This window comes from Equus quagga, chromosome 1 (assembly GCF_021613505.1).
Source record: "Equus quagga isolate Etosha38 chromosome 1, UCLA_HA_Equagga_1.0, whole genome shotgun sequence".
Taxonomy (NCBI): Eukaryota; Metazoa; Chordata; class Mammalia; order Perissodactyla; family Equidae; genus Equus; species Equus quagga.
In genome coordinates this window covers 3,419,153-3,491,241 of record NC_060267.1, presented here as the reverse complement: position 1 = coordinate 3,491,241, position 72,089 = coordinate 3,419,153, and the positions used below count along the sequence as shown (strand labels likewise).

General features: G+C 39.2%; 1 protein-coding gene across 1 annotated transcript; it reads left to right on the top strand.

Annotated features, from left to right (window-relative positions):
- Window positions 1–14,147: 14,147 nt before the first annotated feature.
- Window positions 14,148–56,900, top strand: CAND1 (cullin associated and neddylation dissociated 1). The gene is made up of 15 exons (XM_046661820.1): window positions 14,148–14,535; window positions 24,203–24,346; window positions 33,077–33,231; window positions 35,049–35,172; window positions 36,990–37,246; window positions 37,331–37,436; window positions 38,510–38,655; window positions 42,125–42,417; window positions 43,960–44,101; window positions 44,454–45,947; window positions 46,689–46,784; window positions 49,790–49,959; window positions 50,042–50,206; window positions 51,655–51,762; window positions 52,483–56,900. The coding sequence occupies exons 1-15, from the start codon at window positions 14,468–14,470 to the stop codon at window positions 52,705–52,707; spliced, it is 3,693 nt and encodes a 1,230-aa protein (XP_046517776.1). The 5' UTR covers window positions 14,148–14,467; the 3' UTR covers window positions 52,708–56,900.
- The last annotated feature ends 15,189 nt before the right edge of the window (window positions 56,901–72,089 follow it).

Below are 72,089 nucleotides of genomic sequence, written 5' to 3'. Positions count from 1 at the left end.
GGTTCCCCCGGAAGACAGAAAGCCCTCCTGACGTGGGAGTAAGTTCCATCGTGGAAGATGAGTCTGGCCTGGGGAGTCCAGCCTGGATGGAAAAGGACCCTTCTGAGAAGGGCTCTGCAGGATTTCCAAAGGCCCTCCAGGGTGCCTCTTGAGAACTTGTCCTAAATTTCCCACAGAGAAGCTTCTAGCACCGAAAGAGTGAGGCTACTCTTTGCAGTACCAAATAGCTGTGCTCATCGTTTAAAGTCAATTCAAGGTTTTCTAAGACAAGCAAGGAAAACAATTTTTTAACCTGAAAAGCCACAAAGCTCAACAGGTTAGGGAAGCTCTCAAAAAAATGAAGTTCTGATGAGAAAAATAAAGAATAACTCTGATACAGAAAAATACTGTTTCAAAATAACACCTGGTGTATTTGCTTTTCTCAACAATTTATCTTTACGCTCGTGGTCCTTCCTCCAGGAGGAGTTGGCTGCGGCAAGGGGCGCGCTGTCTCTGCGAAAAGGAGACAACTGCAGCTTTGAAGGGAATGTCATTGCTTAGCCTTCAGTCCCAAGTTTGACTTTTAAAAATGCATAGAGAGACAACAGTCTTGAAAGGTGGCTTTCAAGAGAGAATCAAGGATTTTCTCATTGTTATCAGTTTGGATCTTATTCCAGAACCAAAGCTTGAAGGATTGACCATAAAGTGTATAAACAGCAGAAGTGATGAGAATATGATGTGGAAAAGTTCTTGCCAAACTGTAAAGGGAGTGGCCTGCCCAACGCTGAGGGGTAGAACCAAGAGAGTGGCTTTCTCCAGCGCCAACCTAGAGGTGAATTTCAGAGGGGGACACATCAGTAGAGATACCCAGCTGTTTTTAGGAGAATTCCAGGTCAGAGCGCTGTTGCTGACTTCCTCAGGTGGAGGCTGGAAACACTGGAAACACTTCTCATGCCCCTTGGAGACAACCACGCTTAACGTAGCATCACAGATTTTAGGCTAGAGGAGTGGTAGAGCAGCGATGGCTGAGGGAGGGGTCGAGGTCAGTGGACTTGTTGGCAGTCTCTCAGGGTTCCGCACAGCCCAGCTTGGTACCAAGAAAGTAACTAAGTGAGAGGTCCTGAGACCACAAGAGAATAGCATGGATAGAGAAGAGACTGTGGTAACAAAACAGGCCTTGGCTGAGGCAGCACAGACATAACAGGGACTTGGGAACAGGAGTCAGGGGAAAGGTCATGTTCATCAGCAATGGGTTCCAGTATATGACCCCAAACACCAGGTAGGACCAGCTGTACCTCAGTCAATACTAGCAAAGACACCCAGAAATGAGAAGACCAAGCTGCACCATAATGGAGGCAATGACATTAGATACCAGGGCCCAGAGACCAAGTGGGTTAAAGAAATCTCAATTGACATCAACCATAGGTCAGAGAAGCCCAGACACTTCTTCCCTGATGCAGCCATGACATACGTGAGTGTTTTCTGTATGGCCACATGCGTCTTGGGAAGCAGGAGAGTGTTGAAAAGAGAGAGAATCTCTGAGGAATAAACAATTATCCAGAATAGACCTTTATAAACACTGAAGAGACTGAGATAACACCATTTGCAAGGTGAATTGTTTTCCACCTCTATTCATTTCCTGGGGCTGCTGTAACAAAGCCCAACAAATGGGGTGGCTCGAAACCACAGGAATTTATTCTCCCACAGTTCTGGAGGCTAGAAGTCTGATACCAAGGTTTCGGCAGGATCGCATTCTCTCCGAAGTTTCTGGGAGAGAACCTGTTCCGTGCCATGCTCTTAGCTTCTGGTGTTGCCGAGAGTCCTTGGCATCTCTTGAGAAGGGTATGCAAATACTACTAGGTTGCAGTGAATTTCCTCTGCAGGATTCTTCTATATTTTTAACGTGCGTCATTAACCATCATCTACTGTGAATTGAGAAAAGTCAAAGAAAGACAAAAATTTCAGAGGTAGATTGCAAAATGAACCCACTCTCTCAAGTAATGAATTTATTATCTTTTTAGTATTTTTCCACTTACATTGTATTCTCTTGTTTTCCAATGTTTTTCTTTGGACTAGCACATCATTGTAGTCCACTGATTTCCTCCCCATATTCCTTTCCATACTCTTTTCCTTTAAAAAATAACAAAATACATTTAAAGAACACCATGAATTTTAAGTACCAATGAAATGACTTATTAGATTATATGAGTATATATAATTTGGATACATACATTCAAAGCAACTGTTTTGCATTTATTTATTCGAACTGCAAAACATTTGTGGTTCCCCACTTTGCTGCAACACCACACCCACGCCAGCCCTTTGGGGGCCCCAGTCTAGTCATTATATTTCATTAGGACAACAGATTACTATTCGAACATATCTTTTGGGGGAACACAATTCAACCCACAAAATTCCCAATGGAAATGTGCGTGTAAGAGCTACTTGAGGTTATTTACACGATTATTTTTATTATTATCACTTTTCCCTACCAGTTGTCATGTGTATTATGCATTTTGACCCCTCTCTGGCAGGGACTACAAACTACGGCCTACCTGTGAATTCCATCCCCTCACCTGGGGTGGAAGCTCATCAGCTGAAAATAGTTTTTTACATTTTTAAATGGTTTTAAACGTATTAAAAGAAGAGGAATATTTTATAGCATGTGACATGCATGTAAAACCCCAAATAGGTGTCCATAAATATGGTTTTACTGGAACACAGTCACACTCGCTTGTCTATATATTTTCCATGGCTGCTTTTGTGTCACAATGACAGAGCTGAGCAGGTACAGCCAGAGACTGCAGGCCAACAAAGCCTAAAATATTTACTATCTTCTCTCTACAGAAGAAGTTTGCCAACCTCTGATCTTCAGTGATGACGGAGAAAGGGGAGAAATAGAAAGTGAGGGATATGAAGGCATGGAGAATTCTCCAGCAAGTTCATACTTAAAAGATTCTTGAAAAAATGTGAAAAGAAATATGAAGGAAAGGCTCATAAATAATAATTATAATGAGAAATAATTTGGAGAAGTAGCAAAGAATATATGGAAATGATGTCAGTGAGGCTAAAGGCTCAGAAGATTCTGAGGCTTGTGAAAATTATTAATAGGAAGAAAAATGACTTTTATTTGTGAATTAAGGAAACAAGAATGGTGTAGAAAGCTCCATTTGGGGTGAAGGCTCAGTGCTACTGAATAGAAGAAACTAAGTTGAGCGTCTTAACTCTCTTTAACTCTACAACGCCTTAAGTATGTTCCCATCTTTCCAGTGAAGATTTGTCATCACTTGGAAAGAGAAAAATAAATAGCAAATAAGAAGAAATGGAGGCCAAGAGCATAAAATTGGACAGAAGCAGCCGTCTACTCTACTTCATCTCCAGGCCCAGGGGAGCGATATCTCAAGATACCGAAAAGATGCCATCATCTCAATCTCCCAAAAAGCTGTTGACTATTACGAAGCGGCTATTGATACTCTTCAGGCTTGGAGAGAACCGAAAAGGTGCTTAAAATAGAGAATTAGAAAAACAAAGCCTCAAATTCAAAAATAAAAACCAAAAAATAGAACTATGGGGTTGAGAGCTCGCTGGGACCCCCAGGAAGACTCTAGAATGGACTGTCGAGTCTTTAAGAATCGAGAAAGGAAAGTTGTCTTCAGGAAGAGGATTGGTTTACTGAAAAATCGTGCCATATAGATCTCATATCGTTTTTAGATAGGATAATAATATGCACCTTGATTTTAGAAAGTCCTTTGACAGGTTCTCTCATAATACCTTTTGTAGAAGATTTAGAAGGGGTGATATTTACAGATTAAGAAGCATCATCAGGGTAGTTATGTGGATTTGGAATTACACTGCCTGATTCATGCTATTTCCCCAAGTGCTGATTAATGAATTAATGCCAAGATATGGAGAATTCTCCAGGGGTATGTTATGGTCTTATTCTCTACTTTTTACAAATGATTTGGCTGAGGATATTGCTGATGTGAAGCCTAAATTTGCAGAAACTCAGTAGGGCAAGGGGTAGCTAGCGTGTCTCATGGTAAAATCCAGATCCAAAAGTATCTTCAGAAACTGCAGCAAAATTCTACAGTTAGATCCCCAACAAAGCAAAGCAAAACATGAACAAAACTGAATGAAGCCAACAAAACTGTGGTTCTCAGTGCCAACTGCACATGAGAATTACCTGAGGGGATTTTTCTTTAATTGGCCTGGGGTGTGGCCTGAGCATTATTATTTTTCAGAGGCATTCAGGTGATTCTAAGTTCAGCCAGAGCTGGGAATCACTTGCGATAAACTCTGAAAATAGAGGAGGGCTGCTATGTGCCAGAACCAAAGCCCTGTGTCCGTAGGTAGTGTTTATAGGATGCTGTGTGCCCTCAGGTCAATGAAGCCACAGTGGGAAGTGGCAACTGAAAAAGCTAAAACGATCTTAAGTTGTAAATGTTGCACAGAGAATTAGGAAATGGTAAAAGTAACTCCCATTTGTCAGGCAACTACTCTTGGATGGGGCACGGGAAAAAGGATTTTTAGTGCGTTATATAGTTTAATCCTCACATTAATTGATATTATCATCCCCAATCTGTAGTGGAGAAAACTAAGGCTTAGTGAGGTTAACTAACTTGCCTAAATCACCCAGCTAGTATCTAGTGTGGCTACAGTTTACTGAATTTCTATCTACCAATGAACTGAAGAGGCCCTGGAGAGACTAATTGTACCGGGAATTTATTAGAAAGGAAAAATCTAAGTGATATTTTCATGAAGAATTGGTGTTGAAGTGAATAAGGGTAATGAAGGAAACGCAAAACTCAAATATTTTCCCCAAATTTTAAGTCCAGGGGACTGGAATATTTGTGGGACCTACAAAAAGAAATGCGGTGATAGGGAAGAGAGTTAGATTTTTGGAGGAGAATAATTTTACTTTATTTTATTTATTTTATTTTTTTCTGCTTTATCTCCCCAAACCCCCACTGTACACAGTTGTATATCTTAGTTGCAGGTCCTTCTAGTTGTGGGATGTGGGACGCCGCCTCAACGTCACCTGGCAAGCAGTGCCATGTCCGCATCCAGGATCCAAACACTAGCCTGCCGCAGTGGAGTGCGCGAACTTAACCATTCAGCCAGGGAGCCAGCCCCTGGAGGAGAATAATTTTAGTATTCAATAATAATAGGTAATATTTATCAAGTACTTACTTTGTGCCAAGCATTTTGTATTCATCTCATTTAAGCCTCATATAACCTTAGCTACTCTTAATATTATTATCATTTTAGAGAAGTTGCCAAGATTACAAAATAATAAGCTGTATAGCCAGGACTTGAACCCAGCCTAAGTGACTTGGGGTGTGTATTCTGAATCACCTGGCTATACATATGGCAAATTGGTTTCTGGTGACTATCAATATCTAAGCAGAAACACACCAGAACACTTGGGAATATAAGACTAGAGCACAGGAAAATGATTGGAGTATATGTTCGAGTAATGAAATTCTATAAATATATCTACTAAGTAATTTTACTTTACTTTATTGTTTATTTATTTATTTTGGTGAGGAAGATTGGCTGTGAGCTAACATCTGTGCCAATCTTCCTCTCTTTTTGATGTGGGACATTGCCACAGCATGGCTTGATGGCTTGATGGCTTGATGAGCTGTGTGTAGGTCCATGCCCTGGATTTGAACCCGCAGATCCAGGCTGCCAAAGCAGAGCGCACCAACTTAACCAATCCACCACTGGGCTAGCCCTCTACTAAGTAATTTTAAATAGAGCATTAGCTCATAAACATTTTCATGTGTCATAAATATGGTATCACTACTTTCTAAAAGTCGTTATCAAGACTGTAGATAATACATGGGAAATATATACTCTCGTTTATGCAATTCCTGGTTCCTCCTTTGTAGTATATATCTTTTGCTCTCCAGTGGTGACAATACTGAGTTATTCTTCTTGTGTCTTAGATCACATACTCTCTTTTGGGAAAAGTCCATGAAAGAAAACTAAAGTTACTTTGACTCTTGTATTCTAAGTAAGTTTGCTTGGTTTTAGCTAACTTGGCTTCTATTTTTATCATTATTTTGGCATCTTTATTGGGTATAATTGACATCCAAAAAACAGCACACATTTGGAGTGTACACATCAATGAGTTTTGACATATGTATACACCTGTGAAATCATTACCACAATTAGAATAACAAACATTTCCATCAGTTCCAAAACTGTCCTGGGGCCCTTACTAATCTGTCCCTCTCTCCATTCCCTCATCCCTAGGCAGCCACTGATCTGCCTTGTGTCCCTACAGATTAGTTCGCAATTTCTAAAATTATATATTCACAGACTCATAGATTTTGTACTCTTTTTTTTCTCTGACTTCTTTTACTCAGAATGATGATTTTGAGATTCACCCGTGCCCGTGTGTGTTTCAATGGTTTTCTCCTCTTTATTGCTAGTAAGTATTCCATTGTATGGATATGTCACAATTGTTTATTTGTTCACCTCTTGGTGGACATTTGGGTTATCTCCAGTTTGGCACTACCACGAATAAATCTGATATGAACATTCATGTTCTTTCTCTTTGTATGGGCATATGCTTTCATTTCTTTTGAGTAGATACCTAGGAATGGAATGGCTGGGTTAGACTGTAGATGTATGTTTAGCCTTTTAAGAAGCTGCCAAACTGTTTTCTACCAGCAGGGTATGAGAGTTCCCGTTGTTCTCCAGCCTCACCAACACCTAGCGTGATCAGGCTTTGTGCAGTGGTGTTTCATTGAAGCTTTAATTTGTCTTTTCCCGATACTAATGATACTGAGCACTTTTTCATGTGTTTGTCGTCCTGTAGCTTCTTTGGTGAAGTATCTGGTCGAATCTTTTCCCCTATTTAAGTAGGAATTTCTGTTTTCTTATTATTGAGTTGTATGAGTTCTGAATACAAGTCCTTTGTCAAATATATGTTCTGCAAATATTTTCTTCTGTCTTGAGCCTTGGTTGTACTGTTAAAAGTAATAGGTTGGCCCACTTGATAAACATTTTCTTCTAAACCAATTCTAGATTGTGAAGTATCTCAAGTGTTAATAACTCCATCCACTATAACGAAGCTCTCACACTGTTAGGAATTGATCCAAAATTTTCATTTGCATTCTCCATGAAATACAAAGAGAGTTTACTTGAGTTTTTTTACTTAGATTATACAGAAAAGTTCGTATTTTACAAAATGATATAAATACAATAAAAACATATTTTATATAATCAGCAATTTTTTTTCTAGAATATGATATTTTCACCACTTCTCCTATTAGTTTTAGTGATGATGGTGGACTGATTTCATTGGATAAATATCCATCATTGAAAGAATCTCAGTATCATTTCATTAAATTTATTTTTGCTAAAAATACTATTTTTCCACCTCATTTTACTGTAGTTTTTTTCTATCCCTGATCCTGTTGGCTCATGATTTCTCTTTAATTACCCTTTCACACCTTTTTTTCAAAAATGAGAACTTGTACCTAGTAGTAAGCAGAGTACCTTTTTAAGCAATGAGATAAGACAGCATCTATATTTAAAGCACAGTACCTATATTTAAAGCAAAATGCAGCATTTGCTGAATTCTAGCACTTTCTTCTGCATCCTTCTGTCAAAACTGATAACCAGCTTTACATTTATAAAGTTATATTTTTAATTGTCTGAAAATCCTGACAGTGCTCTTATAAATTCATATCAGAAAATGTTGTGATCTTAAAGCTCCAGATGATGGTTAATATTATTATAAAAGTTGAAAGTAAGAATGAGATGGTAGGTATTCCAAAGGAAGCACCTTTGTGATGTAAATAATCTTTGTAATTTTCTCTAATATGCTGCAAATGTATTTCTAACTCTAAACGAACAATCCCTTCATAGAATAACAATTAAATTTGATTTAGAGTGCCACTAAAAATTAACTGAGAGCTCCCAGCAGTTGTTTAGAAGGGAGTAGATCATAGGAAAAACTCTAGCTGTTGGGTTGTTTCCAATCAATTGGAAATAAATCTTTTCAAGGTTAGTCTTATATAGGACTGACTCCCTTTCGCATCAAGGTTGAATTCATTATTGACAAATGATCTGTAACAGGAAGCATCTTGTTCCTGTTTATTTGCGTGCACAGCTGTCTACACTAGAACACAAATCAGAACCGCCCTTTTCCTCCTCTCTTAACATATCAGCTTTGACATTCAGCAAAGAATTATATTTCAGAAATTAATCACTGTTGAATAAATATGGCTCTATTTTCTGTATTTCCTTAAACTCAATTTACAGCAAATGTATGAATTAAGCCCAGTCCACATTTACTTGGCAGAAGGCTGTTTTAAAACAAATGTCAAACGTATTTTCTACTAAGAATCTCCTCCTCCCCAGCACCCGGCCAGCATTCAATTCAGAAAAATCTTGCCCATGGAACAAGGATTTCCAAGTTCTGTTTCATGGTATTCTCATCTCTTGAGATGGTAATAAGTAGGACTTTAAAAAACACTGTGCTCAAATGTGTCAAGTAGCTGCATACCCGTATTAGTCAGCTTGGGCTGCATAACAAAATACCATAGGCTAGGATGGCTTAAACAATGCAACTTCTTTCTCGCAGTTCTGAAGGCTGCAAGTCTCAGGTTAGGGTGCCAGCATGCTCAGGTTCTGGTGAGAGCCCCTGGCTTGCAGACGGCTGCCGTCTTTCAGTGTCCTCACCTGGCCCAGAGAGAGAGACAGCAAGCTCTCTACTGTTTCTTCTTATGGGGGCACTAATCCCACCGTGAGGGCCTCACCGTCATGACCTCATCTAAACCTAATTACCTCCCAAAGCCCCTATCTCCAAATACCATCACATTGCGGGTTAGGCCTTCAACATACAAATTTGTTGCCCTTGTCGGGGGGAGGGGAAGGAAACGCAATTCAGTCTATAGGAATTGTATATATTCTTCTTGGGGCTTCACAACATATTTGTATATGAAATGTTCTGAGATGTTCTGCTTTTAAGAGAACTGTTCCCTAAACTTTTTTTTTAACCACAACTCTACCCTCCATCATACACACCCCAAGAGTATCTGCTTCTGTTGACACCGTATGGAACTAGTGTATGACACCAGTATGCAGTTTGGGAAATGCTACAGCAGAAACTCCTTGTGATATTAGGGCAGAAGGATGGAAAGTGATATAACGCCCTTGAGTATTTTTGGGGAAAATAACCTGAACTCAGTAACATTCCTTTCCAATCAGTGGGAAATTGTATGTTACCTATTTAAGCTTCAACAGCCATAAAACAGACAAGGAAAACTTCTTTCTTTGTCATATCGCTCCAAACCTTTCATTTCCCTGTACAAGAACCAGTGTCACTCTAAATTTGTTCCTCTTTATTGGCCTTCCACATTCTTGGAGGTCTCTTTCCTCACATTCTCTCCACATATATATAAAATGAGACATTTCCTATTGCCTTAGAAGACCCCAAGTTGAAAACACTAGGCATAAAATATCCTATTTTTAAAGAGACTCACCAAGGGGGGCCAGTCACCCCTTTTAGAAGTGACTTTGTTACCATCATCCTACCAACACCCTGCAGGCCATGGAAGATGACCCCCGTGAGAAGAGAGGATTCTAACAGAAATGTAATTATTAGTTGGCAGACAGTGCTGGGTCTTTCCTCCACTTCCCATTCCGAAAAAACCAAACAGAAAGACCCCACCACTCAGAGGAAATGAGAATTCCTGTAGGAAAAGAAGGGTTTGGAGAGCTTTGAGGTCTGCCCAAGAGTTACTAAGAGCGAAGGAAAATACCTGACAGAGTATGTTTGAAAGCAGTAATCAGAAAAACAAAACAAGGAAACATTTCACGTTGGTACCCCCAAAACTACAGACTATTCATCCCTTGGTTGGCCACCTACCGCTCTGTGCCCATGTGAGGAGGGCAGAAGAGAGATGGAGAGAAGTGGCAGGATAGAGAGGGTATATAGAGCAGCAGCCTGCAGCCCTCCTCTGGTGTAGTGAGGACACGGGGGCTTCCAGCGGGCCAGCCACACAGCTCCCTCCAAGCTGGGCTTCAGCCTTCTTGAGGCAGCCCGTCTACGAGCGCTATTTGCCACCGGAGGGCCTTGGAGTGCTCAGATGTGCTGTGCCGTGGAAGTGTGCAGAGGGAAGGCCTTGAAAGACACCCTAAAGAACTCACAACCTTGATTCTCACAAGAGAGTTGGTATTTGGGGCTCTGCCGGATGGCATCAGCCGTCAAGAGAGAAGTATAATCATAACCATCGAATAACAAAGATTTGCCTTTTCCCTTATTTTCTCTTTTGTCATCTTCCTAACCCTACAGGATCGAGAAGCAGACGGGGTATCAGGACGGACATTGGACTAAACTAGACTGGACTTCAAGGGAAAGCTACGGGGACTGCCTAGGGTCACTAAGGGTCATGGAGAATATCCGACAGAGTGTGTTTGAAAAACAAAGCAACAAGTAACATTTCATGCCGGTACCCCAACAACTCCATACTGTTCAATAAATCAATTATATAATGTTTCCATTGCCCTCCCTTTATTGATGTTTATCTCTTAATACTTACTTCACCTCAGACTATGCATATTTGAGCATTTTAAAGACAATTTCAGCATCTATTCCTCATTTCAAATACAGAATATAAATACAAATTTATTTTGATTCTATACTTATGGTAAGCAATTTTCTCAGTTTTGCCTAAAATATAAAACATTTGATATGAAATTTAAGATTTGGTCAGCCTGAAGTTTCCTCAAGATTAAGGAGCATGTCTTGCTCATCTTCGCATCCCCAGCATCTGGCACGGTGTCTGGCACAGTGTAGGCACTCAATAAGTGTTTGTGAATTAACTAAACTGCTGGTTGATACTTGAAGAGCCTCCCAACAGCTTGAAGGTCTCCGTTTTCCTTCCTCTCGCAAATTCCTTGTCTCGGTTTTCCATTATGACCATTGACTAGAAAGAAAATTCTTAGAGGATAGCCTTATCTAGACGTATTTCCTTTTTCATTTAATATTAATTTAGAGTTTACAGATCCTTAAAGGAAAGCATTTTCCCACTGTTTATATTCAGTGATACACAGATCAACTCTCTAAGTGGTCAAGAATATGAAATAAAATTAAGTACTATTGAGTGCCTATTACGAGTGTGGCACCAGCTAAGTACTTGAAAGAAGCAGAAGTGATCTGAAGTTGATATATGTCTTAAGGAACTTACACTCCAGTTGGAGGCTAGCATATAAACAATATGATTGCTTCAAGATCCTAGAAAGGGAGACAGGGGAGGGGAAAGGCATTCTGGGGAGGAGAAGCCTTCCAGAGTAGAGGTTTGGTGAATGGGCTCTGAAGTGAGCCTGCCTGGGTTTAATCCTCACTGCACCTGGTTGGCGACCTTTACCAAGCTACTTCAGCTCTCTGTGCTTCTTGTACTTAAAATGTGGATTAAATGAGTTAATGCAGCGCCTGAGCTGTAAGTGCTGCTGCTGCTGCTGTACAAAATCTTGGAGTTGGATCTTTGAGGGACTCAAAAAAATTGATAGGAGCAATTCCTAGCCCAGGGAGGAGGGTTTGGAGGGCACTGTCTTGATCCTGCTCTGGAGGGTTCAATAAGCTTTCCAGGTGTTTGAGTAAACCGCAAATAATAGCGGGAGAAACATCAGAAAGAAAAGGTAAGGGATGCGTGAAGGAGGCCACTGATTGCCAAAACTTTTGGACTTTATTCAGTAGTAGAGAGCCACTGAACTTTTTAAATTGGTGAGTAGCACTATAAAATAATGTTTTGGAAAACTCTAACCAGGCTATGTAGACTGGTGTGGCATAGGGATAAGTAAACAACTGAGAGAATGTAATAATAATAGCCAACTTTTATTAGATGCTTTCCATAACCTTTGTAAGTGTGCAAGAAATATTAGTTATAAATATTGTTATTACGTTCCCGGCAATGTGCTGAGAACGGTATATGGGATATCTGTTATAGACTGAATTGTGTCCCCCCTGAATTCCTACGTGAAGCCCTAACCTCCACTGTGACAGTATTTGGAGATAGCGCCTTCAAAGAGGTACTTAAGGTTAAATGAGGACACAATTAAGGTGAAATGAAGTTAAATGGGTGGGGCCCTAATCCAATAGGATTGGTGTCCTTATAGGAAGAGAAAGAGATACCAGAGGTACGGGTGCACAGAGAAAAGGCCATGTGAGCACACAGTGAGAAGGTGGCCATCTGAAAACTAAGGCCTCAGGAGAAACCGACCTGCTGGCACATTGATCTTGGACTTCCAGCCTCCAGAACTGTGAGAAAATAAATTTCAGTCGTTTAAGCCCGCGAGCCAGTGGTATTTGTACGGCAACCCTAGCAGGCTAAGACAATAGCTCATTTGACTCTTAAAACAGCCGGATGGGGTAATATTCTGATGATCATTGTGTTACCCATGAAGAAATCAAGGCTCAGAGGGCTTAAAGTGAATTGCCTAAGACAGCTAATAAGTGGCGTTAAACAGGATTTATATTAAAGCTGTCAGACGACAAATAGTATAGTTCAGTTGGAGACTGACAAATGACAGGATTTACACACACAAAAGGAGAAAACATGACCTGGTGTCTGATTGCACTCGGGCTAAAAGAGTCATCACCAGATGACTGAGATTTTAAGTCTCAGGGTCCACACAAGATAAATGCCCAGCTTGTTTGTGTGTGACATGTCTGTACAGTTTATATTAAAGATTTTGGAAAGGCCGTTCAGAGCAGAACGGAATTAATTGTGGCTGAAGCACTCAGGGAACCTAATGATGGCTGACTCGGGTAAAATGAGGGAAGAGATATGGTACCACCGGGGAGAAAAACAGTGTTAAAGTAAAAAGACAGAGAGGGGGTAAACAAGAATAATGAGGGGAAATTCAGGTAAGGACTGCGAGTACAGATCATGTTTCACCTTTTGAACTGTTTTTGCCTGTACCAGTGCCTGGCTTTTAGGAGGCACTCAGTAATATTTGGTGAACAAAGGACAGAGTGGTAGAGAAACGTTAGATTTAATACTCGGAAGAAAGGGGCTATTGAAAGTTGTTTTTTTAAACAGGAGCAGTAACAGAGTGGGATTGAATTTTCCTTGTCTCTTGACCGGGCTTGCTCTTTTTCCTTTTAGAAAGGCCTGTTAGCTAGCTCCAATCCCAATTAAGCAGATAAAAACGTGGATAGTGAAACAAATGATTCGGGATCTAATCTCCCATTGCTGCGTGTGTGTCTCAGGGAACAATGAAATGCACAGCCGCAGGATTCTCGGGTGCACAGAAGCGGACCGCAGGGGGCGGACGTTGAGCTGCCCTCACTAAAGGAGTAGGCCGAGCACAGTCATCAGCCATGGCCCATCGGTCTCGCCGCGGTCCCTCTGGCCTTAGGGCGCCGGCCCTTCCCTGCGCCGAGCAAGGATGCTTGTCACTCCAGGATCAGCGCTGGGAAGCCGCTGCTAGGCCTCTGCCGACACCACCAAGAGATGCGCAATGCGCCTGCTCCACCGCAGCAGCCCCGCTCTGCAGACATCCCATAGGAGGGAAGGCCGCCGTACTAGACACCACGGCCCTCCGCAAACAGCCGGCGCGCGCGGGTCTAAGATTCCAGCCCCGACAGCGGCTCGCCGGACTGCAAATCCCGGCATGCGCGCCTCCCGCGGGAGCCAATGGGGAAGCTGCAAGTTCCCTCAGCCAATCATATCCCGACCCAGTGCAACACCCAGACTGAATTCTGGGACTTGTGGTTTTCACGTGGCAGCATTGCACCATCGTGGTTCAGGCAATGTAGGCCACGCGTCCGATTCGAAACGAAAGCTCCTTCATGTAATTCTGTTGGTCCCCAGACTCACCCCCTTAATTAGCATTAGTTTCATGCCTTACACTCCTTAAAAATCGTAAACTTATCTCTTAGTCATACAGAAAAAAAATCAAGTTATTTTCAGAGAAGGCACGCTTGTCCCAGTCGCCCCCCCGTCCTTTAACCGTCGCTTTCAAGTCTCGCGAGAAAAGCCTCTTGGGTCGTTTTCACGCCTCCTGTAAGGCGGTCCGTGTGGAGATTGACACAGACCTTGGCCAACAGGACTGCCCTGTGGCCCGCGTCTCCGCAGCGTGCGTGGGGCGGCCGCCGTGAACCCTGACCTTCGCTTCCCGTACGTCGGCGTCTCCCGCCCCCGCCCCGGCGTGCAGGAGGCGGGCTCTGGCCTCTCGCCCTCCGAGGGAGTGCGGCGCGAGTGGGAGCGCGACGGCCCGCTGGAAGCGTCCTACTGCCCGCAGAGGCCCCGCCGAGGTCCGCGCGGCCCGTGCGCTCGTCCTCCGGCCCGCAGCGCCGTGGTCAGGCCTCCCGAAGCCTCCGCCTCCCCGCGGCCGGGACTGCCCGCCGAGGCGCCTCCCTCGTCAGGTCGGCGTCGCGCCGCGACCCTGGAAGCGAAGCCGCGGGCGGGAGGAGGAGCCCCAGCGGCGGCGGGCGGCGGCCGTCGGCGGCGAGGCCGGCAACATGGCGAGCGCCTCGTACCACATCTCCAACCTGCTGGAGAAGATGACGTCCAGCGACAAGGACTTCAGGTGAGGCCGAGGCGCGGCCCGTGCCCGCGCGGGCGCTCGCCCCTCCCTGCGGCTGGCGGCCCCCTCCCTGCGGCTGGCGGCCCCCTCCCCCTCCCGCGGGCCGTTGCCCGCCGCCCGGCCCTGCCCTCTGCGTCCCCGGTGCCCGGCCTGCCCGGCCCAGCGCTAGGCCGCCCGCTGCCCACCGGGGCCGCGGCCTCCGCGAACGGACGGCGCCGTCACCTCGTGTCCCCTTCGCGGAGGTGGGAGGCCGGGGGAGGGAGGGCGCGTGGCTTGGAGGGTTTCCCGCCAGCATCTCTGTCATTCTCGCGGGTCGCGGAGCTCGGGGTTTCGGTCTCACATCCCTGCGGCCAGCGTTACTGCCAGAAAGGGGCATCGCTGGACCGCAGGCAGGACGTCCGCCGAGCGGAGGGGTCTGAGCGAGAGGAGGAGTGGCCGGGGACGCGGACGGGGAGTAGGGAGGTGTACCACCGCGGTTCGGTGCCGGGAGACTGGGACTGTCGGTTCCGAACCGAATTGTGTGTTCGCGGATTATCTTGGTTTCTTTCTGTTTTTTTTTTTCCTGCACTACAGGAATTGTTATATTCCTTCCTTCCCGCCTGTTGTCCCATCCCAAAATAAATAAGCTCCCGGTCTAAAAAAGCTGCTTATTTCTTTGATACTTGTTTTGTTCCCTATGACTTAGCGGTTGTGTTTTGTATGCATTTTAAAGGAAAGAACAAATAGGTTTCAGTTAAAATTGTGGATGAAGAGCTTATGTTAATTTTTTTTTGGGTACGCGTGGTACGCTTTGACATCTGAAGACATGTGTAAACCTTATCTACCAGGAAGAAATTTTCCGATTTGGGTGGGAACTATCAAAAATGTAATGATCGTGTTCCTAATTAAATTGATGTACTGGCGTATTAAAATGGCTCATGAAATACAGTTTTGGTTCTGTGACCTCAAAGCCAAAAATGATTTTTAAAAAGTTTTGCTATCGAGATGGTTTTTAAGTATTGCATTTGGAACTTCTTAAGTCCAGGTTTGCTAATACTAAAGATTTTAAGCGTTGTGACTTTTTGGAAGAGACGTTTGTTTTGGGTATTTTGGTATTTTAGATCTGCTTAGTTCTAGGGCCAAAATCAAGATTATTGGGAGAAATAAAAGATTTTGTGTTTTTGAAGGATTAGAATCCTGTTAATTCTCTTGAGAGGTTTGCGTTCTTCCGGTGTAGCCCATTGAAATTTAGGTCAATATTTGAATGGAACGTATATATAACTTTCCATTATGTAGAGTGTGTGGTGTGATTTTCTTTTTTCACTCTTGTTTCTATCAGTTTGGCTCATTCTGTAAAAGTACTGAATTTCATTCTGGTGAAGATAGCACTCTCACTATAATGGTACAGTGTGTTCAACTAAGACTTGCGGATGTCTAGAATAAAGAAATCAAGTTATGTGATAATACTGCATATGTGATTATTGACTGAAGCTTCTTAAATTTGTTGTAAAGGAAATGTAATATATACGTGTTTGGGTTTTTTGTTTTTGTTTTTTTAAATAACCTATATGAAAGAAATAGTGCTCTGATGTTAAACTGTAGTCAGTGTTGAACTTGCTAAGGGTTCTCTTCCAATTTGGGCTGGAATAAATCAAAACATTGCTTGGAGGATTATTCTAAAAGTGTAGTAAGGATATGTTACTAATAGTTGGTGAGCATTATAGAAGATATGTTTAGGTGACACAGTAAGTGACTTCCAGTAATTTGGCATCATTAAGATATTTTTATTAATGTTGTTTTAAAAAGTTGTAATACACTCAAGCCATCCAGTTAACAGACAAGTCTTTGGAACTAAAGCATTATGTATATTAAGTTACAGACATTAAGAGATGAATTAAAATAGTGAACATTTGAAGTCATGTATTTTGAGGATTTTTCTGTATGTTTCTAGTACAGGCGTTTATTTGAATACATGTGTTCTATTTTAAAATGATGCTTTCTGATTTCTCAGAAATTTATTTACTTGTTTATTTGCATGTAAATATCAGTTTGTTGCCACATGTTTTAAAATCTTAGTGCCAGAAGGATTTTGAGGACGAGGTTAATTAACAGTATAGAATAGCTAACATGTGCAAACCACTCTACTTTGTGCTAAGGGGAGAAGAAAACTATACATCTAAAAGGGAGAAAAACAATTTATTCTCCTCATGGTAGAATCCAAAGGGAATATGACCTACTAGTCACAAGATATGGGTTCTACTCATGTAGGATTTTTTGTTGTGAACTATCTGTGAAATCTTGGGCAGGCTACTTAATTTGGGATTAAATTTTCAGTTTGGGAGAGTTGTACATGGGTGATTACAAAAGGTCTCTTGTAGGCCCGAAATTTCAGGTCTCAGGATAGCTACGTGGTTCATTAATGCAAAGAAGATAAAGAAGTGGTACAGATTCAAAAGTCAACGTTCTTAAATAATCCTTTTGTAGATCTTAAGTCATAGTCTCAATTTATTAGGGGGGAAAAACTCTAATATCCTTTTTCTTCTGTGTTCTGGTATTCCCTGTTCTCTGACGGTGGGATATTAAGGTTTAGTGCCAGTAGGTAAGTGATTTTGTAGATACCAGAATGAAAACTTTAATGTGCCTGAACCATGTGAATGCCCAATTTATGAATATTAATATTGAATACTCAGTAGGTTGGGGTAACTAATGAAGTTTTTATTTTCATATGCTTCACCAACTGAATAAAAGTATTCCAAGGAATCAAGAGCTAAAGAAACAATTTACCGTTTTTTATCTCTCTGTACATAATAGTTAATATTAATGCTTACTGTGGACTTTATACACTTGATCCTTTTTGTCCTTACAACTCTAGTAAAGTGGATACTAATCTCCATTACAGCTGAGGAAAGTGAGAGGTGGCCATGCTAAATACTTGCCGAAAGCCAGTTAGACAGTAGTAGATCTGGGATTCCAGATATCCCCTTAACTACCATATTATGCTACTTCTCCACAGTTTTGACAGGGAACATTGAGAGTAAGACTAAATTTTCAGTTGCAAGTCAGGCTTATGGAATATTTGTGCTAGAAGATGCTTTTAATAATTCCATGAGAGGGACTACAAAAAGTTTAAGATCTGGTGCTTGCCCTCAGTAATATCTACGTGCTTGTTGAATGACTAAAACACTATAGTAAAAAGATAAATAACCCAGGGCAATATATAGTTGTCAGGCATCAGTGGCAGAGAAGATGAAAGCAAGGAGATTCCTGTTTGAGGAGCAGTCTGAGCTAGGTCTTGAAATCCTAGCTAGAGCAAATGAGTACAGGTGTGAAAGCACACTTACATACAACTCCACTGGGAGGGAGGGAGTAGGTAGTCTGGACTGGAGCTGGGGGCGAGGATTGTTTAGGGAATTTCTTGAGCATAGGGACCTTGTCTTACTGAACTGAATCCTCCACTCTGTTTAGTGCCTTGGCCACGTGGGTTCTCAATAGATGCCTGTTTTAGTTGAATTGGATTTTAGTTCCAGAGTTAAGAAAAAAGCGTGTAATGATTTTGGGAAGTTTCTTCAAGAAGCCATTGTAAAATTTACAAGTTGATCTTTTAAAAATACCATTTGATAGGATTTTAAAATAATTCACTGCATTGTAGAGTTTCCTAGCTTGATAATGGTTTATGTTCCCAAATTTACTTATTTGTATGTTTTGGATATTGGAAGGCATTTTGTTTTGGAAACTTGAAAATGCTAGTAAAAATCTCAGGTCTGTGATGGCGTCATAGGTTTTCAGAGCTAGCAGGGACCTTAGAGATCCTTTAACAGCTGAAAGTACTGTGTAGGTATTTACAATAGCATAACAGGAAATAAGTGAAGTTATCTCGACTGCTTGTGCTTGAAGAAAAGTAGATTTAATCAGAAGAAACAGACTTGTAGAGGTTAAGCAGGTGATTCTGGGCACTTGTAAAGTACTTTGCAGGTTGATGGCAGTAAGTTACTTGATTTCACTTCTGTGATTTTTCTTGATGTGGGTATACTGCTAACACTGATTATCAGTGATAATTAGGCCCCGCCACTGAAAAAGAGACCTCACTCAGGAAACTAGGAAGACAGATGACTAAAAATTAGTTTTATTTACATGAACAATATTAAGACTGCCCCAAGTTAATTCATAACTAAGGTAATAAGTGAGAGCAAGTGAGCAGTGGTGTGTGTACAAGATCTTTGAAAGATAATAGGTTCACTGAGTGTTGCACTTGGCCCATATCATTTAGATTTCTGTTGGAAGCAAGGGTAAAATTGTATTTATATGTGAGGGGAAGGGTTGTGGTGAGAGCTACTCATTGTGCGTTACAAGGTGTATATTTCTGTCATTATTTCTGCTTCTCTACCTTGGATTTACTAAAGATGAATAAGTTCTCTCCTCAAGGAACTTTTCAGTCCGGTATAATAAGCCAGGTGTGTAAGTTCCAGACAATGACTGTCTTGTTTATAACTGTGTTTGCACAGCCTGGCACAATTCCTAATGATGGTATCCCCAAAATACTTGTTGAGTAAATGAATGGGATGGCACTGCCTGTAGGTTATGTCCACCTGGGACTTCTCTGGGAGTCTGAAAGTTAACATCTTAATTTCTCCCTCTCCCACCCTAAGCCTTTTTTATTCTTACTTTGTCCTCTCACGTTACCGTCCACCATTTTTCTGAATTGGAAAACCTTGACGTCACTCTTCTCCTACCTTTCTTCTCTCCTTTAGTCCTCTGATGACTATTTCTCAAATTAATCTGTCTCAGGCCTCTTTTTGGTCCAGTCTGTTCTTAACTCTTCTGTTAGAAATTTCTTCCTAAATATCACAGCTGATCATTGCCTTCCGCACTAATTCCCATTGACTACAAGATGAACTCTACACTTCTTAGCTGTTGCCCACCTAAGCTTGCTGAACTTGCTCTTCCTCCCGTCCCTGACAGTCCTCATGTAGCTAAGTTAGTGGATATTTTCTTTGTTCATCTATTTGATATGTAAGCACTGTTTACCACTTTTTCCTTCTTGAAATTCTCTTAGGTAGGCCTCTCTGGCACAGGTTGAGGAAGAACACACACTATGGGATGTTGCAGTAAGAGGGTCTTAGGACCTGTTTATCTTGGTAATTTGGGGAATGGTCTAAGGAAGTGGAGATTCACTTTAGATTGAATGTTGTCAGGAAGTGGGGGCAGTTCTGTCATTTGACATCTTAATGTTATAGGGAGGGCAAACTAAAGCAGAGGAAAAGCTGTAATTGGTGAAGAAGTATGAGTTACTCATTTAGAGAGGAGGATGTTTGGCATTTTGTGTTGCTAAGTGAACTTGTCTGAAATGGATGTTCTGTGAGGTGGTTTATGTCCACATCAACAATATGCTGTGGCTGTAAGCATCAGATCACTTTGACTAATATTGAGATTTAGGTATGAGCCTCAGTTCCTGGACTGCGGGGGCTTTTTTTTTTTTCCCTTTTTCATTTCTCACTTTTGGTGAAGGGCAGACAAAGTTGGGTTGCAGGACGTTAATTTATGATCTTCACATATGAAGTTCACACCTTCACTGTTGCTGAGATTTTGTTGATTAGAATCAGAGGAGTGGCCATTCAAGGCCGTCTGTAGTTGAACCAGGGTTTTTAATCCTTTCTCCTTTTGTTGTAAGATGAGTGGTTGAACCATCTGACGTGACAATGGCTGTTTAATAACATTAAGACTCTGGACAGGATACATACCAGACTGTAACACCCAAGCCCTGTGGTTTTTCTCCTCCTTTGTCCATTTCCTAACTCGTCCCTTACCATCTGTATATCCAATCCATTTCAGCCTATTAATTTTACCTTCGTAAATCTCAAATAGAGTTGGTTCTCATTATTTGCAGTAGTTATGTTCTGTAAAGTTGCCATGAATATTGAATTAGTGATACTGAACCATTGCTTCTAGGGGAAATACAGGTTTAGGTTCCAGTAGGCCTCTGGTGCCAGCACTTTCATCATTTGGTTGCTTCATAACCTTGTTTTATGTGTTTCTGTTTAAAGATGCCTTATTTAATATATGTTGATTCATTAACATTGAACTCATGGCCAACAGCGCTGTACCTCATGCCTGAATGAAGCTTATCTAACATATGTGTATTTTTCTGAAAGACACATCACAGCCTTCTTGTACTTAGAAACACTAGACAGCACTGCGGCACTATGCTTGGGGGTCATTTTAAACAGCAAAATTGCCAACAAAAAGTACAAACATGCAAAAAATGTGGCACTGTATGGACCTAGAAGAGGATGCTTGTTTACAGTATGAGAGCTGAAACAAGAAGGCAGAGTGTTACCATATTCAAGATCAGCTGAGAATGGGTGGCTCAAAGTTTTCCTGGTTCTGCACAGGTCTGCAAGAAATGACTGTGAAAGTGATGGAGAATTGATTTGGGGGGTTACAAGTAAATTTACTCTGCTAATAATAGAATTGACTGTATTGCATTTTTCCATCTCCCTTGCTTGTCATAACCCTAATTCTGGCTACTGTCATTTCTCACTTAAATGGCTGCAAGAGCCCTCTCCTAACTGTTCTCCATTCAGTCCGGCCAGATGAAGACGGGTTCTCTCCAAACTCTTATCCACGGTGTAGCTTTATGAAATGCAAATGTGATCATTCCACTTACTCCCCATCTCCACCCCCAAATGCCTTTCAGTAGCTTCCCATTGCTCTTCGAATAAAGACTAAAATCCTAAAACCTACAAACCTCTTTAATCTCTTGGCCCTTGATTGGCCACACCCCCTCCCCTTAAATTCCTGCTCATGCTTCGGATCTCAGTCTTCCCTGATACACAACCCCCAATCCAGTCTAGTCTAGGTCAGGTTACTTTGGTTATATCATTGTGCTTTCTTTGTGCCACATTCCTTTCCTTCACAGCATTTATCTCAGCTCATAATTACATATGTAATTACTCGTGTAGTTTTAAAAATTACTATGCCTCTAGTATACTGTAATGTAAGCTCCAAGACAGCAGGAACCCTGTTTGCATTTGCCAGCCCCTGTGTCCACAGCACCCAGCACAGTACCTGATACATACATAATGGTTCTCACTATATAGTGAACGAGGATGTAAGACTTTTCTTGTCTTGGCCTCAGCCTACATTTCCTTCTTCTTCCTGTTCGATTTCTTCTATCTCCCTGTGCCCCTGCCACACGAACTGCTCCTTAGTCCTTCACTGTGAGGTGCTCCTTACCACCACCACACACACTCACAAAGATAAAAAATTTAAAATCCCAAACCAGCTTCTCCCGTGCAAACCCCTGTTAATCCTTTGAGACTCAAACTAACCATCGCTTCTTTGGTGTGATGATTGCCAAATACCCTTGAGTATTGTTTAAAAAAATTTGTAAGATTGAGATTTGTCCATTTACCTGTCTGCCATATTAGATGAAAAAGTTTACAGGAAAGACTGAATCTACATTTGTCATCTCAGCCCTTAGCACCATACCTAAAGCAGTAACAGACATTTTACAGACTGGCTTTTGAATCTGGCATGGACAGCGTTCAGACTGGTCAAACAGCTTCCTTAACAAGAAGATTTATAGTCCAAATTTTTATATCAAATTAACAGAAGGAAGAAATCCTTAGAACTACCAGTAAAAAGTAACTCTTATAACCTTACACTATCTCAATGCAATTTTTCTGCTTTTTAAAAATACGTCTATTGATAATTTTACTGCTGTTCATTTCAACTTTTAAAAAACATTTGACCATTAATCATAGACTTTTGAAAATCAGTAGACTTCTTTATTAGAATATAAACTCTCTGGGGCTGGCCCTGTGGCTGAATGGTTAAGTTCATGTGCTCCTCTTCAGTGGACCAGGGTTTCGCCAGTTCGGATCCTGGGTGCAGACATGGCACTGCTCGTCAGGCCATGCTGAGGCGGCGTCCCACATAGCAGAGCCAGAAGGACCTACAACTAGAATATACAGCTATGTTCTGGGGGCTTTGGGGAGAAGAAGAAAGAAATGAAGATTGGCAGAGCTAAAATCTGGTGCCAATCTTCAAATTAAAAAAAAGAATATAAGCTGTGAGGTCAGGAACCAACGTTGATTTATCTTCTATCCGTCCTTTGCTCATAGTCCAGCCTTTGTAGAATAATAGGCAGTGAATAAATAAATGGTAAATAAAGGAATGAATCTGTGTACCAGTAGAATCCCTTCAGAACCATAAAACAACTTTTTACATTGAGATTGTCTGCTTTTTACTTAAATTCTTGATGACTGTGTTTTCTCTTCAACTAGATGGTTAGCCTTTCAGAGGTCCTACCTACTGTGGTGATTTCATGGATTTTCTCTAAGTGTTAAGATACTTATAATGATTGTGTGTAGAAGTGCCTGCATTAGTGTGCTATTCAGTTTTTCTTTTTTTACTTTCCATAATATTCTGTGGTTTTAATTCGTTTTGTCATCATATAAAATGGGAAGGGGCTTCCAATTAGGAGAACTATGTGCATTTAAAAAAATGTACGATTAATTTACCTTGTGTTATTCCAGTTTGGACATAAGTTTTTCTTTATAAGCAGCTTTTGCAAAGCTTGCTAAGAATTGTGCTTGCATATCATTTAAAACTTTGTCAAATCAGCATTAAGTGAACATACTAGTTACTGGAATTATCCTTAAGATTACCTTATAAGCACTGAATTGCTAAATTACTAAGTTGTTTTGCCACTCCTTACCACATAGCTTATTGCCTGGCTATCTGCACAGTTATTTATCATTTCAGCTCCAATAGTTGTTTTTTTAATTGACTTAAACATGGATTTTGACATTTCTGTGTGTAACATAAAATAGTAAATTTTTACTCAAACTGGATCTGGTTCAAATAAAAGGAAAAGGCGTTAAGTAGTTGGTATTTCAGTTAGATTATTTCAGTAGGTGGAGGTGAGCCAAGAATTATGAGAAAAATGCATTTGCCTTTAAACAGGTTTTGGGGCTTTATTTCGTTGTGATTATCTAATATTCTGAGAATTACTTTTAAAATAATGAATTGTCTGGTGAGGTATGTGAGGAAAAAATCTGAGTCTATTTACCTTATTTTTATCTCCTGTTAACCCTTTCATTAAAAGCTGAGATGAGACAGTTAATCATTCTGGGTTTTTTGTGAGGCTGTTCAGTCTTAAACCTTCCTTTGGCTGTGGTTCTTAAGGGGAGGGGGCTCAGTGTCAAGTGGAACAGCTTTCTAAAATCACCTTTTCATCATTTTGAAAATACCTCTCATACCTGGTGGTGGGAGTTGGGGGTGGAGGTGAGAATTTGTATTTTGGATATTTTCCATTAATTTCTGGTATATGACCAGCAATCCAGCAAACACAATATTACACAGGAAACTATTCTTAATGTTCATAGTTAAAGGCTTCCTAGATATAATTCAAATCTTGGGCAGAGAAAAAGTAAAGAGGAGCTTTTATCCCCCTAAAAGCAGTGATACAATTAATTAGAATGAAAGAGCACTCCCTGTAGATCCTGTCAGTAAATTTGAAATCAAGACTAACCTGGGGAAGACACTTAGGGGTAATGAAACCTTATTTAAAAGAGTGTATCAGGACTTAGATAGATAGATAGGAATGATGGCATTGGATTTGGAAGCTGTAATCTTTTTAATTAATGCTTAATCTTCAATTATTGACAAATTGAAATTTTTTTGATAGGTTTATGGCTACAAATGATTTGATGACAGAACTTCAGAAAGATTCCATCAAGTTGGATGATGATAGTGAAAGGAAAGTAGTGAAAATGATTTTGAAGTTACTGGAAGATAAAAATGGAGAGGTACAGAATTTAGCTGTCAAATGGTAAGTTGTTTTTTCCTTGCTTCTCACCCCTTCCACTCCTGTTAAAAAACTCAGTGTAATAATTGGTAAATTATCCTAGGCTTGTACTGTGTCTTTCTGGAGTTTTTCTTTAGAATTTGTAGGTGATTGATGAATGCTTAGTGTTTGTATTTGGTACATATGATACATTTCCTTATAGTTTCTCTGTTGACTAAACGTAGCTTTCATTTAATTCTTATGAGGTACATGTAGGAAACTCCAGAAAAAGTGATTCTCTCGTTTGTTTAACCTGCTGTTTTAGCTGGGTTAAAGGACCTGCCTGCCTCCATTCATCTCTGTATTCCAAGGAGGGGGTCAAAATATAAGAACCAATAATCAAGGAAAGTAAAAAATAATAAGACCTAATGAAGAATAGGAGCAGTTAAAACCGTGGTTAACACAAATCAACACTGATGATATAGTTAAAAAGGATCTTTCCTACAAATCGTGGAAATTCCAGTTGTCCTTGTGTGTACAATGCAGTAGGAGCATCTTGTTAGGCATGATGTTGACTGTTGGACTCTTATTCTTAGTAATAAAGTACAGAATTTGAGTTCTCAGTAAATTCTATTGACGTATCTATTTAAATTATGCATACCACATTTGAGAAAGCCTTAACAATTTACGTAGTAAGTTATTTGTAAGTATAACCTTCAGTGTCATATAAAAATTAAATTATAGAATTTTATGTGATACATTAATTCAAATAAAGCATTGTCTCATTACTCCTTTATTGGATTTTTTAATAAAGGCTTTATATTTGTTTTAGGCTAAGCTTTTACATCCCTGCTGTAAAAGCAAGCAAAAACGTGAGAAATCATTGGTCAGTATAGAATTTATAGATGTGCAGGACAACTTTGTTTAACTTGGGACATTTGCAAATTTAAAATAAAATGGGTCTTCAAAAAATGGTAAGTTGCAGAATAATGCAAATGAATCTATAATTTTAATTATTTTTCATTTTTTAATTCTTTCGTTTGCCGTGTGTTTAGTAAACAAGATTAAGTTTTGTTCAAAATACATGGCAAACATTTACCAGCCTTTAATAATGATAATAATGATAATGATATGATGTATCATTATCATAATAATGATAATGTGGTCTTTGTCCCAGTTTGAGAGTTGAGAGGTGCATTGGTCGTAATCACTTGAGTATGAATCTTTACTCATTAGGAACCTGAGCTTTTGATTTTTTGATGATCTTTTATGCTTATAATTAACTGGTTGGGGGAAGAAATGACATATGTTAAAGAAAATTAAAAAGGAATTAAGATATAAGCAAAAGTAATATATTAGGAGTTGAAATCCAAGAGCTAATTCTTGGAGGAGGGAAAATCGTAACAGATAGATAAATTACTAAGTAGCCTTATCAGGAAATTGGGAAAGTTGTCGAAGAACTCATCACCCAAAAGAAACTCAGGCTCAGAAATCTTTTACATGAGTCTTCGAAACTTCAAAGAACAGACAGTTCTAGTACGGATACTTCTATTGCTAATCTGGTACATAAAGCATGAAAACCTTTCAGTCTTTTATGTAAACTGAATACTGATAACAAATCCTGACTAAAGAGAACACCAAAAAAGAAAACTACAGACCAGTTTCATTTTAAATGTTCAAGATAAAATCCAGCAGTGTGTTAAGTGTAACACACCATGACCAAGTGTGCTTCATCCTGAGAACATAAGGGCAGTTCAGTGTTATGTGCTTCATTAATATGTTCATTTCATCATGTTAATAGATCAGAGGAAGAAAAAACTGTCTGGTTATTTGTCAAGGTGCTGATAAGATTCCGCATTGATGCTTGATTTAAAAAAAAAAATAAAAAAACCTCAACACTTAGGCTACTTAGTATAGTCTAGAGTGAAATACCTTCCAAAAGCCAGCATCATCCTTAATGTGTCATTAGAGTGAAGAACAGGCCAGGGATACTTTATCTGACCGGAGAGAATTCATCACCTATTTCAAGTAAAACATTTAATAACATGGAATTGGTAGGATGTTTTTTAACATTAAAAGTACACAAACATGCACATTTATACCTCAGCCCAAAAGCCAATAAATTACCAGATACCTTTGTGCTAACATCAGGAACAAGGCAAAGATGTGTGTCTATCTCCACTGTGTTTCTTTTGAAAGTGTTAGCCACTGTAAGACAAGTGGGGAAAAATTAGATGCATAAGAATTTGAAAAGTGTACATGGGAAAAATCAAGTTAATCAAGAAAAAAATTTAATGTAAACAAGAATTCAGTGAATTAATAGGATATAAAAGTAAATAACAAAAAATCAGTCGCTTTCAAATAGGCAAATAATAACCAAGTGGAAGATATCATGGAAGCAAATGTTCATTTGTTCCAGCAACAGAAAGACAAAATGCCTAGAAATAAACTTAACAAGAAATGTTACCGTCGTGACCTTGATTGAGGGTGTTGTATGGTATAAGGTAAGGTTACAGTTTTATCTTTTTCAAAACTTACAGAAGGAAAACTTTAAAATACTCTTGACTGATAAAAATGTACTTGGAAACAAAGGTACTTGGAACAAATGGAAAGACATCCCATGTCCTTGGATAAGATAATGTAACCAGGTTGTCGGTTCTCTTCAGGTTAATTTAACGCTAATTGTAAAAATCAGTAAGTTTTTTCCCCAAGCTAGAAAATTGACTCCAAGGTACATTTTGGTGGGAGGAAGAAGCGGGGCAGGGTGTTTGCCAAAGATAGCCAAGAAAGTCCTGAAAAATTAAAACAATTGCTGGAGTTGGAGGGGTGTTGGTTAGCCCTACTATAGAAACATACTATGATGTTTCTCTACTCAAAGCAGTGAGGTCATGAGGTCTTAATAGAGCAGTGGAGTAAAATGGAATGGAAAGTACACGATGAAGGTGGCACCACTGGAGACAAGTTGGACCTTTTTTCCAAAAGATTGAATAAGCATTTGAAAAAGATAAAATTGTATCTTTACCTCACATACAACAGCGCTACTGAAGGTCACTGTTGTTTTGTTCACCTTAAATTGGTTTTGCCTTTTCTAGAACTTCAGAGAAATGGAATCATACAGTATGTGCTCTTTTGTGTCTGTTTTTTTTTTTCACTCGCCTAACATCTGTGAGATTCATCAGTGTTGGGTATATTAGTATTTCATGATACCACATGAATAGCCCATTGATACCACAGTCTGTTTATACATTTAGTTTCTTTCTAGAGTTTGGCTATTCTGAATAAAGATACAGTGAATATTCTTGTATGAGTTTATTTTAGGACATGTGTCTGTCTTTATTATGGATAAAAACCTAAGAATGAAATTGCTGTTGTCCATTTAGATTTTTAAGAAACTGCCAAATTCCTACCTAAACTATTTGTACCATTTTACATGAAAGTACCAGTTGCTTCACATTTTCACCAACACTTGGTTGTATCACTCTTTAATTTTAGCTGTTCCAGTACGTGTATAGGTGTTTTAATTTACATTTCTCTGATGACTAATGATGTCCAGTGCTATTTTGTATATTTATTGACCGTTTATTTTTTTGGACTTTTCCCAATTTTTAAAATTGTGTTTGTCTTTTTATTATCAAATTGTAGGAGTTGTTCTTGTATTCTGGATATAGCTCCTTTGACAGAGAATGTTTTGTAAATATTTCCTCCCAATTCGATGAGCTTAAGTTTTTTAGTTTTAAATTTAGTTTAGTTTGATTTAATGTATAAGTTAATTTCAATGTTTCTTTTATGGTTATTGCTTTCTGTGTCCTAAGAAATCTTTGTTTAGCTTATGTTGCAAAGATTTTTCTCCTGTGTTTTCTTCTAAAAGCCTATAGTTTCAGCTTTTACTTTAGCCCTGTGATCTATCTTGAATTAATTTTTGTGAAATAGGAATTGAGTTCATTTTTATTTCCATGTGAATATCCAATTGTTGAAGCACCATTTATTGAAAACACTTCCTTTCCCTACTGAATTGCATTGGCATCTTTGTCACAAATCAATTAACTATAAAAGTGTGGGTCTGTTTCTAGTCTCTGTTGTGTCCCACTGATTTGTCTATTCTAATGCCAGTACAACACTACTTTATTAGCCTAGCTCAGGCTTTTTCAGCCTTGGGCACTGTTGACTTTTTGGGCCAGATCATTCTTTGTTGTGAGGAGTTATCCTGTGTATTCTGTGTGTTCTAGGATGTTTAGCAGGGTTTTGGCTATTACCTACTGTTTGCCAGTAGCATTCCTTCCTCACCTAGTAGTGACAACCAAAAATGTCTCAAGACATTGCCAAATGTCTGTTGAACTGTAAAAATCGCCCTTGGTTGAGAAACGCCGGTGTAGATCTGTACAGGTATCAAGTAAGGTAGTGTAAGTTCTCGAGCTTCATTCTTCCTTCCCCAGGAGTTTTGATTTTTTAAGTTCTTTGTATCTCCATGTTAATTTCAGACAGTTTGTCAATTTCTATTTTTAAAAAACTAAACTTCCTCTAATTTGAGGATTCTGTTGAAGCTGTAGAAATATTTGAAGATAATCAGCATCTTAACAATACTGAATCTTTTAACTATGAACCATAGTATCTCATACTTACTTATTAGTTACGGTAGTTTTTGTTGATTCCTCAAGATTTTCTACCTAAATAATCTTCATCAGTGAGTATCCCCTTTCAATCCTGATTTTGGTAATTTGTGTTTTCTCTCTCTTTCCCTCAATTCATCTAATTTAAGGATTTACCAACTTTAATCTTATCAAAGAACTGAGTTTAGGGTTAATTTTCTCTGTTCCCTATTTTATTGATTTCTTTTATTATTTCTTCTACTCACTTTCTTCCCTTCTAATTCTTAAAATTGTCTAGAAGCAATTTTCAAATATTCGGAGGTTATCTGGATTTTTGTTTTTGTTTTTACTGGTTTCTAATTTAATTGCATTATGGTCAGAGAACAATACTGTTAAGATTTCAGGGTGTGTTTGGGTTTGTTTCGTCTACTTATTGAGATGTGTTTTATGGTTCAGCGTACGGTAGGCCCTGGTGAACGTTCCGTGCACGCTGGAGAGAGAGCGTGTTCTGCAGTAGTTGGTGATAATGTTTTATGAGTGTCAGGTCAGGGGAGTTGATAGTGTTGTTCAGATTTGTATCCTTTGTGATGTTTTTCTTTTGTTGATACTAAATACTGAGAGAGGGGTGTTAAAATTCCCAACTGTAATTGTCCATTTATCTGATTTTCTCTTTAATTTTAATGCCAGTTTTTGCTTCATGTATTTTCAAGCTGTGTGACCAGGTGCCCGCATATTTATAATTGTGTCTTCCTGATGATCGACCTTTTTCCCCCAAAGACTTTATTTTTCCTTTTTCTCCCCAAAGCCCCCTGGGTACATAGTTGTATATTTTTAGTTGTGGGTCCTTCTAATTGTGGCATGTAGGATGCCACCTCAGCATGGCCTGATGAGTGGTGCCATGTCCACACCCAGGATCCGAAACGCGAAACCCTGGGCCGCCGCAGTGGAGCGCAGATTTAACTGCTCAGCCACTAGGCCGCCCCCTGATGGTTGACCTTTTGATGAGTATAAAATGTTTCCTTTAAGCACACCTTATCTTGAAATACATTTTCTCTTATCTTAATATAACCAACATGTTTAAGATTAGTGTTTGCATAATGTGTATTTTTCTTTTTCTATTACTTTAATATGTTTTTATTTTTAAGTTATATGTCTTGTAGACAGCAGATCATTAGGCCTTGCTTTTTTTCTTTTATTTGGTTTCATGATTTTGGCCGTTTAGGAGTGTTTATTTAGTCCATTGACATTTATTGTAAATATTGATGTGGTTGGATTTAGGTGTGCCATTTTGCTTCTTGTTTTCTATTTGTTTATTTTGTTGTTGTTGTTCTGGTTTTTATTGTTGGTTTTTTCTCTTCCTTCTTTGGGGTTAATCAAATATTTTATAGCACCAGTTCTCAGAGTTTAATCCAGGGTCCCCAGGGACAGTCTGTAACCCTGAAAGTGTCAGAACTATCCTGTGAATACTACTAAGGTGTTATTTTCCCTTGACTCTCATTTTCTCGTAAGTGCTCAGTAGAGGTTTCCAGGGGCCACATGACAAATGATGCCACAACACATGAAATGCAAAAGCAGATGTGAGAATCTGGTGGTTTTCTTTTAAGCCAAAACATTAACTTGTAAAAATGTAGAAACAGGGGTGTTTTTTTTACTTCTTTTTTTGGGAGAATTTAGTTGTTTTCCTTAAAAACGTTATTATTTATGTTAACATGTAATGGGTTTATGTTGTTACTTTTAATTTTTAATATGGTAAACTTTGACAGATACAACTGCAAAAAATAAAGTTCTTTGGGGTCTCTGTTGATTTTTAAAGTGTTGGAAGAGTTCCTGAAACCAAAAAGTTGGGAATCACTGTTTTATAATATTTCATTTTGATTTCCTTTGACTTTTTTAGATATATCTCTTTACATTATTTTTTTAAATTGTCACTTTAGGCCAGGGATTATAAATTGCATCTTAAATTTATCAGTCTGCTAAGAAAGAGTTAATATTTTGCCATTTGATATAAATTATGTAAATCTTGCAGTAACATTTTTCCATTTGCCTCCTTCCTGTCTTTGTGCTATTGTACCTTTTTTTATATTTGTATGTGTATTTTCATAATACAGTAATACTTTGAAGAAAAAATGTACGGTCTTTTAAATATAGTCTTTTATGTATACACACATTTACCATTTCTGGTGATCTTTGTTCCTTTCTGTAAATCTGAGTTACGTCCGGTTTAATTTTCCTCTAGCCTGAAGAACTTCCTTTGACAATTCTTGTAGTATATGTCTGGTGGAGATACATTCTCAGTTTTTGTCTGGAATAGTCTTTAATTTGTCTTCATTTTTAAAAGGTAATTTCACTGAAATTCTAGGTAGAAATTTTTTCCCCATCTGCTTTTAGTTCCATCATTCTCTGGCATTGAAATTGTTGTTTTCTAAAATGCAGTTTTAGAGATTTTACGGTTGGTACCTCTGGGAGGGTTAGTCCAACAAAGCTGTTTTGCCCTTACTGGAATCTAGAACTCTTTAAATTTATTTTTGAAATCCTTTTCATTTTCACTCCCAATTTTCATCGTTTCCCATTACGTCTCTCTGCATATATGCCTTTTCTCTGTTGTCACTGCCGTCATTTTGGATTGGGTGTTCTTGGATTTCTCCATCCCTGTTTTCTTGCTTTCTCCTCTTAATTCTCTCTAAATTGCACTGCCTACTACTTCGCTTGCTAAGCGGTTAGTCAGCAGTTATTTTTTAAGAACCTATATATGGAGCATTGATCTGAGCATTTATCAAATTAAACTATCTTTACCCTTCACTTACGCTTGAGAAAATGCATTGGCTCCCATTTTACATCACATTTAGATTTCGTTGGCCTGACTTCAGAGGTTCTCCTCAATGTCCCCGGCGCCTCCTTGCCAGCATTTTCACCTGCCTTTGGTGTCAGTCAGCTCTTTGCACTTCTCATTTCTTTCACTGTGCATTCCACTCATTCTGGTCTCTGATCTTTCCATTTGAAATGCTCTCCTTTTCTGACTGTATCCCCTCAAAACCCAGTACCTAAAAATCTGTTTCTTAGGTGCAATCTCCTGTCCTGTAAATACTAACATTGAATGTAAAAGTTAAAAACAAAAAAAAGGAGAGTAGTGAATGCTTTCAATTCACTTCCAGAGTATTTCTGTGATTCCTTACCTCACCAACCAGATGGTAAATATTTGGGAATAGGGGCCATACTTTTGTGATTCAGTACAGCCTGAATACAGTGCCTCCTCAGTGAATATTTGTGCACTAAACATTACCTTCTGTGTGCTGAATTCTGTGAGAAGGGCTTTTCTCTATCCTCAACCAGTGGGCGTACGTGCAAACCTATAATAACAATATAAAATAACTAATATGAAAGGCAAATGCAAGGCTTTGGGACCACAGAGGAGCGCTGACTTGTTTGCTTTTTGCCACCAATTACTTTACACTTTTAAAATTTAAAAAAATAAGAGGACTATAAATTCTTTGGTTCATGAGATGGAGTTGGTGATAGATGATAAGAAGGGTCAGAGTTGGCAAAGTGTGTATTGGATGGAACTTCCATTGCAGGTAATCCGTAGAATTTTTGTTAGAAGCAGACTCCGTAAGTAACCTGATTATTATTAAAAAAATGTTTTGTGGCCCTGGCCCCATGGCCCATTGGTTAAGTTGGCTCACCTTGCTTTGCTGGCCCAGAGTTCACCAGTTTGCATCTTGGCTGTGGACCTACATAATTCTCATGAAGCCATGCTGTGGCAGCATCCCACATAGAAGAACTAGAATGACCTATAACTAGGATATACAACTACGTACTGGGGCTTTGGGGAGGGAAAAAAAACAAGAGGAAGGTTGGCAACAGATGTTAGCTCAGGGCCAATCTTCCTCACCAAAAAAAGCACGTACTTAAAAAAAAGTTTTGTATGTTTGAAAGGGGAAGGTGGAAAGCATCTTAAGTTTCCTTACACTATGATGGAAATCAGTGGGAAAAAAATTGGAAACCAATTGCAAGGAGCTTATCAATCAAGAATTTCTTTCATCCTCTTACTCATATACCATTTATGACACAGGCATAGTGTGTTTACTTTGTGTTGACAGTTGCTAGGCAGAAAAGTTAATGTTTCTATTTGTCTATTTTTCTGTTTGTGTTTATGTTGATTTAAAAATGTTTTTTCTTCTTTATATTACAGTCTTGGCCCTTTAGTGAGTAAAGTGAAAGAATATCAAGTAGAGACAATTGTAGATACCCTCTGCACTAACATGCTTTCTGATAAAGAACAACTGCGAGATATTTCAAGTATTGGCCTTAAAACAGTCATTGGAGAGCTTCCCCCGGCGTCCAGTGGTAAGCGAGAGTGCCTGGTCTCCCTCTCCCTTCATAGGGAGCTGTTTCTCTTCCACCCTGTTTTCCTCCTGGCCAGGGAGTGGGGAGGTGTCTATTCTGAAAGATCTCGTGAACATCCCTTTGGACATTAAGGGGAAAAACGTCTGGAGTCTTATTTTTGCTTAATTATAAATTGAATTTTCAGTTTTAAATGGATATTATATTGATTGAATTTAAGTATGTAATAGGAATACCGGTTCTGAAGGATTTTTATGTTGGAGCAAGATTTTATATTGTCGTATGTGCTGTGACTACAGAATAGAGTTGTGCCAGTGTATGCAGTGAGGGGAAAGATAGCCAGAATCATGAGCTATTTCTGATTAGCTCTCTATTGTCAGTATTAATTTTGCTTTGCATTAGAATTTATGATGTAAAATTTAACACAGTTAAGGCAGTTGTGAAATAAATAGTTTGTTTTACTAGTGTCTTTAATTAAGTTTGAGCCTTTTACAGCTACTTGGTAATTTAAAAAATTTAAACTACAATTGATGAATCTGTCAGTTAATTAGCTTTTGGCCTCTGACAGAAATGTCTAGAAAATGTAAGTTATCGAATTAGTCTTGACTACTAAGTGTTGGCTAAAATCAGCAGGCTAAAAGCTATTGTCTCATCTGCAAATGAGGTGAAATTATCGTCTTCCTGTTTCATGGAAAGATGTAGTGGTGATAATTTAGTCTGGGTATGTAGTTTTCACTCATTTACTTAATAAATATTTATTAATCATTCACTATGCTAGCTATCATGCCAGATGCTTCATGTGCATTATTTTACTTAGTTTGAACAGCCATATGGGAAGTCTGAATAGTCCTGGTTTGTTGATGAGGGAACCGAAATTCAGGGAGTTGAGGTTAGTTCACCCAAACTTTGGATTACCTGGTTGGGTGAAGATTCAGATCCATTATCTTTTAATCCAAGGCTGATGCTTTTCCCACTGTATCATACCAGTGTTACTTTACCCTTATTAATTGTTATTTCAGTAAAATATCTCACCAACTCTGTTGGTTATTTGTAATTATATTATGTTTATTTATATTATTATAAATTATATCATTGTAATTATGTTGTTTGTAATTATATTAGCTATGTTGCTATTTTCCTTAGTTTTTTTCTCATTGAAACATGTTTTTAGCTATTTCTGGTTCTAACAAGAATTCTGTTAACCATTCAGATTTTCACTTTCACAGTTTCTTGTTCCTTTTCTTTCTCTTACTTGTCAGTAATGACAAGGACTTTAAAATAAAATAGTAATAGCCTTGATTTATGAGCCCTTTGGAACAGCGTTTCTACTTTATAGTGAAGTTATGGAATCTTTGGATTGGAAAGGATATTTTTAGAGATTGCAGCTTTTTTTTTTTTTTTGAAGAAGCCAAGTTAATTGTTGGAGCTCAGAATATATTTGGTTTTTAATTCACTGAAATGTAAAAGTCTAGGTTACTGGTAAAAAGGACTCAAATGGAGAGAAATACCATTGCTGCTTTCCAGTCTGGAGGTGCAAGCACTATAGCTGCTCTTGGCTCTAGCCGGCGCTCATGCTAGTGCATAGAGATGCTTGTGTCTTCCCTGTGTCTGTAGCTGTGATCTCTAATTCTTGTTAATGTCTAATAAGTTATGGTATTGAGAAGCAACCTGTTCTGGAATACGTATTTTTCTGACATGGATCTCTTGAGTCAGTCTCATAATCAAGTTTGGAGTTGTTGACTGTTTGGTGACTAGCATGAATGTAAGGTGGAATGCAGCACACTTGCCTTGAAATTATCATTGGTTTCTTACTCATGCAGGCTCTGCCTTAGCTGCTAATGTGTGTAAAAAGATCACTGGGCGTCTCACCAGTGCAATAGCAAAACAGGAAGACGTCTCTGTTCAGCTGGAAGCCCTGGATATTATGGCTGATATGTTGAGCAGGTAAACATGCGTATCACTTATAATACAAGTATTATGGGCAATTATTAAAAATCTCCCTGGTAAATATAAGGAAAGTTGGTCTAAAATTATTCGTTTAAATCGTGACTGTTTTCCAAATGTGTGTGGTTAGGGGCAAGGGGAGAAATAAAGTAATAATATTTATCATGTAATATTGCATATAACAAGCATGTTTTTTGTAGTTTTTGAAAAATAATTAATGAAATTTGTCATTTAAATATTTGTGATTTAAATAGCACAGTTTTTATGTCTTTTGGTTTTTCTTTTGCTGAGGAAGATTTGCCCTGACCTAAAATCTGTGCCAGTCTTCCTCTGTCTTTTAGTACGTGGGCTGCCAGCACAGCATGGCCGGTAGCAGGGTGGTATAGGTCTGTGCCTGGGAACTGAACGTGGGCTACCGAAGCAGAGCGTGCTGAACTTAAGCCAGTAGGTCACTGGGGCTGGCCCCTAGTTTTTATGTTTGGTTTAACTCTTATTTTCTTGAATATGATGATCTACTTAGATACGGAGATGTGCCAGTAGGAGTAACAAATTTTTCAGTTAAAATAATGCTGGTAAACTGTAGCAGCCTTGTTTATACTGCGGGTTTCAGGGAAGGAAGCAGCTTGGCTTTATATATTTGTCACTTTTCTACTTCTCTGGAAGTCAAACTTGGAAAGATAGAAAGATCTAAGCAAATCCTAGGGAAAAATACCTTAGAAGACCTGTTGATTTCAGTTTATCCCTGATTCTCATAATAATACATCATCATTATTGGTGTGTTTCATGTAGTTAATTCACTTTAACTTGAAAATAATCAAGTGCCTTCATGTGCATATTTATAGTCAAGTGAGGAGCTATCCTCCTGGCCCACAAAGAGCTTTTACTTTACTAGAGGAGATAAGAACACAAATGGCTATAATGATAAGGCAGAATGGGACAAAATACTAACTGGAAGTATAGTGTGTTTTGGGGTTGAAAATGGAAGGATCCAAGGAAGTTTGTTACGGGAAGAGTGGCGTTTGAATTCAGTTTGGAAGAATGGGTAGGGCACAGATGTACTTGCCCAGGCATAGGCTGTATCAACATAAGTAGTCTTGGAGTTGGGAAACATTGTATTCTAGTTTTCCAGAACATAGAATGAATGGAAAAGTTATAGGAAATCGTTCTGATAGAGTGGGGTCATGGTGAGGAGGGCGAGGAATTTATACTTAATTGGTAAGTGGTGAGAATTCATTTGGACTCTTTGTCCTATGTGTGACCTGACCGCTAGCACTGTCCTGGCACAGAGATGTCTGACTGCTAATTGCCTCAGTGAAGCGCACTTGTGAAATGATTTGGAAGAGTGGGTTGGACCAGCATGATCAATGAAACTTAGTCTATAGATGTGTAGAGGAAAGACAGTAGGCGGGGGAGTCATAAGATGTGGAGATTTTAAGTGTCGTGAAAACCCCCAGAAAGCTGTCGTAGAGAAAAAGCTATCGATGGAGATCTGGGGAGGGGAAAAGTGACGTTGGCATGCTTTTTTGATTTTTGATATACTCCCAAGTCTGTTGGTTGGATATCCTATAAATCGGGTTATAAGTCTAGATTCCAGAAGGTAGTTTAGGGATACAACTTGCAAAACTGCATTCACTTGGCTCAAGTTTTCAGTTGCCTTGGTAGAGATAGTAAGAATTTAGTTTTCCTTTCATTCTGAATTTGGTTTAGTGTCATCTAAATTTTTACTCTTTGAATACATTGAAATGAGAGGCCAGAATTTCATTGGTGCTCAGATATCTTCAATTTATTGTTGTTTTCTTTTTTTATTTTATTTTAAGGCAAGGAGGACTTCTTGTTAATTTCCATCCTTCAATTCTGACCTGTCTACTCCCCCAGTTGACCAGCCCTAGACTTGCAGTGAGGAAAAGAACCATTATTGCTCTTGGCCATCTGGTTATGAGCTGTGGAAATATAGTTTTTGTAGATCTTATTGAACATCTCTTGTCAGAGTTGTCCAAAAATGATTCCATGTCAACAACAAGAACCTACATACAATGTATTGCTGCTATTAGTAGGCAAGCTGGTCATAGAATAGGTAAGAAATGTTTAAATATTTTAAAATTTTCTTCAATTTAAAACAATTAATGAATGTTTTTAAGAACCAGTATGCTTTTCTTAGGTGAATACCTTGAGAAGATTATTCCTTTGGTGGTAAAATTTTGTAATGTAGATGATGATGAATTGAGAGAGTACTGCATTCAAGCCTTTGAATCATTTGTGAGAAGGTAAGATTTTAACACATCTGTTTTTCAAATAAAAATTTTCCTTCAGAATAGAATAATAATTAAGATCTACATTAGGTAGGTGACGAGAAATGGGTTATTTTACTAATGGTGGCTAGGATTGAGTTTTGGATTTCAGATGTGTTTTAATTAAATTCTTGTTAAGCAACAACTGATAGCCAATATGATATTTGAAGTGAATATCATCTTATATTTTAAAATACGGTCCTTACATTTTTCTTGAAATGTTTCCTGCTCATTGTTAGGACTTTATTTAAAGAACTTGGCAAAGGTATTTCATGTCTTTTCACCAGTTTTTGACGTCTGTCACATCCATTTTTCTAGGGCAGTGATTTTCAATTTGGAAACCTTGGTAATAGTTAAAACTGTGCATTTATGGCTTTAAATAACAGACTTTGTCTTTGGCTAGAATTGACGGTGTCGCAGCACTATGTCTGGAGACTTCACTGTTTACCTGCAGTGATCCTTGCCACCCGTGGTTTAGAGGAGTAGCTTTATAGTCATGTCAGATTGCTTAAAATCAGAAATTATGGGATTCCTTTATGTCCTTTTAATTGAGAAGCAAATCTTTCCTTTATTGTTGTGCATGTGTATGTCCTGTCTTCTCGGCACAGAGCTAGAAGAACAAGACTAGATGAGTGTGCACTGGCACTGTCGCAGATAACCTTCGTGGCTGAAGACCATGCTTATCTGGGCTTGGTCTTCTAGTCAGAAATTGAGAAGATAGAGCATGTACAGATTTCTCTCTGCACTGCCCCACGTTAACTGTAACATACCATTTGTTGTTAAACTCATCCTGACTTCAGAGATGTTAGAATGTGGGGGGGATGGTTCATCTTAAAATTAAGTAGTTTGAAAAATAAATCTTTTAAAACATGAAGTCACTAGGAGAGAAAGATGAAGGGTCCTTGGTGTTGAAAGGCTGGGGACCACTTCCTGTGCTGTGTTAAAGGGAAGGAAAAAAATCTGATAATAAACCAAAATGTGGCTGATACTGAATCAAGGAGTACAGTCATTCAAGACAGCTTTTGATTTTTTTTTTTGTTGTTCTTCAGATGTCCCAAGGAAGTATATCCTCATGTTTCTACCATTATAAATATTTGTCTTAAATATCTTACCTATGATCCAAATTATAATTATGATGATGAAGATGAAGATGAAAATGCCATGGATGCAGATGGTGGTGATGATGATGACCAAGGTATTTCAAATTAAATAGAAGGAATTTGTTAAATTTTCCTGAAGAACCCAGTGGTATAGACGGAGATGGTTCTTACCCCAAATTGCACTGTTTGGTTTTTTGTTTGTTTTGTTTATAATAGTAAAATGGAAATGACCTCAATATTCAACAGTAGCAAGTTATGAAATAAATTATGGGGCATCCATGTATTGAATTGTTACGCAACATTTTCAAAATCACGTTCTAGAAAAATATTTCTTAAAGCAGTAAGTTGAGTGAAAAAGTGGGTAGCAAAAATTACTGTGTCCCAGTTTTTTAAAAATATACAGGGAAAAACTTGAAGATTTTTCTCTTGGCTAGCATGTTTGTAAGTGACTTTTGGTCTTTATTCTTAAGATTTTTTATAAAGCGTTGTTATAAGGAGGGGTCATAATGAATTATTTTAAAAAGTGTACCTATAGATACACATTCAGAGCGGTTTGGTTTTATATATATTTAACTTTCATGAAAAATCCTAAATATTATTGGAGGCTCCGTTTAGCTTCTGTGAGTAATCTAACTCTGAGGCTTCTGAGACCACTGTCAGCGTGCTGTGATTCGTGGTGTTGACTCTGGAAACGGGCAGTGGTTCAGGGTGTAGGACTGTAGTTGTTTTTGCTGGTGTCAAAGGATCGTAATAGAGGCGTTTAAATGGGCAAGTTACTAGGTATGTAGGTTGGTGGATTTCCGATTATTTTTATAGTACTTTTTAGTTTGATTCTTCGAATTTGTGTAATGACTTTCCTCTAAAGTCTATGTCATCCATCTTTTAAAAAACAAAACAAAAACAACTACAAAGAAACCTCTCTTGACCCCATATTGTATGCTAGCAGCTACCACCCAGTGTCTCTCCTCTACAACAGAACTCCTGCAAAGAACGCTCTCCAGTTGCTCCTCGTCTTCTCTCCTGAATTGGGTCTTCCACTGATGGACAAGATCGCCAGTGACCTCCGTGTTTGACTCCGCCTGTCGTCAGTCTCCGCGCATTTCTTATGTAACTTCCAGGCTACCACTCTCTCTTGGGTTTAGTCCTGTCTTGTGATTACTCCTTCTCGGCCTCCACGCTGGTTCCTCTTCATCACCCTGACCACTACACTTTGGAGATTCCAGGCCTACTCCTTCAACTTCTCTGTTACACTGTTATATTCTTGTTGATTCGCCTAGTCTCCTGACTTTAATACCAGTGTGCTGAAACCCCAAATTTTATCTTTACCCCAGATCTTTCCTGTGAATTCCAGGTTCATATATGCGACGCTCAATTGATTTGCTGCTTAGATATCTAAAATATCTTCTCTCCACCTTTCCCCCATCTCCTGCCTAACCTGTTTCTTTAGCTTTTCCATCTCAGAATGGCACCTCCATTCTTCCTAGTTTCTCAGGCCAAACAGGTTGAGGTTATGCCTGATGACTGACTCTCACACACCTCCTCATCCAGTCCCCCATCTCAGGGTTTCCCCTACTTCATCCTCTTACTGCCCTTTTCAGCATTTTGATTTTCTTCATTTCACTTAATCACTTTCTGACATAATTATCTTTCCACCTACTAGGTTATAGGCTTCATGAAGGCGGAGATTTTAATTTTAGTCTTTTTATTGCCTGCTTTTTCATAGTGCCTAGGACAGTGCTTGACACACAGTAGGGACTCAGTAAATATGTTGCATTAGTGAAGGGAAACCTTAGCTTATAACAGGAATATCCTTTGGAAAAAGCATTAACAGTATATGTTCCAGGTGTTGATTGTTGGTTTTTAGTGTGCTAAGTACTTAGGTTGAATACAAATCAAGTCATTCAGCTGCTTTATCGGTTACATGGATTATACCTAATAATTATCTTTCTACCATAGTATTGGTGTAACTTAGGAAATCAACCTAATTTCAGTGGTTAGGATATTTGTTAAATTTTTTATAACCTTTTTTTCAATAACGTATATTTCTGGAAAGTAATTCCCGTAGCTGGGTTGCCATGGGAAAAAGTTCATTTATTTATTTGCTCTTAAATAGTCTATTTTATTTTGATAGGACCTTGTAATTTTTATTCCAGTAGCTACTGGTGAATAAATTAGATGCTTTGGGTTTAGCAGTATTTGGTTGGGTTTTCTTATAATGTGCTAAGTGAAATTAAGTAAACCTTTTGGAGATTGGAAAATTTGATTATATATCCTAGGATTTTCTAAAGTATAGCTGGCTCCTTTAGCAGTCACTAAACTAATTGGAATATAATCCAGTGTAGAAATGACATCTTTTTTCCTTCGCTGAGGAATCATTTCAATGCTATGGTCTTACTTAAGAATGACAAAATTATTCTTAGATAATTTTAGAGTGTCCTGAGAACTGCTAATATTTTTGCCGTCCTCCTGACTTGATGTTACCCAGCTGATTCAGCTTCATGGTATTAGAAGGAAATAATTTTCAGAGAATATATACACACACAGGTTATCAACTCTACATAAGTGAGATGGAATTGTTAATGCCTGTGCTTGGAATATTGTTTTAATGTTTAACAGGACTTTGGAGAAGATGGCGCTCTGTTATGTGGGCAGAATTTTCTTGTTGTAATTGGGAAAGTAGAGTTTCTTTATACTACATTAAGACAATGTAATACCTTTTTCTGCTGAGAAAGATTCACCCTGAGCTAACATCTGTTGCCAATCTTCCTCTTTTTGCTTGAGGAAGATTCACCCTGAGCTAACTTTTGTGCCAGTCTTCCTCTATTTTTGTATGTGGGTCACCCCCACAGCATGGCTGCTTACAAGTGGTCTAGATCTGGGCCTGGCAGCCGAATGCATGCTGCCGAAGCCGAGTGCACCGAACTTAACCAGTAGGCCACCGGGCTGGCCTCAGACAATGCAATATCTTGAAAGGTTGAGCATGTGCATATTTGTTCCTAATAGCCCATCGGCAAATTTAGTGAAAAACCTTGTAGTCACCAAGAAAGTAGATTTCAGGATTCTTTTTCCTCCCAGAAAGGTAGTTCTACAACACATTCTGGGACTGAAAACCATTCTTTTTATCACATCATCTATAGCCACAAATCGGTTTCATAGTTTATCTTAGCTCTCCGATTGTGTAATTTTCCTATAGCGTCAATGAACTTCTATTCATATTGTTTAAAAGGCTGGGACATTTATGATTTTATAAATATTTTTGTTCTAAAGAAGTTTTATGTGTTAATTAATGATTTTAAAGGGTTAATAAGCAGCTCATTAGCCACAATAAATGAGAAAATGTTTGACAAATTAAAAACAGTCATGATCATTTTTCTGTAGAGGTTAATTTATGTGTAAATTTACATAAGTACACTGCATCTGTTTGAGTTCTAGGTCTTTTTAAGCTTATCTACTGCTGTGTATGTTAGTGGAAAGTTAGAAAACTGCCTTAGTTGTGAATGTCAGTTCACTTCCTATATTGAATGATAAACTTGATAGCCTGTTAACATTAAAACTTCTCTTTAGGGAGTGATGATGAATACAGTGACGACGATGACATGAGTTGGAAAGTGAGACGTGCAGCTGCTAAGTGCTTGGATGCTGTAGTTAGCACACGGCATGAAATGCTTCCAGAATTCTACAAGACCGTCTCTCCTGCACTGATATCCAGATTTAAAGAGCGAGAAGAGAACGTAAAGGCAGATGTTTTTCATGCATACCTTTCTCTTTTGAAGCAAACTCGTCCTGTGCAAAGTTGGCTGTGTGACCCTGATGCAATGGAACAAGGAGAAACACCTTTAACAATGCTTCAGAGTCAGGTCGGTGTCATGCAAGTAAATGTGATCTTTTAAAATTGTGTTTTTATATGTAAATGTGAGTGCCAGAACATCTTTAGAGAAACAGAGTTCTGTGATATGTTTGTATAGTAGTTTATGTATGTTCATATTACATTACTTGTAACTAGTTTACTCTGAATGAAGTTTTCTTTTTACTGGATAAACAGTATTAAAATAATTTTAAGATTCAGTAAAGTAATCTTTATCCCTGGTACCATTGGAGAAGTCTTAGAGCTATGGAGTCAGACTATTTGTGTTCATAGCTGGCTTAACTCTTAATTTAGTTGTGTGATCTTGGACAGGTTATTTAGTCATTTTATGAAACCTCAGTTTTTTCATTTGTAATAAAGATTAACTTAGAACTGTCTACCCAAGGTAGTGAGAGATGAGATGATTTGTGTAAGCATTTAATGTAGTGGCTACTACATAGAAAGTACTTAGATATGCTGGCTCTTATTATGAAAAAAATGCATATTTTTCACTTTAGGACATCTTTTGTAAGATCTTAAACAGAGCTATATACCTCCCATTTAGTAAATATTTAGTACATGCCAGGAATTTTTCTGTCTCATGTGTAATTCCTACAGCAGCCCCATGGTGTACATATTTGTCCATTTTTATAGATTACACAAGAGGTGTTGAGAGGGACTAAACAGCTAAACCAGAGGAGGAGATGTACATAGCATATCTGTCTTGTTTTCGAGTAGTACAAATGAAAAAAATTTGTGGTGAACTTAAAGGGGAACTTTGAATGTTAATTGTAGAAAGCAATGAGGTAAAGTGCATGGAGGACTGAAGCAACTGAGTAAGTTATAGCAGTCAGGTCAAATCAGGAAATTACGATGATGGTGTGAGGAATTAGATAGGTGTTTTCTTTTGTCTCTAGTTCTCAGACCGTTGTTTGATAATGGTGTGTGTCTGTATCCTGGCATCCATAAAATTTATTAGTAAATACCCTATTTTAGTTTTACCAACTAACAAAACATTAGAAAGTTTTGAGACATCTGTCCTTGGATCATACCCCTGCTGCTTGTAGCTACATTTGAAGTTGGGTTGATTTCATTGTAATAGCAAACTAAAAACAGAAACAAAGACCTATTTAATGGTTTCTTTTCCATAGTTTGTCTTTTTTTCCTTTAATGCTTATCTGTGCTATTTTTGTTGAAAATGCCATTTATAAATTATGCTCCTAAAATTTTGATTGAAAGTTATTTTATTATTTGGTTAAATTTCTGTTTAGTCTTTTGTAATTAAAAATTAATCAGGGAATACTATTTTGTTGCTCTGTAGAAAGCTAATGATAGCTTTTCTCTGTTTTCTTATTTATCAGTATGAAGCAAATACAGTTACAAGAGAACATATGTAAGAGATGCAACAGAATGTGTATCTAACAATAGTGGTTGGCAGATAGAAGAGTTAGAAATTTAACAAAAAAAGATATTTTCCTGTCCCCTGTAATTGGTGTTAAGTGTACTGAGGAAATACCAGTAGCTGAACCAGCTAATGAGTGTGTGATAATTACAGGTTCCCAACATTGTTAAAGCTCTGCACAAACAGATGAAAGAAAAAAGTGTGAAGACTCGACAGTGCTGTTTTAACATGTTAACTGAACTGGTAAATGTGTTGCCTGGGGCCCTAACACAACATGTTCCTGTGCTTGTACCAGGTATGAAAGAAATGGTAAATCACTTTCAGGTCTTAGTATAGACTTTATTAAGACTTAGATAAGCTTAAGTAATTGTTTCCTTTAAAAGGAAAATTTGTGACAACTTAATTTGCACATGAACTAACTCTGAGGGAACCATCTTAAACACCTAAAGTTAGAAATTTGCAAGTATAAAGTTTAAAATCTTAACGTAAAATTTTTGGCTTTAATATTTATCATAGGCTGTAGAATTTCTACTACTTTGAAGATAATGTGATGAATTGGAAACGTTAGCAATATTTTAGGGATTAGTTTCTGATTTTTCTTTCATAAAACTATACATAAAATTACTGGATTTTTGTTGGCTTTTTAGGAATCATTTTCTCACTGAATGATAAATCAAGCTCATCAAATTTGAAGATTGATGCTCTGTCGTGTCTCTACGTAATCCTCTGTAACCACTCTCCTCAAGTCTTCCATCTTCATGTCCAGGCTTTGGTCCCTCCAGTGGTGGCTTGTGTTGGAGACCCATTTTACAAGATTACGTCTGAAGCACTTCTTGTTACTCAACAGCTTGTGAAAGTCATTCGTCCTTTAGATCAGCCTTCCTCGTTTGATGCAACTCCTTACATCAAAGATCTGTTTACCTGTACCATTAAGAGGTTAAAAGCAGCTGACATTGATCAGGAAGTCAAGGAAAGGGCTATTTCCTGTATGGGACAAATTATTTGCAACCTTGGAGACAATTTGGGTTCTGACTTGCCTAATACACTTCAGATTTTCTTGGAGAGACTGAAGAATGAAATTACCCGGTTAACTACAGTGAAGGCATTGACACTCATTGCTGGGTCACCTTTGAAGATAGATTTGAGGCCTGTCCTGGGAGAAGGGGTTCCCATCCTTGCTTCATTTCTCAGGAAAAACCAGAGAGCTTTGAAATTGGGCACCCTTTCTGCCCTAGATATTCTAATTAAAAACTATAGTGACAGCTTGACAGCTGCCATGATTGATGCAGTTCTAGATGAGCTCCCCCCTCTTATCAGCGAAAGTGATATGCATGTTTCACAGATGGCTATCAGTTTTCTTACCACACTCGCAAAAGTGTATCCCTCCTCCCTGTCAAAGATAAGTGGATCCATTCTCAATGAACTTATTGGACTTGTGAGATCCCCCTTATTGCAGGGAGGAGCTCTTAGCGCCATGCTGGACTTTTTCCAAGCTCTGGTTGTCACTGGAACAAATAATCTAGGATACATGGATTTGTTGCGCATGCTAACTGGTCCAGTTTATTCCCAGAGCACAGCTCTTACTCACAAGCAGTCTTATTATTCCATTGCCAAATGTGTAGCTGCCCTTACTCGAGCATGCCCTAAAGAAGGACCGGCTGTAGTGGGGCAGTTTATTCAAGATGTCAAGAACTCAAGGTCTACAGATTCCATTCGTCTCTTAGCTCTGCTTTCTCTTGGAGAAGTTGGGCATCATATTGACTTAAGTGGGCAGCTGGAACTGAAATCTGTGATATTAGAAGCCTTCTCATCTCCTAGTGAAGAAGTCAAATCAGCCGCGTCCTATGCGTTAGGCAGCATTAGTGTGGGCAACCTTCCTGAATATCTGCCGTTTGTCTTACAAGAAATAACCAGTCAACCCAAAAGGCAGTATCTTCTGCTTCATTCCTTGAAGGAAATTATTAGCTCTGCATCAGTGGTGGGCCTTAAACCATATGTTGAAAACATCTGGGCCTTACTGCTAAAGCATTGTGAGTGTGCAGAAGAAGGAACCAGAAATGTTGTTGCTGAATGTCTAGGCAAGCTCACTCTGATTGATCCCGAAACCCTCCTTCCACGGCTTAAGGGGTACTTGATATCAGGTGGGTAGCTAGATTTTCTTGTTTTATTAGCAGTGGGTTGGTTGCCTTGAAAGATGCCTAGTGAGGAAGTTAAAACATTTTTGTATCTTGTTACATGTGGAAGCTGTTGCCTTATGTTATGATATGGAGCCGTATTCAGATGCCATTTTGTGTTCAAAAGGATAAAGAGGGTAATTAGATATGGTTAAATAAATATGTTCTAGTTCCTAGTGTTTATTATATTTTAATGTTACTCTCTTGACTTAAAATGTGGAAAAGATGTCTCTTGAATAATATATCCTGAGGAGCTTGCCTATTACTATAAATTATAACACTAAAATTGGTAAACTTAATTCAAATGAAAGATCCTAGTAGTGTCAACCCCGTTAGGCCAACTAGAAGGTAATAATAGCCACTCATTCTTGGAAATTGCTTTCTTTTTTACTAAAAAATTTGAAGATCTTATGAGCTGTTTATGGATTTAAGTAGTTCCCTTTTGTGAGGGCTAGGTCCTCCATTACTGCCGTCCCAGGCCGCCTCCTTCCCAGAAGAAGTTGTTTCTTTTGAAATCTGTTGGGAGTATGTTTCATGAGTTGAGTAAACTTTGCTCCATTAGTATCGTGAGAGCAATAAGAAATCCTCCTCTTGACCGAAGAGAATTTTAAAGAATTAAAGACACTGATATTATTTCAAGTGGAATGAAACTGATAAAGATGTCCATGGATTTTAGTGGACTTAGACTTACAATTTATTTTCAATTAGGCTCATCATATGCCCGAAGCTCCGTGGTTACAGCTGTGAAGTTTACTATTTCCGATCATCCACAGCCTATTGATCCACTGCTAAAGAACTGCATAGGTAAGTGGAAACAAAAATAAACATACTGATTAACTATTTAATAGTTAATTGTCAAACACTCATTTCAATAACTAAAGATATCACCAAGGAGCTACAGTGCTTTTAAGGGTCTGGTAATTGTTTCATTAAAGAGATAATTGATAATATATGGTCTTATATACTTATATTCTGTCATCCCATAGTTTGAAATTATGAGATAATTTTGCAAGTAACACTAAGATGTCTTTACAGTCAACTAGACATTTGATAATCATATTTTGGGATGACCTGAAAAAAACTAATGGATAAAGGAAAAAGATATTTGATCTGTTTGACCAGTCTGAAGTTTTCTCCCAGATATAAATGAGTCTCACTTGATCTGTTAGGGCCCCAATTTTCAGTTTTTAACTTGTAACCCTCCAGCTCCCAAGGGGCTCTCTGGAGACTTCCATATGTAAGGTGGAAACAACCTAAGAGTGAAAAAGATAGAGTAGGGTAGAGCTAATTCCCAGAAGAACTAAGAGGAGATACCCCAGAAAGACTAGAGCTGTCTCTATTTTTGTGAAGACAAGAATTAACCTTTAAGATGATGATGATGATGATGATGATGATTTTTTGTTTGATGAGGAACATTGGCCCTGAGCTTACATCTGTTGCCAGTCTTCCTCTTTTTGCTTGTGGAAGATTGTTGCTGAGCTAATGTCTGTGCCAGTCTTCCTCCATTTTATGTGGGATACTGCCACAGTGTGGCTTGATGAGTGGTCCTGGGTCCACACCTGGGGTCCGAACCTGCAAGCCCTGGGCTGCCGAAGCGGAGTACATGAACTTAACGACTACACCACTGGGCCAGCCCCTAGGATTATTTTTCATGATGTTACAGTTTCCATTTGTTTTCATCATCAGTTTTCCTAGAGTTGGTAGTAGCTTCAGAACTCGGTTTGATGCTTTCTTGAGGACAGAAGAAAGGGGATAAAGGGATATGGCAGAGAAGCATTGCAGTTTCATGCCATTCTGCAGGGCCAGAAAGGGAAAGAACATAATTTAAAAGAACTACAGAAAGGGATTATCAGTTCATGGTAAGGGGGACACAGGCATAAATGGGTGCTATTGCTGGGACCTAGAAATAATTCAAAGAAAGTCTTTGTCAGAAGATTCTTGCCTTTGTTCCCATCACCTGTTTTTTGCTTCGATGTATTAGTTCACATTTTTGATTTTGTACAAGATAGGACAAAGGAAGAGACCTGTGCCACATCTCTAGAGTCATCTTTCCAGGTTGACAGCAGTCAACCAGTGTCCCTTGTTGGTATAGTTATTTAGTCATGATGATGATTCTAGTTGACTGATGATCTAGTTCAGTATTATTTGTGACTATATGAACATCAGAACAACCTAGGAAGCTTTTTAAAAATTGAAACTCCTAGATCAAGGAGTTGGGCACCACTGATCCTAGTCCATGTCACCATTTGTCCATAATAATAGCAATATTTTACATGCTCTACTGAAAGTAGATACATACTTTGATTATTGTTCTAATCTATCATTTTAGTAATTCTAAACAAACGAGTAAAGAGGTTTAGTCTGGGAGATTTAAATTCTTTTTTTTCTTTTTTGGCTGAGGAATATTCACCTTGAGCTAACACCTGCCACCAGTCGTCGTCTTTTTTTTCTTTTGCTTGAGGAAGATTTGCCCTGAGCTAACATCTGTGCCAGTCTTCCTCTATTTTGTATATGAGTCGCTGCCACAGTGTGGCCACTGACGAGTGGTGTGGGTCTGCACCCAGGATCTGAACCCAGGCCGCCAAAGGGGAGTGCGCCAAACTTAACCACTAGGCCATGGGGTCAGACCCCCTTAAATTCTTTTTGAATCTAAACTGTGTCCTAAACTTTTTTTTGTAGTCAGTGCTGGGACTTTCCCGAGTGGTCAGCCTTGAGTTTACTGGTCTGTGGTGGTTAAAGTATTTCTTTACTCCCATTTTTCTTAATTGATGTTGTGATGCATTCAGGTTTCCTGGCAGCTCTCTTTTCCCCTGTGTATTCTAAAAGATTGTTGATGGCAGGGTTAAGATTACATAATGAGGAATGGGAGTTTCATACAAATACCACCAGGTGTGTACCAGACACTGTTCTCACATGCATACTACCAGTTCTGCTCGGTAGCCCTAAAATGTTTGTAGTCCTCATTTTGCAAACTGGGAAACTGAGGCTCTTGCCCAAAGTAACTTGCCAGAAGTTACACAGTTGACAAGTGAAATGCTTTGGTTCACCATCTGTGTGACTCCAAAGATCTTTGCATTATAGTTTCTTGCCCACATTTGAAAGAACAACTGCCTTATGTCTGGTTTTAAAGTGGCGATGTGTTTTCTTTAGCTTTTTGTCCTGTTTTAGGTTTCCTTTTCTCCTTTTCTACTCTTACCCTTTTATTTATGGATATTTATTGATATTTATTTATCAAAATAAAACGATATTTTATTTATCATCTAAGATAGAAATAAAAATAGGGCTTTTGGAGGCACATTTCTCTTTGTCATCTGATAAATTATGTGCTTGGTAACAGTATTTCATCTTTATCAAGCAATGGATCTGTCCTCACCTTGTTTATCTTGTTTTGAACTCAGTTTTTTAAATTCTATTTTTGTTGCTTTTGGTGCAAGTACCAGTTTTTAGCTCTGAGAATCATTCAAGTTATTCATCCTTGTGGCTGCTGGCTCCACCACTTCTCTGTACAACCCACCGTTTTATAAAGTATCTATAAATTGGAGAACTTTTTGGACTCTCACTCCCTACGCTCTGCATTGTAGGTGTTGAGAGTAGGTTATCAAGTCCACTCTGATTCAGACATAGTTTACCTGCTGCTGAAAGAAACTGTAGTTCGCTTAGGATTTCATCATGTTCTGCTGTGACCCGCATTGGAGAAATAACTGTGATAGCAGCAAAAATAAACTATCAGTTTAGATAAAGAATAAAGTGTATACGTAGTGTATCTTAAGCTTATTTAAGCTTAAGTTGCTTCTCTTACAATTTTTCAGGTGATTTCCTAAAAACCTTGGAAGACCCAGATTTAAATGTAAGAAGAGTAGCCTTGGTCACATTCAATTCAGCAGCACATAACAAGCCATCGTTAATAAGGGATCTGCTAGACGCTGTTCTTCCACATCTTTACAACGAGACAAAAGTTAGAAAGGAGCTCATAAGAGAGGTGAGTTAGTTGGATGACACTGTTTCTCTAAGCTTGTCTTTTACCTGTGAGGATGTCCGCTCATTCCTTTTTGTTTCAACAGGTAGAAATGGGTCCATTTAAGCATACGGTTGACGACGGCCTGGATATTAGAAAGGCAGCGTTTGAGTGCATGTACACTCTTCTAGACAGTTGTCTTGATAGACTAGATATCTTTGAATTTCTAAATCATGTTGAAGATGGTTTGAAGGACCATTATGATATTAAGGTAAGATGTTTGTGCCTGTTGATAGAATGTTTTAGAAGACGACTTTGCTAGAGTGACTTACACCCCTGTGATTTACTATTTTGTATTAAGTGAGAAAAATTGGTTTTCTTGTCATGACTTCAGTAAGTATGTTATAAACTATAATATGCAAAAGTGTGCATGTGATGCAGTGTAAAAGTAAGTTGACATAGAGGAAAAATCCAGAAACCTTTTTATTGGAGGAAGAAGTTAGGTCTCAGTGGATGGAAAATTCTAAGAAATTCTCTGCGCCAGCTTGCTTAGTGCATAGTTCCTGGATCCTTTCCCTCAAAAGAAGGTCCAGAAGGTTTTGCTGTTCAAAGTATAATCTGTGACCTTTTGGCCTGTCTCTTAGTATCGGACTGCAGCCACTACCCATGGAGAGTGTTCTGAATTTCCCGTGATTTTCTTGGCTCATTCTCTTTGGCTGTGGTAGAGTGTCCTCCCTGATATCTGTATTATTTACCTGAATGAGAGATTTTTGTTTTCTAATATAATATACGGGGTTTAATATCAAGACTTTTGTTACAGGAAGAACTGTTTTTGTTAAATGGAAGAACTGTTTTTCAGATACACAAAGCAGTCTGTGTAGAAGCAACTAGAAAGAAATCATATTGCTCCCTAGGTTTATAACATGAACTTTGCTTATAACTCCTTTGTTTCCTCTTTGCTCAAGTCCGTTTTAAACATGAACTATAAAAGGGTGATTTAAAAAATAAGTCAGTGCATTGCCTCCTTCTTCTGCTCTTCCATTCAAGGCCTTTGGTCAAGCAGGGAAAAGTGGTGGTTGAGTGGTAATTCAGCCGTACTATTAGAACGCCAACGTTTCTGTTTCCATATCTGATTGTATCCTGACCCTCCCAGAATTCAATGAAAGGAGCCCCCCCAAAATAATAGGATTCTCCTGTATGATTCTGCAGTTTATAGTCTAAGAGAAAAAGGATTATGAGTTGCTGGGCTTTATATGGATTAATCTGAATAACCAGTCTTCTTGGTTTTTTAGGAAAATCTGCTAAGACAGTGGAAACTTATTATAAAGCTTTTCTCCTTGTTCACTTGTTTTCTTGTTAAATGATTTTCCATTCTGGTGCACGTGAGCTTTTTAAAAAATACTGACTCTATGGCCCTATCATGAAGAATTAAGTAAAAGTCTCGGAAACGGGGCTGAGCCATGGGTCTATTTCTAAAGCTCCCCAGCTCTAATGTACAGCCAAGACTCAGAACCACTTTTCTGGTGCTGTACTTGAGGACCAGTTATAGGGAAGTCTCTCTAGTACTTGTAACTAAAATTCCTCAGATACAGTGTGAGACAAATCTGTGTGTTTCCAAATGACAGATTACATTAAAATAAAACTTCATGATGCATGCTAGTCATTTTCCTTTTAAAAGCTTTGTCAGAATTTGGAATTTTGTCTTTTTGTTCCTGATAGATGCTGACGTTTTTAATGTTGGTGAGACTCTCCACTCTTTGTCCAAGTGCCGTATTGCAGAGGTTGGACCGACTTGTTGAGCCGTTACGCGCCACGTGTACAACGAAGGTAATCATTGACCGGCATCGACTTAGGCCAGACATGGGTAGTCAGGATTCCTAGTCGATTCTATACTGTAGTTTTCCAAATTTAATCAGGCTAGACCCTGTGTAGCAGTTGGTTTTAAAAGTTAACCTATTGAAGTGGATGGTTTAGAAAACTTAGACTGTTGAATGCTATTCCTAAAAGTTTTAAATTATTGTTATAACAATATGATGCATATTTTGAAGTACTGATATGGGATAAAGTGTGATAGGGCCACAAAAGAGGAAATGTTTCAGTCTGGTGGAGGTGGCACGGGTGAGGGTCATAGAAAGCTTCACATGAGCATGATGACATTTAAAATGGGGCTTGAAAAGTCAGAATTACTTTTAGATTCAGAAGGTGAAACAGGGTTTTTCATATAAAAATAATTACATGCACTGGTGGAGGCCGAAGTAGGACTTGCTAAGCAGATTAAGGCTCTGGGTCCCTTCCTTTGTTTCAAACATGATGGCTCTAGAGTTTCTGTTTTTGTAATGGGCTTTGTGTAAAATACTCCCTTAAAAGAAAAGGTGACAGCTACTGCTAAAAAGTTTAAAAACAACTGTGCTTAAGAGTACAGTGTGCCTTTTGGACCTATGAAAGAGTAGCTTTGCTTTATTTACAAGAAATTTCAATGTGCTTAAATTTGGTTCATGTGTGAGCTGTGTTTTATAGCATATGATATAAATTTACTCGATGTTACAGGTGAAGGCAAACTCAGTAAAGCAGGAGTTTGAAAAGCAGGACGAACTGAAGCGATCGGCCATGAGAGCAGTCGCGGCCCTGCTGACCATTCCCGAGGCCGAGAAGAGCCCGCTGATGAGCGAGTTCCAGTCGCAGATCAGCTCCAACCCTGAGCTGGCAGCCATCTTTGAGAGCATCCAGAAAGACTCATCGTCCACTAACTTGGAGTCAATGGACACTAGTTAGATGTTTGCTCCATACGGGACCATTACGTTGACCATATGATGCACTGAATTGACAGGTTAATCATAAGACATGGAAAGAGAAGTGTCTAAAAGCTTCAAAATGTTCCACTTTTTTTTCCTTCATGGAGACAGTTTGGCTTTCTTCCATTGTTTTTGTAGCATTTATTTCAGAAATGTGTATTTCCATAATCCAGAGGTTGTAAAACCACTAATGTCTTAGTGGTTGGGGCAACATTTAAAATGGAAACTAAAAGTTAGGATTTATGGAGATAGGGTCCAGTATCTATTTGCCCTGTAATGTTTAGGATTAAAATGTTAAAATTTTGTGACCATGAATTTCTTTCTTTTATAAATTTTCTCTTATTTAAAAATCAAAAATTTTGCAAGACAAAAACCATGTTTCTTTTTCTTGTTTAACTTTTTATTTCTGCAACATAAATTGATTTTTAGCTGGCAGACAAGAATATCTGTGTAAGATTTGTTACAATTCAGAGGGTTTGCAGTTTAAAAAAAGATAATAAGGTATCATTTTTAAGTATAGGGATTGACAATATCCCTGTTGCGCACACTAATTTTGCATGAGCAAGTTTACAAATATGTATTGTCTGTAAAGCAGCATGTGCAGATTATTCATAATACAAAAGTTAAAATAAGTATTATTGTATTAGTGCAATTTTCAGATATTTATTTTTGCACAGAAAACACATATCTGGAGAGAAAGAGAGGAGTAAATTTTTGAAACTTTGGTTTTCTTAATGCCAGTGTGAATTTGCAGATGTTTTCAGCAAATCAAGTCACAATAACAATTTGCCACTTTTTTCTATTATAAATTTTCTTACACATTTAAAATTTGAATATTTAAGTGCTCAGTTTTTCTCAGTTACCCATTTGTGTGCGTGTGTTTCCACTTAGAAATTCGTAAAGCCAGATTTTTCTTTCATTCCCTTTGAATCTCTGCATTCCTAAACGAAGGATACAAATACTGTGTATGCTTTTGAATTTTATTTTTAGGAAAATTCTGAAGCCGGCTATCACAGGTTTGTTAGCTAATAATACTATTTTCTTTTAGTTGAGTTAGATTTCCCCCCTCTCTTGTAGAGCTAATTTACATTATTGTATTTGGTAAGTGTTAACTACTTTTCCTGATTAAGGGGTCTGTGCTGGGGGTCAACAAAGCTTTGCAGTACCTTTTATCGTAGTTAAAATTTTATTTAACATATCCTTCAGTGAGCTAGCTCATTTCACACTGTAGCCTCTTCCTTCAAATTTGTGGTGCTCCTGTAACAGTAAGAACTAACTTCTGAAATAAAAGGCATCTCCTAATGCTGTGCAAACCAGTTTACATGTGTTGAAGGAGGCAGTTGTACATTGAGTGACCAATTTTAAGCAATCAGATATTTGAAAACTGCACCCTTTATTTTTGAAACTGTGAATTAGAAATACTTTTTCTGCTGTATTACTTACCTGCTTTAACATCTGAATATGCAGTGACTTTAATTGATAACAACATACTGTGGTTATTAGATTAACAGCTTGATTTCAAAATGTTCAGATGATAATGCATAAGACATCATTATCAGTAAGGAGTTTGACTAATACATTGACATGAAACTTGACATGAAGTTGGTGCCATTTCAAAATGTGGCAGGTGATAATCTTATACCATAATTTGCATAAAACTGTAATAGAAATTTATTTTGAGATGTTAGTATATTATGTACTATGCATTACCGTGGTATAGATGTTGTGGATATATTTAAGTATTTGGTTACATGGTTTCACAATAAATTACAATACTGCAGGCTCTAGGACCAATTAGGAGACTGACATGCATATGTTGTGTGAATGTCTTAGTTAATTATCTGAAGTTAAATCCACATACTTTTCATGCATTGGATTTTCCTTTTTTTTATTTTTCAACTTCCAAGATGCATGGTGGGTTTTTTTTGAGTTTTGCAAGATGGCTAATTTCTCTAATATAGCTGAAATTCTATGTTTTAATATAAAAGAAATAGATTCTGCTCTTTTCTAGCCATAGATATGGTTTTAGTGTTTATATACATATATATAAAAAACATAACAAAATTACATAACAAACTTAATAACAGAAGAACACTCAGACTTTAAATGCTGAGTCATACCAGTTAACTCCACACTTTAGTGGTAATGTCGTGATACCGGAATGGAATTTGCAAGGTGTGGGATCCAGTCATAATCTGCCACTCATATTGTTTACTGGTCTTTTAAGTAGTATTAGGAAATTCTGCGTAGCAATTCTCCATATGTAGGCTCCTCAAGAGATCTAGAAGTTAACAGTAAGAAGACAGCTGTTTGATTTTCTTGAAGATGTTTAAATTGTTTAGATCTACCTGATTTCTTTTTAAAGAGTGGCCAGTATGGGGTTGTATTTTGAGGTCAGGTTAGGTTATGAAACTAAGGCGGAAAGGGAATTTGGTATGGCAAGGCCTAACCTAAAAATTTATTTCTCAAATCAATAGCACTGAACAGTAATTTTTAAAATGGTAGTCATGTGGTCATTAATGATACCTAAAGATTCTTAACCACTGGGGAATTAGAATTCTTAAAAGGTTGAAGTATTACGACTTCATCAAGTGTTTGAATATTTACCTAATTTTTATGTAACCATAATTAACCAAATCAGTCAGTTTTTAGCAGTTTCGTTGGGTAAATGGTTAATAACAGGGTCGTATCTAATTCAGCCACTTTTAAGGGATGTTCTGATATCTTTATGTCTAGCTCAGTCTCAGACATAATATGAATATGATTATATAAGCATAATTTAAATTCAAAATAATGAAATACATAAAATCCTTAGTCATTGAAAAATTCAATTAATTGGTTAATTAATAAGCCTTGTACGCTGTGTTTAGCCACATGACAAAGTATATTGTAATACTTCACAGTTTAAAAAGTTGAAGTAACATTTTCTGCCCACATTAAATTCTACCCCAAACTTAAATTGTTAAAATTAACTGCCAATCTCTAGATATATTTGCTTAATAAATGTTTTGATATTAAAGAGCTTAAAAATTTCAGCAAATAAATTTTGGGTTCTAGCTCTATCGTAAATTGAATCCTAATTGTCAAACCACTGCCACCTCAGATTCATATCTGTTCTTAAAATCTTCTTTAATCCTCTCTGGGATGGAAAGTGGACAATACAGTTAACAGTTCATTTAACTGTTTGGGAAAAGGGTATTCTGGTTTTAACTGACTTTCCCAGTTAATTAAATAAAACTCCTTTGATACCTTTGGTTGCAAAAATGGAGCACAGTGGAAGTATTTGGTGACAAGCTGCCAAGAGCTCACCAGATAAGACCATTTTCTTAAGAAAGATGCACAACGAAATTACGTATTTCCTCTTTACAGTACAGTAAGTTGCTTGTTTTCCTATTAGTACTCAAAAAATAAGATTCTGCAAACACCTGTACTGTAATTTAGGGCAAGATTTATCAGCAGCATGTTTTTGCTGCGTGTAACAGAAAGCTCTACGTTCAAAAAGGGAAAACTAACTTCAGTTGAAACTACTGAGGGGAGTACTGTAGATAATTTTACTTTGTTAGACCTTGTAGTCAATGTGTGTGTGAATGACTGTTAGTAGAGGGAGTCTTAATATCCTGACGTCTTCATACTTTTTAATTCTGATCTTCAATGATTATCAGTGATGATTTTGGCAAACTGAATTAAGTTCACTTAGGTCTTAGAGGAGAAAAAACTTACATTCTGTGAACTGAAATTCTTTCCAAATTAGGGAATATTGGAATTAGTGTATATAGCCATTATTAGTAACTAATGGTTGATGCACATTGAGTAATTTTATTCTAGAATGCTGTCTCACAAAAAAGTCTATAGAATTGTACTCCAGAACTGGGTAATGTATGATACCATGATAACCTCATGTTTTAATAGCCTGTAATAATCCTGTTACTCTGAAAAGCTGTTCTACTTGTTTCACAGACATTTCACTTTTAATATAAGCCTAGCTGCTTGCTTAGGTAAGGGCAGCTAAATGGTGGACGCTTACTATAATTCCAGCATAGTATTTTTAAAGACACACAGATGTGCATTTTGCTTGGAATCATTACCACCTGTGAACTAAATTAGGCTTTCCTAAAGGTTTGGAAATAAACTCCTGGTTCCTTATTCTAGAAATAAAATCCATACTTTCCTCCAGAATTTACACTTTATTAGAAAGATGCCTGTTCTCTTTAGATCAGCATTTCTGCGCCTTGGCACGGTTGACATTTTGGACTGGGTAATTCTGTGTTATGGGGCTGCCCTGTGCATTGTAAGATACTAGCAGCATCCCTGGCCTCTACCCACTTAGACACTGCTAGTACCAGTGCTACCCCCAGTTGTGACAACCAAATGTCTTCAGCTCTTGCTAAATGTCCCCAGTGGAGGGGGCGTGGTGGGGGGGTGTGCACAAAATTGCCCTGATTGAGAATCACTATTTTAGAGAAAGATTTTTCTTCATTTCTAGCAGCTATTCCATACATGTCGAAGTTTTCAGACCTTAAGTCAGTTCTTAATCTTTTACCTAGATGTAAGTATAGGGGCCGGCCCAGTGGTGGGGCGGTTAAGTTCCCACACTCCACTTCAGCGGCCCCGGCTTCGCTAGCTCGGATCCCAGGCGTAGACCTAGGCACCGCTTATCACGCCATACTGTGGCAGGCGTCCCACATATAAAGTAGAGGAAGTCGGGCACGGATGTTAGCTTGGGGCTAATCTTACTCTAAATAAATAGATAAACTGATAAGTATAGCTTCTAATCAACTTGTTTTCTTCCACCAATTAGAACTATCATGATTTAGTGAAAATAGTTTTCTACTCGATATACGATTGCTGACTTATGGATAGTCTTTCGTAAATCGCTTAACATAGATACTGTTTTTCTCTGGCTAGGAGATGCATTCTGCATACTTTATAGCTCCACCACGACACGGAGGGTGAGGCAGTTAGAGTGCTTTGTAGTCGTGCTGTACACAGGTGAGCAACAGTAGCCATGAACCGCTAGTGCATTTTACTTGAGTTCTTGTAAAAACAGTAAATGGATTTTCAACATTACTCATTTACATTCTCTTCAAGAGAATAGTTTGTGCATTAATTTACTTTCTTGAACTAATGACTTGTTTCCCAGTATGGGTAGTTTCCTGTTTAGCTGTAATATTTAAAGACATGCCAGATAGTGATACTTTGTATAATTCCAAAACAATATATATTTGAACTTTGAAAGCAACTATTAAAGTTAAGATGACTATGGCAGATTTTTGCTATTTTTCTAGGATTAGCTGATGTTTCTAGACAATAAAATGCTTCTCTCTGAATCTTGGGACCTAAACAAGGGATATTAAAGACCCATGGTGGTAGGCAGGCGGCAGGAAAGCTACCGCCACTTGCCTGTTCTTTGAAACAAGACTGATGAGTGAGTGAGTGATCTTTCAAGCTTCAGAACGACTTCAGTCGCACTTGGGAGAATTGGCATAAGCAAAAATTATTTTCCTTTGACATGATGTTACTGAAATATTAATAGGGCTGATTCATCAGCAGTTTAAGTCCAGAATGCTGAGTTTGGAAACCCTGAGAATCATTTATAGTCTTTAAAATCTACATTTAAAAGATTAAGAAATTTCTTTCAGCATCAGTTGTCCTTGAAGGTACAGTCAAGTGTTATGGAATGACCACATGTGGCTGCCCAGGTACAGCCCACTGCTGAGCTGTGCACTGCCATAGCCTCTGCTTACAGTGTCTGTGGCGAAGATGGGTACAAAACTTAGTATCACGCCACCTCCATCCTGTGAATGGAGCAAAGGCAACGCTAGTGACCTTCCCCTCCTTCCCTTGGTACCTCCTACTCCTCGGTCCTATGTACTGGACGTTGGCGACAGTGTTGGGAAAACACACTCTACATAATTACTATCAAATAGTGTTGTAATAGGGCAAGTACAGGGTTCCGTATGATTTGTGGCACAGGTTCCTGGTCTGGGGATCTGAACAAGCAAACCAAGGAAGTTGTGTACTCCTTGTGGTGGGAACAGATTGGCAAAAGCATAGAGCCCAGACGTCATGGTGTGTTCAGAAGCGGAGTTGTAGTCTGGAATGTAAGAGGGAGAGCAGTGAGTGACTAGTGAGGGTACATTATAGGGGCCTTATAGACAGTTTGGATTTAATTTCAGGGATGATGGCAAGCCATAGACTGAAAAGCCAGGCAGTCATGGGATCAGATCTGTGTGTTTGAAAAATTGGCTGCAGTTTAGAGAATGGATTGGAAGGAAGCAAGGTAAGACTTGAGCTAGGATGTTACTGCATGGATACAGGGGAGGGAATGGGGTGCTGTAGTGTTGGGGTGGAAGTCAGGATGTTTGCGATGAAGTTGACAGGACAGCAGTTGATCCGACATTGGAAGTATATGATTATGTTATGCTGCAGTACAACAGTCCCCAGAATAGGTGGTTTAGGGCAACTTCTACGTGTCTTGTGGGTGGGATGGGGGGAATTCTGCCCATCCTACTGGGACCAAGTTACCATTAAATGTCAGTTGCTGTGGCAGGGGAAAGTGAGAAGTGACATTTGTCCCCTTGTGCTTTCTGTCTGACGATGACATTCCCCACTTGTGACCACATTTGGGCAGGCAAGAAGTCACGGTCACACCTAACGGCCGGGCACTCATTCACGAGGCATTGGTGACAGTGAGCTCAGCTGAGTGACCCTCCTTAGAGGCACTGGGGCAGAGGAGTCCCATCACATTGTGTGCCCCGCCACAAGCAGCGCCGGGTTAGATGTTCCCTTCTTCCACAGGTTCTTTTCGGCCACCCTGCTGCTGCGCTCCCCTAAGGTCATCCCCACCCAGTGCCAGGAACTGGCTCTTCCCTCCTCCCCTTGTCTCTTCCTCTTCCCTGTTGTCTACACCACCCCTTCCAGAGGAACAAGCAGATTGTGTTACCCTCTTTTTAAGCTGTGGCCCCCAATCCCATGGGGAGTGGATCATCTGCCTCAAGCATTTTTCCTCTTCCCATTTCAAGTGTATTTTTCCAAACAAAAACAGCAAGTCTCCCTAAGTGCCAGCAATGTAGATGTTTTCTGGCATGTACCTATGTAGATACCCTATTCAATATTCCAGCCCCAGGATTCTTGCTTTTTACCCTCATCTCTCCTGTTTCCACCAGCCCCTCCGAAGGCTGCAGCGTGGATGTTTCCATCCGGAGCTGTTTGAACATAACCTCCAGTATCCTCTAACTAGGACATGCTGTCCATCAGGTTCTGTCCTTGCTTGCTCTAAGCTGATCATCGACCTCAGAATCCTGCAGGCTGTTTCCCACCATTTCTCTAGTCCGTCCTAGCCTCTGTCCCCGCAGCCTTGGTCCCCTGGTTGATTTTATATGTGGCTCACTCATGAAAGTACTTGTCCTTTTATTACATTTAATGACGCTCCCTCTCCCATTTCCCACACCTTCCTTTCAGTGTGACACTTAACCCTCGCTTCCGTTCCCAGCATACCACCATTAATTTCATTTTATCAATACAATTAAGGTCATCATTCCTCTCCTTTCACCTAACAATCTCACGTCCATTCCCACTCTCATATCCTCGTCTCATAGACTGACTTGTTGCCCTTGGTTCAAGACCAACCTCCTGAGAGCCCAGCCCTCTGCAGTGACCCCAGCCCTCTGCAGTGACCCCCCACCCCAGATTTTGGCTAAGTTGGTCCTCCATCTCTTCCCTTTAATTTCAACACTGGTTCCATCTGCTGGGCCCTCAAAAATACTCTGAGGTCTCATCTAAACGACTGAAGCTTTTTTTATTGCATCTTTCACCAGATGCGACCGATCTGTAGAGTTAGATTTGCTTTCCTGATGCTTTGCCTTCTACTTACTTCTTACCTTTTCTAATCTGGCTTTCATCCCTCTGTTGGTGATCAGAGCAAAACCATTTTGGTAAAGTCTGAGATGCCAAAAGGTCTTTAGTCCTTTCCTCTCTTGAACATATTGATGCTAACACTTGGTCACTTCCTCCATGAGACTACTTGTGGCCTTGGCTTCTAGGACACTCCAGTCTTCTGGGGGTCTCCTTGTACCTGTGAGGCCATTGCATCTTAGCTTCCTTAAATATCGTTCACTAGGGCCTTCAGTCCACATATCTTCTCATTATATATTATCCTTCCTGGGTCATCTCATCCACCCTCATGGTTTACTTGTCATTGATTTCTAAATCTGTATACCTAGCCCCGTGCATGACCCTGCATTTCAGACTACAGGCATACCTTGTTTTATTGCACTTTGCAGATAATTGCATTCTTTCTAAGACCCTCCACCAGCAAAAAGATTATAACTTGCAGAAGGCTCAGATGATGGTTAGCACTTTTTAGCAATACAGTATTTTTAAAATTAAGGTATGTACATTGTTTTTTTAGACATAATGCTATTGCACATTTACTAGACTGCAGTATAGTGTAAACATAGCTTTTATATCCCCTTGGAAACCAAAAAATTCATGTGACTCGCTTTATTGTGATATTTGCCTTATTGCAGTAGTCTGGAATGGAACCCGCAGTCTCACCAAGGTATGCCTGTTTTATGTCAAACCACTTGCTGGACACCCCGTAAAGGCATCTCAGACAGCACAGCTGCAGCTGAGTTCAGCATCTTCCCCTGGTTTTTCCTGCCTTTGTGTCTTTGCTGATGGCACCCTGTTTACCCACCCACTCAAGCCGGACCTCTTAACACAAGTGTGGAGGGAAAGTAACACAAAGAACAAGAACTGTGCTGCCAGACGTCACCTGGGTTTCAATCTTGGCTGAATCTTAGCTGTTTGACATGTAAATCACTTAGCCTCAGTTTCCTCATCTATAACATAGGGATAAAAATAGTAGCTCCCTCATAGGGTGATTGTGAGGATTAAATAGGAATTCTTGTAAGACACTTAAAACTGCCTGGCACAGAGTGAGTGCTATATCTCGGTTAGCTCTTATTAGCATTCTGCCTGTTTTATTTCCTAAATATCTCTCAGGTCCAACCTTACTACTATTTCGGTTCGAGACTTCACTTCCTCTTTACTAATTGATCGAACTCCTGCAAATGTCTCCTAATTGATATTTTTGTGTTCATTCATTCATTCAGCAAGCTAATTTTTCAAGTACTTTGCTGGGTCCTGCAGGGGCTGCAGAGGCAGATGAGAGAGAGTACCTGATCTGAAGAAGCATGCTGGTGGCCATGAGAAGACTGACATAAGGAAGCACCATAAAATCCTACTGTGTGAGTGTGTGTCCAGGAGACATAGGGGGTGACGATGGGGGGATGGTCCATTCTACCTGGGTGGGGCCCAGAAGGTTCATAGAAGAAATGACGTGTCTTGAGATAAGAGGTATTCCTTAGAAGAGTGGTTTTCAAGTGAATGTGCACCACTGTCACCTGGAGGGCTTGTTAAAACAGATTGCGAGGCCCCACCACCAGAGGATCTGGTCTAGTTGGTTGGAGTGGGGCCCAATAATATGCATTTCTTGTAAGTTCCCAAGTCCCAGCGTTGCCTCGGCAGACCACACTTTGGGAACCACTGCATTAGGATATCCAGAGGGCATCCATTCCGAAGTCCTCTCTCCACACAACTGCCAAAACAGTGGTCTTGACCATCTCGCATCCTTACACTACATCTTTCAATGGCTCCCTTTTGCCCACCAGGCAAGTACAAGCTTACTTGTCAGATCTGGCTACTGTCTGTCCCTCTAGCCTCAGCCTCTGTCACATCTAGGACTGACCTTTATCCCCAGAGGGAATAGAATAGTTCCCTCAGCCACCATGCTGTTCATTACCTTCCTACCTTTGCTCAAGTTCAAGATAATGCTGTTTGCCTGGGATATCTTGCCTTCTCCTCCCTTTATGTGGCTGGCTGCTATCTTGTGGGCTGAGTCAAGGACTCCAGGAAGTCTTCCCTGCTGTCAAGTGACAAAAGGGCACAATTTGGGGCCAAGTCCCATGTTTGGAGTCTGATCCCATTACCATGCAAGTAATACAGTCCAATTTCTTTGAAAAGCACCTCTCTGTTCACATTTTGCAGACAGTGCCATCCCCCAAGTCATCGCAGTGGTTGCTGGGTGGGAGAGGGCAATGGGAAGAGCCACCTGATCGACTGTCCATGGCCAGCCCTTTAAGGGAACAATAACCACCAGCAACCAGTCCCATTCCGTGTGTCACAGCTCACAGCTTGGAGTCCTCTTTGGGGCTTGGCTGGACTCAAAGGATCCCTGCTCTGTCTGGTCTGTGACTTCCTGTACTCGGATGCCCTCTGCTCAGTCTTCTAGAAGTTTCTCAGAATTTTTGAAATACTTGGGCCTTCCCTTCTGCTCTATATACTGTTTTGGATTTATTCCCTTTTACAAATGTTTACTGTCATTTCAGTAGAATTTGAGACTGAATAAATAGCACATAGGTTAGTCCGCCATCCCAAAGCCTCTGTCATTTCTTGGTCTCCTCTAACGCTGTAATGAGAAACAGAATACCATAGTCGTTAAAGAGCTCAGGCTGTAAACCTGGGTTCAAATCTGGTCCTACCACTACTTACTCGTGGGACTTTGGGCCAATTATTAATGCTTCTGGGTCTCTTTCCTCGTTAGTAAAACAGTTATATATTTGGAAAAATATGGTTATTCATAAGTGACTGCCTAAAGGGAGCTTAATAGTTCACTCATTGATTTGTCCTTGTCTCACTCCTGTTGCTGATTAGTTGGGCTTTTCTAAGCAGGGGGAGGGATGTTATGATAGATACTTTGAGGGGTCTTTTTACCCCATATTTTGAAAATGCTAGGATGGCTCAATATTAGAAACTATATCAGCATAAACTATGATATTAGTAAACTAACATAGTAAAACTATAAAGACCAGTTGTCAGAAACCAAGAAGAGAGAGTATCCTGAATATGCAACACTGAGACAATTTGATTTGAAGTCCACTGCCAGACTACCAGGGTTAGTTCTTGCACAGCATTATCTTGGAGGTTTTCAAAAGGTGAAATAGAGCAAGAAAAGATCATGAATGACAGGAAAAGAAAAGAGATGAAGGAGGGCGGGTCAAGATGGCAACGTAGGAAGATCCTGAACTCACCTCCCGCCAAAGACACATCGAATCTACGGCTACACATGAACAATTTCCTCTGAGAAAACCTGAAAACCAGCTGAGCAGCTTCTTCACATGGTGCACGGGAAAAGGGCCACATGGAGGGCGTAGGAGATGCTGAGAGGTGATCTTGCCATACAGCCCACCTCTAGCAGGGCGACTCCCAATCAGGGGCTCACAAACCTGGAGCTTCTCCCTGAGGAATGAAGGGCTTGGACCCCACATTGGGCACCCCAGCTTTTAAGACCTGCACCTGAGAGATGAGCCCCCAAGACATCTGGCTCTGAAAATCATTGTGGCTCACATCCACGAGGCCCGAGGGGCTACAGGAAACCGAGATCTGCCTCTGAAGTGGCCCGGTGCAGAGTCACCAAGCGCCCAGACTTAGTGAAAGATTTGTTTGCTGTTCTTCAAGTGCGTCGGGAGGGCAGGGGCCTGCTGGGAAACTCTCGAGATGGAGACACCGGCGGGCGCCAGTTTTGCCGTCTTCTGCCACCTTGCTAAAGCCAGTGGGTGCCATCTTTACCCTCCACCTGGTGGGCACCATCTTTTGTTCTTTCTTTTTCCTCTGAGGGTGTCATCTTTGCACTTTCCCTCTGCCGCGCTCCATGGTGCCAGTATGTCTCAGGGGGAGCTTTTACACGTGTTTGGTGCCCAGGTTTTTGTAGCTGCAGCCCAGGGGACGCCCCTTGATTGGCTCTGGAGGCCAGGGGTGCTTGCGCCCCTGGGTTCCATGGAACTGTGACAGTCGGAGGGACCACCCCAGGGCACTGCACAGACACAGACTGAAACACCCGCCACCTTTCTGTGGAGGAGGCCTGTTGCTCGTCCTGAGGGGCAGCTTTCTGGGTGGGCACATTTACAGGGGCCTGCAGAGGTTGACGGGTGCAGTCTTTGCACTCTCCCTCTGCTTGCTCCAGCTCACTGCTATCTCCCAGGAAGGAGCTTATACACTCCTCTGGCATCCGGATTCTTGTGGCTGCTGCCGGGGAACACCGCTCCCTCTCCTGGCTCTGTTGGCCAGTGGGGCTTGTGCTTGTGGATCCCACAGGACTGTAACCTATGGAGGAGAGTTCTTAAGCAGCTGCCACCCTCAGGGCATGGCAGAAGCCACAGACCCAGCAGCTCAGTCTTTCTGTGAAAGAGGCCGTAAGCTTATGCTCATAGCTGCAGCCCCAGGGGCAGGTTCCTACTTGAACACACATCCACGGGCAGACTGTAAGCCCTCCAGGGACCTGGGAAGGCAGGGCTATCTTTATGCCTTCCCTCTGCAGCCCCCCCCAGAGCAAGCATCTCTTGCAGGAAAGCTCTTATCCATATCCAGTGCCCTGGGTTTTGCAGCTGCAGCCCAGGGGACACTCCTTGAATGCCTGGCTCTGGTGAGCAGAGGGTTTGTGTTTTGGGGTCCCACAGGACTGTAATAACCAAGGAGACAGTTCTTGACAGGCTACCACCCCAGGACATTGCACAGACAGCAGACAGAAAAATGCCCCATTCTTCTGTGAAAGAGGCCTATTTGCTAGTCCTGGAGCTTCGGCCTGAGGAGTGGGCTTCTGGTCTGGCATACAGCTAGAGACCTGCAAAGGTGCTCTCAGGGAACTTGGGCCAGCAGACACCATCGTTGCGCTCTCCCTCTGACTAGTGCAGCTCACCAGTGTCTTCCAGAAACAGCTTATACACTTGTCTGGAGCCCTGATTTATGTGACTGTCACCCAGGGGACACCTCTAGATCTTCTGGTCTTGTGGCCAGCATGGCTTACACTTGTGGTTCCACAGGACTGTATATATTTGCATACTCTACAAGCTGCATCCTGAGAGTCTGGCTTCAATCAGCATGACTAAGAATATCCCCTTTTGGGGTGCTGACAAGTCTTGGCACAACCTCAGCAACTGAGTGATTAAAAATAAAACAGGCTGCTTGGACAGTCACAAAGGTTTGAGAGACAAACACAAGCTAGGGCAGGGTGTGGTTGCATAGTGGTTAAGTTCACATGCTCTGCTTCAGTGGCCCGGGGTTCGCAGGTTCAGATCCTGGCAGTGGACCTAGCACTGCTTATCAAGCCATGCTGTGGCAGCATCCAACGTAAAATAGAGAAGATTGGCACAGGTTTTAGCTCAGTTACAATCTTCCTCCTAGAAGAAAAATTCATCTCCTACACGAGGTCAATCCTTCAAGGTGGAGATGGATAGCTGTTTCATCTAATACATAGCAACCAACAAAAACAGTCAAGAAAAATGAGAAAGCAGTGGAATATGTCCCAAACAAAAGAACAAGATGAAAACTCAGAAAAAAACTTTAATGAAACGGAGATAAGTAATTTACCTGACAAAGAGTTCAATGTAATAGTCGTAAAGATGCTCATTGAACTTAGAAGAAGAATGTATGAACACAGTGAGAACTTCAAGAAACAGATAGAAAATATAAGAAAGTACCAAACGGAAGTCACAGAGCTGAAGAATACAGTACCCAAACTGAAAAATACACTAGAGAGGTTCAACAGCAGACTAGATGAAGCAGAAGAAAGGATGAGTGAACTCCAAGACGGCAGTGGAACTTAATCAGAGCAACAAAAAGAAAAGGAATTTAAGAGGGTGAAGATAGCTTAAGGGACTTATGGGACATCGAGTGGACTAACATTTGCATTATAGGGGTCCCAGAAGGAGAAGGGAAAGAGAGAAAGGGACAGAAAACTTACTTGAAGAAATAATAGCTGAAAGCATCCCTAACTTGGGGAAGGAAACAGACATCCAGATCGAGGAAGCCCAGAGAGTTCCAAATAAGATGAGCCCAAAGAGACCCACACCAAGACACATCATAATTAAAAAGTTAAAGACAAAGAGAGAACCTTAAAAGCAGCAAGAGAAAAGCAACTTGGTACATATAAGAGAACTCCCATAAGACTATAAGCAGATTTTTCAGCAGAAACTTTGCAGGATAGAAGAGAGTGGCATGATATATTCAAAGAGCTTAAAGAAAAAAAGTTCTGACCAAGAATACTCTACTTGGCAAACTTATCATTCAGAATTGAGGGAGAGATAAAGAGTTTTCCAGACAAGCAAAGTTAAAGAAGTTCATCACCACTAAACTAGCCTTACAAGAAATGTTAAAGGGACTTCTTCAAGCTTAAAAGAAAAGGCACTAATAGTAACAACATATGAAAGTATAAATTTCACTGGTAAAGGTAAATACATAGTAAAGGTAGTAGATTAATCACTTATAAAGCTAGTCTGAAGGTTGAAAGACAAAAGTAAAAATAACTATAACTACAATAATCAGGTAAGGGATACAGAAGATAAAAAGATGTAAAATGTGACATCAAAAACAAAACGTTGGGAGGAGAGCAAAAACATAGAGCTTTGGAGTATGTTCAAGCTTAAGTTATCAATGTAAAATAGACTTTATAAATACAGATCGTTAGCCTCATGGTGACCACAAAGCAAAAGCCTACAGCAGATATACAAAAGATAATGAGAAGGAAATTTAAGCACACCACTAAAGAAAGTCATCAAACCACAAAGTAAGAGAGCAAGAGAAGAAGAAAGGAACAAAGGAATGGCAAAAACAGCCAGGAAACAATTAACAAAATGGCAGTAAGTACATATCTATCAATAGTTACGTTAAATGTAAATGGACTAAATTCTCCGATCAAAAGACATAGATTGGCTGAATAGATGTGAAAAGCCCAAAGTTCATCTATGTGCTGCCTATAAGAGACTTATTTCAGATGTGAGGACATACACAGCCTGAAAATGAAGGGATGGAAAAAGATACTCCATGCAAATGGAAACCGAAAGAAAGCTGGGGTAGCTATACTTACATCAGACAAAGTAGACTTAAAAAGAAAGACTCTAATAAGAGGTAAAGAAGGGCACTACATAATGATACAGGAGTCAATCCAACAAGAGGATATAACATTTGTAAATATTTATGCACCTAATATAGGAGCGCCTAAATATATAAAGTAATATTAACAAACCTAAAGAGAGAAATAGCAATACAATAACAGTAGGGGGCTTTAATACTCCACGTACATCAATGGATAGATCATCCAGACAGAAAATTAATGACGAAACATCAGTTCTAAATGACATGTTCGATCAGATGGACTTAAAAGATATATACAGAATATTCCATCCCAAAGCAGAATACATAGACTACTTCTCGAGTGCACATAGAACATTCTCCAGGATAGATCATATATTAGGCCACAGAAAAGTTAATAAATTTAAAAAGATTGAAATCGTATCAAGTGTATTTTCCAACCACAGTGCTATGAAACTAGAAATCAATTACAAGAAGAAAACTGGAAAATTCACAAATATGTGGAGCTTAAACATGCTACTGAACAACAAATGAGTCAACGAAGAAAAAGAGAAATAAAATAATACCTGAGACAAATGAAAATGAGAATACAACATACCAAAATTTATGGGATGCAGCAACAGGAGTTCTAAGAGGGACATTCATAGAGATAAATACCTACCTCAAGAAACAAGAAAAATCTCAAGTAAACAACCTAATTTTATACCTTGAGGAACTAGAAAAAGAAGAGCAAATGAAGCCCAAAGTTAGTAGAAGAAATGAAATAACAAAAATCAGAGTGGAAATAAATGAAATGGAAACTAAAAAGACAATAGAAAAGATCAGTGAAAAAAAGAGCTGGTGCTTTGAAAAGATAAACAAAATCGACAAACCTTTAGCTAGACTTACCAAGAAATAAGAGAGAGGGTTCAAATAAATAAAACCAGAAATGAAAGAGGAGATGTTACAACTGATACCACAGAAATACAAAGGATCATAAGAGACTACTATGAACAATTATATTCCAACAAATTGGACAACCAAGAAGAAAGGGATAAATTCCTAGAAACACACACCCTACCAAGACTGAAGCATGAAGAAATAGAAAAGCTGGCTAGACCATTTACTAGTAAGAGATTGAATCAGTAATCAAAAACCTCCCAACAAACAAAAGTCCAGGACCAGTTGGCCTCACTCATGAATTCTACCAAATATTCAAAGATGAATTAATACCAATCTTTCTCAGACTCTTCCAAAAAATAGAGGAGGAGGGAACACTTCCAAACTCATTTTATAAGGCCAGCATTACCCTGATACCAAAACCAGAGAAGGACACTACAAGAAAAGAAAATTATGGGGCAATATCCCTGCTGAACACAGATGTGAAAAACATCTACAAATATTAGCAAACTGAAGTCAACAACACCGTAAAAGGATCATACACCATGATCAGGTGGGATTTATTCCAGGGATGCAAGAATGGTTCAACATCCACAAATCAATCAATGTGATACATCACATTAACAGAGTGAAGGGAAAATATTATGTGATCATCTCAATAGAAGCAGAAGAAACATTTGATAAAATTCAACATCCATTTATGATAAAAACTCTCAACAAAGTGAATATACAGGAAACGTACCTCCACATAATAAAAGCCATTCATGACACGCCCACAGCTGACATCATACTCAGTGGTGAAAGCTGAAAGCTTTTCCTCTAAGGTCAGGAACAAGACACGGATGTCCACTCTCACCATTTTTATTCAGCATAGTACTGGAAATCCCAGCTAGAGCAATTAGGCAAGGAAAAGAAATAAAAGACATCCAAATTGGAAAAGAAGAAGTAAAACTGTCACTATTTTCAGATGACATGATATTATGTGTCAAAAACCCTAAAGACTCCACCAAAAAATTGTTAAAACTAATAAATGAATTCAGTAAAGTTTCAGGATAAAAAATCAATGTACAAAAATCTGTTGTGTTTCTATACACTAATAATGAAATATCAGAGAAATTAAGAAAACAATTACATTTAAAATTGCATCAAAAAGAATAAAATACCTAGGAATAAATTTAACCAAGGAAGTGAAAGATCTGTACACTGAAAACTATAAGACATTGATGAAAGAATTTGAAGAAGACACAAATAAATGAAAAGGTATTCCATCCTCATGGATTGGAAGAATTAATATTGTTAAAATGTCCATATTATCCAAAGCAATCTCCAGATTCAATGCAATCACTATCAAAGTTCCAATGGAATTTTCCACAGAAATAAACAATCCTAAAATTTGCATGGACCTACAGAAGATCTCAAATAGGCAAAGCAATCTGAGAAAGAACAAAGCTGGAGGCATCATGCTTCCTGATTTCAAAATATATTACAAACCTATAGTAATTGAAACGGTATGGTAATGGCATAAAAACAAACATGTAGGTCAATGGAACAGAATAAAAAGCCCAGAAATAAACCTATTCATATATGGTTGATTAATTTACAAAGGAGACAAGAATATACAATGAGGAAAAGATAGTCTCTTCAAGAAATGGTGTTGGAAAAACTGCACAGCCACATGCAAAAGAATGAATCTAGACTCCTATCTTACACCACATACAAAAGTTAACTCAAAATGGATTAAACACTTGAATGTAATGAAACTATAAAACTCCTAGAAGAAAACATAGGTGGTAAGCTTGTTGACATCAGTCTTGGCAATGATTTTTTGGCTCTGACTCTAAAAACAAAAGACAACAAAAGTAAAAATAAACAAATGGGACCACATCAAACTAAAAAAGCTTCTGCACAGCAAAGGAAACCATCAACAAAATGAAAAGGCAACCTACTGAATGGGAGAAAATATTTGCAAATCATGTATCTGAAAAGGGGTTAATATGGAAATATATGAAGAACTCAACTCAATAGCAAAAAAACCAAATAATTTGATTAACAAAGGGGCAGAGGATATGAATAGACATTTTTCCAAAGAAGATATACAGATGGGCAACAGGTACATGAAAAGATGCTCAACATCACTAATCATCAGGGAAATGCAAAGCAAAACCACAAGGAGATATCACTTCACATCTATTTGAATAGCTATTATCAAAAAGAAAGAAATAACAAGCGTTGATGATGTGGAGAAAAGGGAACCCTTGTGCACTGTTGGTGGGAATGGAAATTGGTGCAGTCACTATGGAAAACAGTATGGAGCTTCCTCAAAAAATTAAAAATAGCACTATCATATGATCCAGCCATTCCACTTCTGGGTATTTATCTGAGAAAAATGAAAACACTAATTTGAAAAGATAAATACACCCCCATGTTCATTGTGGCATTATTTACAGTAGCCAAGATATGGAAACAACCAAAATGTCCATCAATAGATGAATGGATAAAGAAAATGCGGTGTATACATATACAAGAGAATACTATTCAGCCATAAAAAAGAATGGAATCTTGCTATTTGTGACAACATGGATGGACCTTGAGGGCATTAGGCATGTAAAATACGTTAGTCAGAGAAAGACAAATATTGTATGATCTCACATATGTGTGGAATTAAAAACAAAGCAAAACCCAAGCTCCTAGATACAGAGAACAGATTGGTGGTTGCCAGAGAAGGCGGGTAGGGGCTGGGCAAACAGGGTGAAGGGGTCAACAGGTACAAACTTACAGTTATAAAATAACTCCTAGGGACATAATACACAGCATGGTGACTACAGTTAATAATAAGGATAAAAGCTTAAAACTGATAAGAGAATTTGCTAAGGTGGATTCTGTTGAAGGAAAGTCCCTTTTCAGAAGAGTCTCTTAAAGGGTGGCTGAATTGGAGGTGGTACCTGCGGCTCTTCATCCTAGAACTCCTTCCTTCTGGTTTCCCCAGATTCACCAGATGGGATGTAAGCAAGCACCTGATATTGGCTCCTCACCTCCCGCCCATTTCCAGAGAGGGCAGCCGATGCTCCCAGAGGAGCACGAGCCTACAGATCAAAGTAACCTGAAAGCCGAAAAGTAATAAGAATTCTTGCCTCCTCATCCTCCAAAGTTAATCAAGTCTTTGTGTTCTAAATCTGTTCTCTCTTACCTCAGGTAATAATAATAAGGTTTGTGTTTCATGGCTGAAAACAAACACTCCCATGGACCCTGAAGACAAATGAATGACACCCAGTTTTGGTTTGGAAGGAGGATGTTCGGCAATGAGAGGGAAGAGAGGTGGGACACAGGAGCGTGTGAGGAGAAGCCCCAGGTGGTAGATAGCCGGGGACAGAAGAATGTGATTCTCTGTGACTGGGGAAAATGGAAGAGGGGCATGTGTCCACAACTGGTGGGGAGAGATCTGGGCTCCCACACAGTTCCCAAAACCTGGATGGGATGCACATGATGTCTGTGAATGATGCTCTGTGGGTTCCATTGGATGCAGGCCTTGGGAAAGGATTCCTGAACCTTCGGGAG

Excerpts from the sequence above, each read along its gene's own strand:
- CAND1 (XM_046661820.1), top strand. The coding sequence starts at position 14,468 with ATGGCGAGCGCCTCGTACCACATCTCCAACCTGCTGGAGAAGATGACG. Across the intron at positions 33,232-35,048 it reads GCTTCCCCCGGCGTCCAGTG|GCTCTGCCTTAGCTGCTAAT; the intron begins GTAAGCGAGAGT and ends TTACTCATGCAG. Across the intron at positions 45,948-46,688 it reads TAAGGGGTACTTGATATCAG|GCTCATCATATGCCCGAAGC; the intron begins GTGGGTAGCTAG and ends ATTTTCAATTAG.